General features: G+C 46.1%; 1 protein-coding gene and 1 long non-coding RNA gene across 2 annotated transcripts; one reads left to right on the forward strand and one right to left on the reverse strand.

Moving 5' to 3' along the window:
• Nucleotides 1-9,587: 9,587 nt before the first annotated feature.
• pcdh18a (protocadherin 18a) lies at nt 9,588-18,558 on the reverse strand. The gene is made up of 4 exons (XM_072495572.1): nt 15,690-18,558; nt 13,318-13,406; nt 13,056-13,222; nt 9,588-11,173 (listed from the first exon to the last, which is right to left on the reverse strand). The coding sequence occupies exons 1-4, from the start codon at nt 18,135-18,137 to the stop codon at nt 10,518-10,520; spliced, it is 3,360 nt and encodes a 1,119-aa protein (XP_072351673.1). The 5' UTR covers nt 18,138-18,558; the 3' UTR covers nt 9,588-10,517.
• On the forward strand, nt 17,969-22,753 carry LOC140408414 (uncharacterized). Its single transcript, XR_011940105.1, has 2 exons — nt 17,969-18,212; nt 21,937-22,753. It is a non-coding gene; the product is annotated as an uncharacterized lncRNA (long non-coding RNA).
• The last annotated feature ends 49,336 nt before the right edge of the window (nt 22,754-72,089 follow it).

A 72,089-nucleotide genomic window follows, 5' to 3' on the forward strand; every position in this document is an offset into this window, starting at 1 on the left:
TACTCTTCCAAACTTGATCCAGTGGCGTTGGGCCACCCTGTTTGCACCCAGATCTTGGCAGCGATATACAATAGTTTGCAGGCTGCTGCCAATATAACTCTCCAACAGGATATTATGGTATATAGCTCCCACTCGGTAATCGCACTATTGGGGCAACTGCAGACTCAGCATCTTACCGCAGCTCGTCAGAATAGGTATGAGATATACCTTTTGAACAATCCACGTCTGACATTTAAATACTGTACCACTATCAATCCAGCCTGTTTTCTTAGCGGTCCCCATGTCCATGAAGACACACCTGGCCACGACTGTTTAGCCTTGATTCAGGAAACTACAACAACAAGGGACGATCTGAGTGATATTCCGTTAGAACAACCTGACGTGATTATGTATGTTGATGGCAGTGCATTAATAAGCCCCATTGGCCGGAGACTGTCCGGTTACGCAATCGTAGATCACGATGGTCTGATCCTAGAAGCGGCCGCTTTTCAGACCCCTTATTCAGCCCAACAAGCCAGACTTTTTGCCCTTACCCGTGCATGTATACTAGGGGTAGATGGACGGGTAAATATTTACACTGACTCCCGATACGCCTTCGGGGTAGCTCATGCCTTCGGACAGCTCTGGAAGAATAGGGGATTCCTTACCTCGGCCGGCACGGAAATATCCCACCAGGGTTTAGTTAATGACCTACTACAGGCCCTCTTTATGCCCGCGCAGATTCCCGTCATTAAATGCGCTGCCCATACAAATGGTAAGACCCCAGTTGACGTTGGTAATGAATAAGCAGATTGTGCAGCGCGGACAGCTGCGCAAATTCAGCAAGTGATGGTGCCTAAATGTTAAGTCAGACTAAACGATCTGCTATAAATATGCCTGCTTCTGACAAGCCAATCCAACCATCCAAGACGTCATAAGGTTACAGGAGGACGCTCCTGAGAGTGAGAAACAAATGTGGAAATGGTTAGGTTGCACGTATGATTCTGTTTCCTCTTTATGGACCACGCCAGCACATCAGACTTGTATGTCTGATGTACTGGCTTTATGGGTCGTCGAATGTGTACACTTTGCAACTCATTGTGGGGCTCGGGGGACTAGTGATTTGTTTCTGGACACTTGGTGGCACCCTAAAATGCAGGGGTTGGCCCAGAGTATCAGTAATCGGTGTTTAATCTGTCAGCAATATAACACTGGCAAAGGTATCCCTTGTGGTATGGGGCAACCCCCGTTGCCCAATGGTCCCTTTGAGACGCTCCAAATGGATTACATTGAGTTAGAAAGGTGTCAATGTTATAAATATGTTTTGGTCATTGTGGATGTGTTCAGCAGATGTGTCGAGGCGTATCTGAATATCGATAATAAAGCTGCTACTGTGGTTAGAGTTCTGATGCGGGAAATCATTCCCCGGTACGGTATACCAGCTCAGTTAAGTTCTGATAATGGGCCTCATTTTATTGGACAGATTAACAAGGAGTTCTGCTCCCAGTTGGGCATACGCCAGCAGTTACACTGTGCGTACAGGCCGCAGGCGGCCGGGTTGGTTGAGAGACACAATCAGACCCTCAAAACTAAATTGGCTAAATTAAGAGCAGACACGGGACTGACATGGCTTAAGTTGCTCCCCGTTGCCCTCTTCCAGCTACGGGTTACACCTGTGGGACCGGCCCGGCTCTCTCCTGCCGAGATCCTTTATGGCAGGCCCCTGACAACTCCCTGGAGCCTGCATGTTCCCAGACTGGTTCAGTTTCACCATATGACTGACGAAATGACCACCTATGTTCTAGCCCTCACTGAGGTCCTCAAGGAGCTCCATGGCCAGATCCACGCGGCTCACCAGCCACCTTCCCCATTACCGAGCTCACTTTCAGTGCAACCCGGTAGTTATGCCATGGTCTAAAATTGGACTCGGAAAGGGTCGGAGCCGCGATGGGAGGGGCCCTTCCAAGTTCTCCTTACCACCCCCATGGCAGTTAAAGTGGAGGGGCGGAGTGCTTGGGTCCACCTCCACCACTGTAAATTGGGTCCACCTCCACCACTGTAAATTGGGTCCACCTCCACCACTGTAAATTGGGTCCACCTCTGCAACTGTAAAAAGGTTGGTTACTAACCTGCCTCCCTTCCCCAGTGCTGTTTTACAAGTGTGAAGCATGATGGGGTGGCTACGCACCGCCTGTGTGATCTTTAGCCTCACCTCGCTTGGAGTGACATCGGCGACGGACATGGAAAAGGGAAATATTATCTACATTTGTAACCCCAACCAAACTACAAGGACATTTTGTTTATGCAGAGCTGATGTTCTTCGATGCCCCCATATACGAGGGCATGGTATCGACTCATGGAAGGTCATCAGGTTAACGGACAATGCAGGACTCATGAAGCAATTGCACCGGTCCCGGCGATGGGAAGGGAACATTCCATGGACATTGCCTTGTTTTTGGAGTACAGGTAAATTTGATTTTGGATGTGTTAAGATTGGTGCCATAAAGGTAAAATCAGACCGTCAGGAGAGAATCAATCATAGAATTTACAGTGCAGAAGGAGGCCATTTGGCCCATCGAGTCTGCACCGGCCCTTGGAAAGAGCATCCTACCCAAGGTCAACAACTCCACCCTATCCCCATAACCCAGTAACCCCACCCAACACTAAGGACAATTTTGGACACTACGGGCAATTTAGCATGGCCAATCCACCTAACCTGCACATCTTTGGACTGTGGGAGGAAACCGGAGCACCCGGAGGAAACCCACGCACACACTGGGAGGATGTGCAGACTCCGCACAGACAGTGACCCAAGCCGGAATCGAACCTGGGACCCAGGAGCTGTGAAGCAATTGTGCTATCCACAATGCTACCGTGTTGCCCATAGGGTACCAGAGGGTAGGAAGAGATTGTGAGAGAGAGAGGGGAACTAGAGAGAGGACAGGGCATGTAAGGAGGGGAGTACAACTAGAACGTAGGTTATCAGGAGATACACTTAATTCATTTCGGGCCCAGACTGAGGAAAACCCGGGTAGTATGAATCTCTTCTACCAGATTTACCACCGCTTGTATGGCCAGGGCCAGGGACCCGAACCCCGCAGCGGTGTCTAGGTTATTTTCTGTTTCACCGCTTTGGGGCACTCCCCAAACGATGGTTCATTGTCAGCATTCCGAGCCACTGCCGGAGCAAGTCACTCTTCCTTACGATCCGGGTTCAGCACCACCGGCTATTTGCCTTCCCCTAACTCGGGATAATTCCCACTCACAGTATGATAGGCTGCAACGGTGGAAGGCGTACATACCTAGCCACTTCACTCCCAATAGGGACTCCCGGTCGTACGAGAATTGTTTCAGCAGTGACGGGTACGGCTGTTTGCTGGTAGAGGTGGAAATGAATATAACATGTCTGTTCCCCACCTGTACGGACAGGAGATGTCATATCACTCAGGCGTCTGGCCAATGCGTTTGTTACAACACCACCTGCGTTCCATTGAACGCTGGCCTCCAGCTCCTTTGTGGCTGGGCGAATGTCTCTCATATCACTGTTGGGACTAGGGCTTTCCGCATTGCTAGGAGGCCCGAATGGGCGTTCCAAAGCTGGATAAACTGGGCTACTGGGGGATCCCTATGCAACCGATATACTGATTGTGATGCTAGCCTGTACACGGAGCAAGGATACTACTTTTTTTTTAATGGCACAGCGGCCAATGTTTTGTCACCCCCATTTCCCCGCCAAATTGCTATTGGGACTCTCGTCCCTACCACAGTCCCCTGTCCTTTGGCGTGGATGCTGCATAATCAGTTAGCACGCCGGGCAGTCTCAGCTGAATTCTGCGAGAACTGGAAAAAAACTCAGGTTCTTGCACCCAACCGGGGCTACTCAGCCGGATTGGGAATTCTGAGCGTCTTGACCCTGGGAGGTGTGGGGGGTTCCTTGGCGGTCAGCGATAGGAATTATTTTATTTGTGGCCTTACCATCCTGGGAAACGAAACCTTGGGAGCCCTCGGGGCAATAACCAAGGAATTGTCTCAGCTGCGGTTGTTTGCACTGCAGAACCGGTATGCTCTTGACTATCTTCTGGCCCGTGAGGGTGGGGTATGCGCCATAGTGCAGGGCAAGTGTATCATGGGAGTTCAAGACCTAACCGCTAACATCACTAAATTTATGGATTGCATACGGGATCACCTGGACGGAATGCAGGATCCTGGCTCTTGGGGTAACTGGGGATTTGGAGGTTGGAAGGACTGGTTGATAAATATGGCCATGTATTTAGCAATGGCACTCGGCTGCATCTTTGTGGGCCTGGCCATCCTTAAATGCGTGATGGGTAGAATGCGGGGTGCACTGGAACAGATAGATGCCCCTAGAATCTTGGCTGTTAGGATCCACGAGGGTGCAGCAGATGAGGGGGGGGGGGCTACAACAGGAATTGGAAATGCAGCGATGAATCTTTTTAGATGAGGGGCCGTAGCTGCGGATTGAATAGCTAGGTTATCATGAAATGATAAAAGGAGGGAATGACGAATGTGATATAAAATAGTTACTTTAAATATATTAGTTACAGTAATATAGATGTAGGCGGGTCTAATTCATGTTAGTTCACAGACAAAGGATTTCAGAGAGCATGGCAAGGAAGGGGGAGGGGTATCTAGTGTATGAGGAGAAAAGGATGCTGGGTAACAAGAGGCCAGGGGAAGGAATGAGAAGTGAGCCAATTAGGATGTATGGCCAGGTCAGGAGGGGTATAGGATAACCTATGGGAATCGTGTATGTGAAACTTGATGCCATTTGAATGTATTTGTAGAGATGTCTTTGTTCTCCAACAGCACTTGATTCTGGAGACCTAGGAGACTGCTTGTGTTCTGGGTTTTTGTGAAATGAGTCAGACTTGCAAGTCGAATAAAAATAACTAATGCTATGCCTACAAATCCATCTCGAGTTTTATTGAGGCCAGACTGACGGGTAAAGAATTTAATGTTTTGTCAGTGACAGCTTCTTTTTGACAGTTTATTTCATTTCCCATGTCGCCCCAAAATGATTTATACTGCAAACAGGAAACATCATGCAACCAGGTAGACCATCCCTCTAAACTAATTAAATAGCTGGTCTGAAATCTCAATCAATTCCATCCTTCCTGAGCCCCGTTGCAGGAAGAAACTTGAGACTTTTCCTTGTCCCTGTCTCTCCTCTTTCTCTCTTTTCCCCCAGCCATTTCTTTTGATATTTCATCTTTTAATACATTTCTAAAAAGACATGGACATGATGTGTAATTTTAATTGGGGGTTGGGGGTGAGGATGGGTGGATGCAATGAATCATAGAATCCCTACAATGCAGAAAGAGACCATTCTTTGATTTTTATTTATTTACGGGATGTGCACGTCACTGGTTAGTCCAGTCTTTATTGCCCATCCCTAGTTGCCCTTCAGAAGGTGGTGGTGAGTTGCCTTCTTAAACCACTGTAGTCCTTGAGGTGTAGGTGCACCCACTGCTGTTAGGGACTGAGTTCCAGGATGTTGTCCCAGCAACGCTGAAGGAACGGCGATATATTTCCAAGTCAGAGTGGTGAGTGACTTGGAGGGGAACCTCCAGGTGTTGGGTTCCCAGGTATCTGCAGCTCCTGTTCATCTAGATGGGAGTGGCCTTGGGTTTGGAAGGTGTTGTTTCAGGAACTTTGTTGAGGTACTGCAGTGCATCTTGTAGATGGTACACATGATTGCCAGTCTTCGTTGGTGGTGGAAGGTTGAATGTTAATGGAAGGGGGAGCAATCAAGCAGGGTGCTTTGTCTTGGATGGTGTCGAACTTCTTGAGTGTTGTTGGAGCTGCACTCATCCAGGCAATTGGAGAATATTCCATTACACTCCTGACTTGTGCCTTGTAGATTGTGCACAGGCTTTGGGGGGTCAGGAGGTGAGTTACTCGCTATAAGATTCCTATCCTTTGACCTGCCTTGGTAGCCACAGTATTAATATGGCTCGTCCAGTTCAGTTTCTGATCAATGGTGACCCCCAGCATGCGGATTCTGGGGGATTCAGTGATGGTAATGCCATTGAATGTCAAGAGGTGGTGGTTAGATCCTCTCTTGCTGGAGATGTTCATTGCCTGGCACTTGTGTGGTGTGAATACCACTTCTTGAACCACTGCTGTCATTGAGGTGTAAGTGCACCCACTGTGCTGTTAGGGACAGAGTCAGCCCAAGGCTTGACATTGTCCAGGTCTTGCTGCATTTGGACATGGACTGCTTCATTATCTGAAGAGTCACGAATGGTGCTAAACATTGTGCAGTCATCTGCAAACAACCCCACTTCAGCCATTATGATGGAAGGGAGGTAATTGATGAAGCAGCTGAAGATGGTTGGGCCAAGGACACTACCCTGAGGAACTGCTGCAGTAATGTCCTGAAGCTGAGATGATTGACATTCAACCACCACAACCATGGTTGTGGTGCCAGGTATGACTTCAAACAGCGGAGAGTTTTCCTCGATTCCCATTGATTCCAGTTTAGCTAGAGCTCGATGCCATATTCGGTCAAATACTGCCTTGGTGTCAAGGGCAGTCACTTTCATCTCACCTCTGGCATTCAGCTGTTTTGTCCATGTTTGAACCATCGACTCTGCACCGACTCTCCGAGGGAGCTCCCTCCCTCGGCCCTGCCCTGTCCCCATTGCTCCACCTAACCTTTGGATACTAAGGGGCAATTTAGCATGGACAATCCACTTAACCTGCAAATCATTGCACTGTGGGAGGAAACCGGAGCAACCGGAAGACACACAGACACGGTGAGAATGTGCAGACTCCACACAGACAGTCACCCAAGGCTGGAATTGCACCGCGGTCCCTGGCGCTGTGAGACTGCAATGCTAACCACTGTGTCACCATGGGTCTCATTTATCATTGTTCTTTCCTGCTCCTATTTCTGAGGTTTGGGGAGAGCTATGGATAGAGTGGATTGTTAAATGTGTAAACTTGATGTTGCCAGTGCTTTAATCATTGCAATTCAAGGGCACGATGCCCGTGCATGTGCCCTGCTGCACATTGTCCCCAATGTTGATGGCAGATACAAATACCAGCCTCCCCGAGCAGGCGCCGGAATGTGGCGACGAGGGGCTTTTCACAGTAACTTCATTTGAAGCGTACTTGTGACAATAAGCGATTTTCATTTCATTTCAGATGCGCATGCACAGCTTTGGCAGAAAAAGTAGCCTTCTTTAAATTGCTTTTCTGCACTTTATGCAGATTCTTTGAAAAGTAGCCATATTGACAACTAACATTAACTTGATGTCATTCTACCAACCAATCTTTTTAAGCAGAGAAGTCTGTAAATATATTTCAAATGATGCCACTGCACGCAACTCATTTATAAAGTACAAAATAGCAGAAAGGTCTTCATAGAAACATAGGAATTAGGAACAGATATAGGCAATACAGGCCTTTGTGCCTGCTTCGTCATTCAATCAGATCATGGCTGAACTCTTCCTGGTCTCAAACTCCCTTCCCCACCTGTTTCACCATACCCCTTTGACCCATTTTTTAAATCCGAAATATATCTATCTCCTTCTTGAAACTATTTAATGACTCCGATTCCACCACACTATCAAGCAGCGAGTGAACAAATTCACCACCCTCTGCGAGAAGTTCTTCCTAATCTCAGTGATTACAACTTTCTCAGCTTGATTCGGAAATCTAATTTTCATCATCTGAAAATCGGTCATGAGGCTAACAAACTAATTCAGAAACTGCAACAATAGGGCAATTTTCTTTTTATTCATTATGGGGATGTGGGCGTTGCCGGTTGGGCCAGCATTTATTGCCCATCCCTAATTGCCCTCGAGTGGATCGCTAGGCCATTTCAGAGGGCAATAAAGAGTCAACCACATTGCTGTGGATCTGGAGGCACATGTAGGCCAGAGTAGGTAAGAATGGCAGAGATCCTCCCCTTAAGCACATTAGGGAAGCAGACAGTTTTTTACAACAATCCACAATGGTTTCATGGTCATCATTAGACTTTTAATTCCAAATATTAATTGAATTAAAATTTCACCATTTGACGTGGTGGGATTCGAACCCTGTTCCCAGAGCATTATTCTGGGTCTCTGGATCACTTGTCCAGTGACAATACCACTCCCTCACCGCCCAGTATTTAATACATATACTTCTTCAGAAATTAAGCCGGGGCACTCAAATGTCTGTAAATGATTCCAAATCGCAGTCCGAATCAGTCATAAATCCCTGCCTGATTGTGGTTATGGTGCACAATTCCATTTTGTCCTTCTTGGCCCATGCAGCTTTTGACTACACCATCCTCCTCTAACACCTGTCTTCTATTGTCCAGTTGAGTGAGATTACCTCTTTGTTTCACCCTTAACTATATCCAGAGAATCTTGTGCAATGGCTTATCTTTCCACCCAAAAATGTTACCTTTGGTTTCCCCTTGCCCTTCAATTAAGTATTCATGGCAACGTCATCGGAAGATACATCGGGTTCCACTCAGCACATCTAACGTAACCTCTTTGCCACCTCTGTTGATGCCTCCATTGCCGTTGTGTTGCCAGCTTGTTAATAGTCGAAAATGAGTTGCATATTCTTCAAGTTAAACATTGGAAAGGTCTAATTCTTGGCTATCCCTCGAACTACATCTCCTCACACCACTTCCACCTTTGTCTGCAGCAAGTCTAAAGCTGAATCAGATGATTTGCAACCTCAGAATTACATCTAATTCTATGCTAAGCTTATGGTAGTATATCCTATCCAGCACAACTCTTACTGTCAACCCAATGCTTGTCCAGAACCTACTGCAGGCTATCTGCTGTTAAAATGTTTATCTATGCTTTCACACTCAGCTATTTCTGTCCTCTGCTCTTTCACTTTTCACCCTCCATCAATATAAGTTGATCCAATGCTCTGGTGCCCACATCCTAACCCATCCTCCTTCCCCATCATGCTTGTTCTCACTGACCGACATTGGCTCCCAGTCCATCAACACCTACAATTGAACGTTTTATCCTCATGTTCAAATCACTTCATGACCTTGCCCCTCCTTATCTCCATAACCTCTTTCAGAACTCTGTACTTATTTAACTTTGGTCTCTTTTACACAACTCTCTTTGATCGTTCATTGGCAGCCATGATTTCAGCTGTCTGCACCCAAGCTCTGGGATTCCTTCCATAAACCTCTATAACTCAGTTGTACTTTAAGATTCTGCTTAAACTCTATCTCTTAGCCCAAGGTATTAATCATTTCTTCACATATTTCCTTCTTTGGCTTGGTATAGCTGTTTATCGGATTATTTCTGTGTATCATTTTGGGACATTTTCCTGTTCAAGGCACTGTTGTAAATGCAAATTGTTCTTCTTTTGGCTCAGTGAGTGGAAATCCCAATACATATCCACGCCCATTCATTCAAAATAAAGCCAATTGCATGACGTGTATTTATACTATTTCTGGAACCAAATAATCAGATAACCAATGTAATTCTTACTTGAATTTTATCTTTCTAACAATTAAATTATTTGGAGTGCTATAAAAAGAATATGCATCATTAATGGCAATTTAGTACTGATCATAACTCAGCAAAATAAAGAGTGAAATATGTGACCATCCATATTGGTGCATATCAATTGTACAGCAAGTGCCTCTTTAATGCATCATTATCACAATCTAATATCTACACTCTTAAATAGTACAAAATGAATAATATGGATCACTCATGTAAACAAAAATCCAGCCAAGGTTCCAAATATCAGGTACTGTGCACACTCAAATTTATCAAGGAATGTATGGTTGTCCTTTTAAGTTACAGTACAATATCACAGAAAATATACTTGTCTTTGAAGTTTGTTTTCTGGCAGACATGATAATGTAACCAAAAAATATGCGACAGTAAGGTACAGCTACTGTGGTATGGGCAAACAGTGCAAAACTGGGGTAACCCGCGTCAGCATATATCAATTTCAACCTTGAGTGATGCTGAGTTGCCCCAGTGACGCCTGACATGAACAGAAGACATTATGACAAGTGCTGCAGGGCACCACAAATGATCTAAGCAAACAATAATAACTATATACAAAACAGTGACATTACACAAATAACAATTAAATAATAATGTGCTGAGTGTTAATTAACTTTATACTCTGCAATGCCCACCGGGCATGGCAGAGTACTCTTTTCAGAACATATTTGAATTGTATTGATGAAAATGTGATGCAAAGTAGTGCCATTCTGGTTACAATTAACTAATTATCAAGTGAAAATATATTTTGTTAACACTGAGATAATTTGTTTAAAATTGCTTTTTGGAATGAAAAGAATGAAGGTAGAATATAAAAATAAGTTTTATTTGAACAATATATAAATAGAATACAAAATGTATTTTTAAAATACGAACATAATTACACTTAAATTGGTATACTTAATGTGAAAATATAACTGTATTCAAAGTCATAGACACATTTACTTGATAAATGCAAATCGTTGGCAATGACTCTCCTGTCTTCCAGTTTCCAGAAAAGTGGAAGGTAAAAAAAGTACACAAACAATTTTAGCTCTGCCGGACATCTTGTAAAAGTTTGTTGATTTCTGCCACAAGTTCACTGGCATCAATGAGTTCATGTTTACTCTCACGCTTGCAGGGAGCAAGTTGGCTGAGAACATTATCAAATTCATCTTCTTCATAATTTTCTGGGATTTCCTCCATGGCAGGCAACCATTTAGAGATGGTTGGCGGCGGATTTATGTGATTAATAGGAGCTATACCAACACTGTTCACCGGATTCTGGAAATGAGTGCTTGCTGCCCAAGCTGCCACCCCATGTGGATAGGGAACAGGCTTCCCTGCCAAATGTCCTTTTTTATTTTCCAAAGAACTTATACTGCCAACCACACTGCAGTCTGCATAGATGTCCATTTGTGGAGGCAGCAATCGTTGGAAAACACTGTTCATTTCTGACAAGAGGGATGAAGTCCCCAGATCCTCTGACTCATCGTTCTGGGAATCTTTGCCAAAAGTTAAAAAGCTTTTTTTCTTCTCATTGGAATCTGAAGAGTCACAATCATCTTCCTGTAGCTGTTGTGTATCCTCACCAGGAATAAACATGTTGCTTCTGTAATCAGCAGAAACACCTGAAGACAACGGAGGCATCCAACACTGATCAGAATGGCCCAATACTTTGCATTCATCTGTGCACAACTTCATTGCTGCAAAACAAGAACCATTATTCACAAAACGCTCCATCATAGACATCACAAGTATTGAAGCAGCTGACGTACTATTCATTTTTCCCACAATTCCAACACTTTTGGCACCGGGGCGATGTTACTGAACTAGTGTCCAGAGACCTGGACTAATTATCCAGAGACATGCATAATAATAATTATTATTAATATTAGTGGTCCAGAGACCAGGACTAATTATCCAGAGACATGCATTCAAATCATACCAAGACAGCTGTTCAATTTAAATTCAATTAATGAAATAAAACCTGGAACTTTAAAGAAGAGTATCAGTAATTATGATCATGAAATTACAACATTGATGCAAACCTCCATTTGGTTCACTAATACTGTTCAGGGAATGAAATTTGTAATTTTTATACGGCCAGGCCAATATGTGACTCCAGACCACCAGCAATGCGACTGACTCTTAACTGCCCTCTGAAATGGCCGACTCTTAACTGCCCTCTGAAATGGCCGATTCTTAACTGCCCTCTAAAATGGCCATTCATTTGTATTCATCTACTCAAGGGTAAATAGAGATAGGTAATGAATGCTGGCCTTATAAATGAAGTCCGCATCCCATGAAAACATAAAAAACAAAACTATTTTTACGGCAGATCGAAATGGATACTGCCAAGTTTTCTCAGAGGCAGGGATTAGTGTGCCCTGTTCACTGGTAAAAATTGATGAACTTGTCAATGCAGCACAGTAAAATATGAGAAAAGTGCAAGGCTTATAAAACACAGCATGTTCAACAGTAAAGTTGGGGCCATACAATCTTAAGCAGGAAAATATTTAAAACGTACCATCAATGATTTAATTTATGTTCAATTATCGTTATTTCCTTTATTTCAGCCAATACCATTTGGCTCCTTCTTTGAAGTAATATCAAGTATTAGTCAGCAAAGTTTTAGAAACTGCTGAACATACTCGCCACATGGGATCCTTTTATTTACAGCAGGCCACTTGCTTCAACAAGGTTTGAGTCTCCATGCACAAATTGGACTCTCCCCAAGTCATTTATTTAGTTGATATTGCTGCTAAAAACAGGAACTCTATCTTGTACACTGTGAATAAACTTAGCATTTTGCAGATGCATCTTTTGGTTAAACATTGTAGGTGTATTAAGCAGGGCGTTTTTAAAAAATGGGCTCTGGAAATTCAACCAGGGTATTGAAGTAGAAGTGGTTATGCTGTACTCCCAAAGTAGAGTAAGAAGTCTTACAACACCAGGTTAAAGTCCAACGGGTTTCTTTGGAATCACTTGCTTTCGGAGCCCAGTACTTCCAAAGACACCTGTTGGACTTTAACCTGGTGTTATAAGACTTCTTACTGTGCCCACCCCAGTCCAACGCCCACATCGCCACATCATCCCAAAGTAGAAGCCACATTCAGTGGGAATTCAGTTCACTGATAGGTCTAAACATCAGAATTCTCCAACCCATGCTATTGTTGAGCATAGCTTCCAGCTTAGAGGCAAACATCACAGAATCACTGTGAAGTCTCTTTTTACTTCTAGAGGATCTTGCGTCAAATGAGCTTTGAAAAAGTCAATACAATTTTGGGTGGACTCAAGGCAAAAGCAAAGTTGTACTCAATAACAGCTTGCATTATTTGGAAACTAAAATAATCACTGCAGGTTGGAGTTAAGCTCGAGCGAGAAAGAAATTTATCTTGCAGTTAATTTACTTGTTTTGACCCAAGATTACCTGATGTTGCCACAAGGTGCCGATAGCTAAAAAGAAACCATTGTCACCCATCTTTGATCAGCATGAAACATTGAAAAAGTGTTGCAAAGTCCCAAGAAACAATAAATTACTTTTACTGTGATGTTAAAACAATATGATTAGGGACATGACTGTACCTGGATGAAATCGATGGCTGTCGGTGACAAAGAGGTCACTGAAACCTTCTCCTAGAAGCCTATCAATGGGAGAATCTCTACCCAAATCGTAGTCACTGTCTCCAGCTTCACTGTCACCTCTACCACTGTCCTTCAGACTGAATTTGTCCATATCTTGAAGAGCATATCTACAAAGAGAAAATGAGAGATCATTAGAACCATAGCTATTATAAAAATGTGCATATCTGGAAAAGACATGAATTAAATTCAATTTTTTTCTTACCTGTAACTTCTGGAATATTTATTTCCTCGAAAGTTTGGTCTTGGTTGATACTGGCCTTGATGCAGCATACTCAACAGCTGAGAAACTTGCTAAATGTAACAGAAATAGAGAACCAAATTTACTCTTTGGCAAAAATGTTAACAAATCTCTAATAGCTACAGACAGAAGTACAAAATCTACAATGTTGAGTTGTAAGGCACAATACTGGGTAGAGCAGCAGCATGTATAAATCAATCGTACAATTCATTCACTGAGGAATTAACAGGTTGGAACCCCTGGCCTCATCAACCCAACAGTAAACTGATTGATTGATTGCTGCAGATATCAACAACTGGTCTAATTTATCCAGAAGTTGGACATTTATTTATGCCCAAGCAAGACAGAAATTTACAAAAAAAACTCTTCTGTTTCAATATGTGTGTGTATGTGTTACTAAAAAGATAGATAAGATCCATGGGCATATTCACATTTTGTAATCTCATCATCAGGAATTTTAGTTTTTCAATTACAGTAATTCTTAGTTGCCATTACAGCTTTAGTTTGATAGAATATCATAAGCTGTTTGATGGAATATTCTAAGCTATTTGACAGAATATTATAAGCTGATTTATTTTAGCTGATTTCTGGTCCCAATTTTGAAAAGTTCAGGGGCAAGTCAAATATTGTATTCTTAAAAGTACTGGATGATGCACGAAAAGTAAAAATCCCAGATTAAGGGAAGAGTTTGAGTCTAACACTTGCTATCGAACGTTTTTCATATTCAATTTCAGACCAACACAATCCATGCAGCTCAGTGAAAGTTGTTGTGCATAAATATATGCTATTAGTAGACAAGAGTTGTCTTCAGTAAATTGTCGAGACGCAGAAATGGAAGTGAGTTTTATTGGTACTTTAAACATCTTAGGGGAGAATGGGTGATGATGGTGTATAACTAGATAATTAAAAATGTATGGTATTGAGCCCTGTGCTTTGCTAATTATTTGTTTGAAAACGTGAGATTGAAAGTCTTATACATGCACAGAATAGGTTGAAGATAGCAAGTTAACACTGAGGCACTCATAACCGTGTTTTTGTAATCTTCCCAAGCCACTTGAAGGCTCTTTGCTCTGCTTCTTATGTTTCTGTGAGCAAAGGTCACCTTCTGATACATCACTCAAGCAGCCATTCTTCATCTGGACTGGACAGTGGTGATGATAGGTTATTTGATCTCACTGGATAATCAGACAACTCTTACCAAGTCTTTACCAGATACATATGCATCCACACATCCAGCTGTTCAGGACAGCAAACACAAGCTAATTTTCCTCTCTTCGAATTCAGATACGCTGAAACTAATTGGGGTATTTCTACCAATGCTTCCACTTAAATGAGCTAATACAGCATAAACCAAGATTAAACCCAGTATCCTGATGGCCTGAGTGCTCACATTCCAACTAGCTGAACCATTGAGCAGACCCCTATTTCCAGACTTTAAATGCAAAAACGGATTTCCAGAAAATTGAATGGGATATGAAAGATAAAGAGAAATGTATAAAACAGCCTAACACCAATAAATTACTGACTGGAATATGGTCAGAGCGAGTGGGAAAATATGACAAACCACTTCACCCGTATATATTGTGTCACTGGGCCAATCAAGAATGGGAGGACCATCCCACACAACCATTTTAATAGTTTGGAATCACCAACTGGATGAACCACAAAGAACTCTCAACATTCAAGATGCTCACCTCAGGTGCTTTCGAAGGTGGTGGGGGTCCAGGTCGAACCAAGCTGGGGGTTGGCTATATTTGGGGTGGCAGAGGAGCCGGGAGTGCAGGAGGTGAGAGAGGCTGATGTTTTGGTCTTTGCGTCCCTAGTAGCCCGGCGCAGGATATTGTTAATGTGGAAGGAAGCCAAACCCCCGGGTGTGGAGACCTGGATAAACGACATGGCAGGGTTTATAAAGTTAGAACGGATTAAGTTCGTATTAAGGGGTTCGGCTCAAGGGTTCACCAGGCGGTGGCAACTGTTCGTCGACTACCTCACAGAAAGATAGAGGGAATGGAAAAGAAGAAGACAACAGCAGCAACCCAGGGGGGTGGGGGGGGAGGAATCGGACGGACTCTCAGGGATGTTATTGTATCGGCATTTGTTATAGGTAATTGTATATTGGACTGTTGGATTGTATCTTTGGAGAGTATTTATTTTTGACAAGGCAGTTGCCATTTAGTTTTGTTTTTGTTTCTGTTCATATATTATTTATTTATTTGTTTAAAACTGGCCACTGTTATTTATATTGCTTTGTTGTTGTGTAAAAGAAACACTACGTACTGTTATGTTTGGCCAAAAAATCTTGAATAAAATATATTTTTTTTTAAAAAGATGCTCACCTCAACAGGCGGAGAAGTGTGTGTGAGCTCCAGTGTAAAGTTCTCAGGTAAATGGTTGGAGGACAAGGTCACCAAACTGTTAAGGGACTGGCGGCTATGGTTGGTTTGCCTGCTGCACATCTGACCCCGATCCACTCCGGACAGTGTTGGTGAGGGGGAAGGAGAAGCCCTGTGTTGAGATCTGATGGGTAACGTACCAGTCGCCGTGTGCACCAGAGTGATGTCCCCTTTGTGAATCTGCCTGGATGGTCGTTTGGGGTGGTGCTGGTAAGTGGATTCTGCCACTCGGCAGTTGTAAGATCTGGTATCTTTTTTTTCCCGGTTGCATCTTGTGGCAAACATGGCCATGATGATGAGCAGAACTGCACAAATAACACCCAGGGATATGATGATGATCATGGAGTCATCTAAAGTGCTTTGTTCAGTGTGTTGGGGTGTTTTTTTCTGTTCAAGCATCACTTTTAAAGTAGCCACTGTACTGAGACTCGGTGTCCCTTTATCTTGCACGGCGACAACAAGGTCCCAACGTTTCTCCTGGTCCAAAGTGAAGCTGTCATTGGTGTAAACATCGCAAGTCCTTGGATCCACAATGAACATCCCATTCTGGTTGCCATCAAGGATGCTGCAAGTGAACTCGGCATTGACGCCAGAGTCTTTGTCGATTGCTGCTATGGTGGTCACCAAGTACTTGGGCCCAACGTTAGTCGGGATGGTCACCTCGGCCGAGCCGTTGTACAAATCGGGCTTGAGGATGGCTGGCGGGTTATCATTCTGGTCGAGGATGGTCAAAAGGACGGTGGTGTTGGTGGCCAGCTGAGGGGTACCCCCGTCCCGGGCCTGGACGGTGAAGGAAATGCCGCTGATCTCCTCGCGGTCAAAGGCCCGGAGGGCGTAAATGGCGCCGATGGACGGGTCGATGGTCAGGTAGGTGGTGATGGAGCTGCCGGCGACGGAGGAGTCCAGGATGGTGTAGGTCACCCGGCTGTTGTCGGCCGAGTCGGCGTCGGTGGCCGTCATGAGGGTGAGGAAGACGCCGGGCGAGTTGTTCTCGGGCAGGGAGAGCTGGTAGCTGCTCCTCTGGAACTGCGGCGCGTTGTCGTTCTCGTCGCCGATGTGGACGGTGAGGTACTGGACGGTGGTGAGGCTGGGGGCGCCCAGGTCCTGGGCGATCACCGCCAGCCGGTACTGGGCCACCCGCTCGCGGTCCAGCGTCTGGTTGGTCTGGATCACGTAGTTCTTCTCGCCGGTGCGCTGGATGCTGAAGTGCCCGGCGCCCTGCAGCGTGCAGGCCACCTGGCCGTTGGGCCCCGAGTCGCGGTCCTGCACCCGCACCACGGCCACCAGGGTGCGCGGTGGCGCGCCCTCCGACACGGCGGCCACGTCGCCGCCCAGCGGCACCAGGGTGACGGCCAGCTCGGGCGCGTTGTCGTTGACGTCGAGCACCCGCACCACGATCTTGCAGTGGGCCGGCACCGAGTTGGGGCCCAGGTCCTGGGCGCGGGCGTCGATCTCGTAGCTCTGGCTCAGCTCGAAGTCGAGCGGGCGCAGCAGCAGCAGGCGGCCCGAGTCGGCCTCGATGCGGAACGTGTCCACCACCTGCGCCGACACGTGGCTGCCGAACGAGTAGCGCACCCGCCCGTTGCTGCCCTCGTCCGGGTCGGTGGCGTTGAGGTCGAGCAGCAGCGAGCCGGCGAGCGTGTCCTCGGGCAGCCGCAGGCTGTAGGCCGGCCGCTCGAAGGCCGGGCTGTTGTCGTTGGAGTCGGCCACGCTGATCTGCAGCAGCGAGCTGCCGCTGCGCGCCGGCTGCCCGCGGTCCCAGGCCGTCAGGCGGAGCTCGTAGCGGGCCTGGCGCTCGCGGTCCAGCTCGCGGGCCAGCCGCAGCTCGGCGTAGCGGGCGCCGTCGGCCCGGCTGCCCACCTCCAGGGCGAAGTGCGGCTCGGCGCTGAGCGAGTAGCCGTGCAGCGCGTTCTCGCCCAGGTCGGGGTCGAGCGCGCCGTCCAGCGGGAAGCGCGCGCCCACCGCCGCGCTCTCGGAGATCTCCAGCGGGATGCGGGCGCGCGGGAAGCGCGGCGGGTTGTCGTTGATGTCCAGCACCTCCACCTCCACCTGGATCAGCTGCAGCTGCTCGGTGGGCAGCGTGATCACGTCGAAGGCCAGGCGGCAGGGCGCCGCGCGCCGGCACAGGCGCTCGCGGTCCAGGCGGCCGCCCACGCTCACCTCGCCGTCCTCCTCGCGCACCCGCAGCAGCGACGCGTTCAGCCGCTGCATCAGGCGGAAGCGGCGGGCGGACGGGTGCAGCTGGCCGGCCAGCGTCTCCGAGAGGCGGCCGATCACCGTGCCCGCCGGCTGCTCCTCGTACACCGTGTACTTGGCCGTGATGCCCGCCGCCCGCTCGGCCGCCCAGCCGCTCAGCAGGAGGAGGAGGAGGAACGCCCGCAGCCTCGCCATCTCGCCCCTGCCTGCCCACCGCCGCTGTCCAAACGCCGACCCTCACACACTCCGGGCTGCTGTCCGCTCCTCAAGGTGCAAAAGTTCAACTCTTCCCCCGGAGCCGCTGGGCTTTATTCACACTCTGATGCCGGGGTTTTGACAGCAGTCAGAGACAAAGCAGCAACCTTCATGTCAATAGAAAAGTCTTGGCTCAGAACTTCTCTCCTCACACCGTTTGCCAGTCGTTTCTGTAGATTCTGCAGTTTTAGCTTGAGGAGGAAAGTTGTGGGGTCTTTGCCCCCTCTCCCCATCCAACCACCACCCCCTTTAAGTTGGGCGGCGGGAGGGGAGGAAAAAAAGAGAAAGTTTGAGTCTCCTGCCTCCCTTGGCCGTGCTGCACTGGCTGCCGGTCCCTCGCTTCTGCTTTCCAAACTCAAGCAACAAAAACTTCTCTCCCAAACTTTCCCAAAAGGCGCGTGCCGCCAGGCGGGACAGCCAATCACGCCGTGCCTCCCCAAATCTCCGCGGCCAATCACAACCTCCCTCTTCCCCACCCGTCCACGGGAGGGGGGGGGGGGGGGGGCAAGCCTACCCCCGCCCCCCCCCCCCCCCTGAACAAGGTCAAGAAAGTGGGCTCGTTTGCCATGGACAACTCCCCCAGCCTCTCTCTCCCTTTTACCTTTGCAATAGGGGCGATCCCCAACTATAACCTTTCTCTTCCCCTTTTCCCTCTTCCTGATATTCCGTCGGAGGTTTCGCCCCTCTCCATGCCGAAACCTAATCGTTTCCTGCACCCCCCCCCCCCCCCCGACTCTACTCACTATCAATTTCAATTCAATTTACAGCATTTCCACTCCATCTCAGTCGATACTGACCAACTTGTTGGGAGGGAGGGGTCCCTTTTCATAAACTAGCAGAGGGTCAGCCCACTCCGCGGAACATCTATTTTCCAGTGTTTTCCTAACTTTATTACGTTTCCTGAAGACATGCCAGTGTCCCACCCCCTCTCGCCTCCCTTCTTTATTACTGATCATTCCCAGATCAGATCGGAAGGGTTTGTTTCTGAGCAACACGTTTGCTTTCGAGTTTTCTTCGACTAATCAGTAAACTTGTTCGAGATAGGGGAAAGAAAACTCCGCAGAGGCTTCAGCCTACGTGCACAGAGCTTATGGAATTCAGTTATTTTTTAAAATGCTTTTAAATTCCTTGCGAAAGCAAGCAAACTCATTTTTCTAAACCCCAATTCTTGATAGAAACCGCAACTGTCACTCAAAACCACTGCGTCGCGATAAAGAAGGGTTGCACCGTGTGTTTTCGGTGTCCGGATTTGCAAATTCACGTGCACCGCGATCTCCAGCATAAACGCTTACACGGAAATCTGCCACGGTCGACATCGATTCTGGCTTGAAATATGAACACCTGCAATTGTGACAAAATAATCTTTATTGCAACAAAACAAAAACTAAAAGTTTCATCCACCATCTGCATTTGCTTGTTTTCCGTTTTTTTTATTATTTGGTATAATCCCCTTTTCTCTGCTTTCTATAGCTCTCTAAACCTCACGGTGCCTCGCCTTCTCTGAGTTGGTCTCTCTTTTTGTTACGCTGGGAAAGGGGGGGGGGGGGGTTAAACTCACTAAGGAGATTCCAGACAGACGTGAGAGCGAAGCACAGACTCTCGCTTTCTCCTGCACTCAAATGCCTTTTAAAAGCTAATACTGATCCTCCATATAGGCAGCGTCGTGTGGAAAATCATGGATAAAAGAAGGGTGCCTCATGAATGTATTTAGTAATAGGTCACGCCGGTGGGCATTCTATCCCATGAATACTGTTTTACAACTTTGGGGCCTTTTCATAACTTATCTGCGAATTAGCATCCTATATAAGGAGAAAAAGCAAACACGAGCAACTGCACCTTTAGAAGCTCACGGCCATCTGGCGCAAATCTCCAACAATCGACCTAATAATTACATCAATTCAGCTTTAGCGGAAAAAAACTTCCATAAACACCAATAGTGCACGTTACCTCCGCTCAAAGGGATTTCAGTGATCAGATAATTCTATTAGTTCACGCTCTGTTTCGAAAACTTCTGACATTTCTCGGAAAATCAGGTTTCTGTGTAAGTTCACGTGCAGGACCGATTTAACAGCCAAGGGGACGAAATGCACGATTTGAAACACGTTTTTCTCTCTCGCCTGGTCTGCCATTTAAAGGGTGTTTGGGATGAAGTCAACTCAGTCGGTCAAAAGGAGACAGAGCTGAAGAGTTTGGTCTTGGGGAAAACTACACTGCCATATCCAAAAAGTTGCACTTTACATCTGCTTATTTGCACTTCACATCTCGCAGCGTTTTCGGATAGGTATATGCGCGCTGTTTCCTTAAGAATAAATATATTGAACAAAAATACAACTTATTTTGAAAACGCCTTCCAAGCATCACGTGACAGGTTTTAAAGTAAAGTTCGCAAACTTTGGAAATTGAGTCTGGAGCGTTCTTCTCAACCCGTGTAGTTTTTAGAAACCGATTCCTGGGTTCTGGGGAAAATATTTGGGCTGAAACGCTGTAACAAATGATGATCACAGGGGAGTTTTAGCCCGGCAGAACTTATTTTACACAAAGGAAGCCTTTGGGTGACAATGACATGCAGAATGTCACACGTGCAGCCACCAGGGCTGAGTGCTTCGCCACCATTCCTTTATTGTGAGTGGAGTGAGGCACGCGTGTGGAGGTGTTGCTAACCTCACTCCTTGTCAGCCACCCGGCCCTGCCCTCCCAGCATGCTGCTTCTGGTGCCTCTATTTCTCAGCAGCGACGTCGCAGGCCCTCGGCACCGTGTATCTCACAACGCCAGCTTGCATTCATACCCAGAACCTTTAACATTCCCCCCAATAAACAAGAAGGCTCTCCACTGGAACGTTGTCAAATTAATCTGACACCGAGCCACATAACGATGCAGAGGCCATCTCAAGCTTGCCTCTCAGGAACATCCTGAAGGAAGGGCGAATTTTAGGGAGGGAATTCCAGAGCTTGGGATCTCGGCAGCTCCAAGGCACCACGGCCAGACGGAATGCGAGATGTGCAAGCGGCTGCGATTGGAGGAGCTCAGACTTGCCCATAGAACGGCCAATGATGAGGAGCAAGTTGTCATCAGTTCAGGATTTTTCCAGTGCTAGTAACGCCGCACTTATTAAACGCTTCCGATGCCCAACAACCCTTTCATCTCCACCATTGCAAAACTATGACCCATTTCTAGCTTTTGTCTCTTAATTAGTTAGATTTCCCTCTACATATTAAGTGTATCTATCTCCACCATTATTTCTCTCATCACCTATGTAAACATTACCCACGATCACCCTACCTGCCATGTATAATCGGGTTGTTTTTCTCAACACACTGGGGTCTGGGGGTTCCCATCATTAATCATTTGGAGATCTCCCCTGCCACGATTCGCTTTACAGCCAGGCTACACTTGTGGCCCAGTGTATCAACAAAATGGGGTGCGTTTGGAGAGAAGTTGCAAAAATGAAGCGCCGTCTAATATTTTACAAGCGCAGATTTGACAGTAAAGAAGTGGCCAAATCTGCCTCATTCAGTGAACATTCCAATGGTTTGAATTGATCGATTTAATTGTGGGCCCTCGGAAGTTTTGTATCCTTGTTTTGTGACAAAGATACTTTAATCCCAATTACATTTCCATTAAGTGCGAACGATCGTTTGCTTGCCCAACATATCCTACGTCCCATTAAAACGCAAACTGGGCACAGTAAATTATTCATATCGCTGGTTAATGATAAACATATGTTTTCCTCATTTTCAGTGCACTGACTGGCAGCTCCTCCATTCGGCGTTCGTGAGTCTATCTCTGCATTAGCTTCATCATAACGAGTTGGGCGTCAGTGGGAAAAGTGGAATTGCATTGAGCAATGAGATCCTGAATTAGATACATTCTGGTACAAAATACGAAAATATGACGTTTTGTTTGGAGGGGAGGGGGAGAACTGTGATATTGGGTCTCATAGATCATCGTAGAATTTACAGTGCAGAAGGAGGCCATTCAGCCCATGGAGTCTGCACCGGCTCTTGGAAAGAGCATCCCACTTAAGCCCACATCTCCACCCTATCCCCGTAAACCAGTAACCCCACCTAACCTAAGGGCAATTTAGCATGGTCACTCCACCTAACATGCACATCATTGGACTGTGGGAGGAATCCGGAGCACACGGAGGAAACCCACGCAGACATGGGGAGAACGTGCAGACTCCGCACAGGCAGTGATCCAAGCCGGAAATCGAACCTGGGACCGTGGAGCTGTGAAGCAACTGTGCTAACCACTGTGCTACCCTGCTGCCCCACGTGTTCCTTGGCATATCGAAACTGAATATCATGTGTCAAAGAGTCAACATGCTCATTAATTTCATCAGGTAGCCTTCCCATTCTTTACTGTTGGTAACCATTGTTACTGTTCTATTGACATGGTCACTCCATTCCTCCGATTTGAGCCATATCGCCTGTGGAATGTTGGCAGTGACATTTTGCCTTCAAGCAACATTCCTCCTCCATCAGATTTTCACAGTAACTTTATTGCAGTGTTAATGTAAGCCTGCTTGTGACACTAATAAAGATGACTATTATTATTACTGGGCTCGAAGAGTGGCATTGGCAACCATGACTTCCATTAGTTTGTCTTCAGCAGTATGGATCACTAGTAAACTTTCTCACTCAGTGCTTGCTATCAGGCACATTGGAAGGATTTACATGCTATTATCAACCTGTTTGAGTCCTCAAGCTCTGAAGTGGGACTTGAACCCAGAGCTTCCCGCCCCCGAGGTAGGGATGTTATCACTTGGCCATAAGACCTCCCTTAGCAACATAGCAGGTGAAAATCTGGCACCCAATATTCAATGATAATGACTATTAAAGTGCTGTCTCCTTTGGAATTCAGCCAACTCACTGCCTGAAAGGTAACCAGGTCGAAATATGTGCACTTAATATTAATAACATACCAAGATGTAAAAATGTAATAATTTTACTACCTGTTCTTTTTAATGAAAAGAGGCACAGGATACAATTCATTTGAATTGGGAGAAACAAAATTCTTTGGTTGAAAAACATACAGCAAAGATTTTAATCCATTTTTTTCATCAGGTGATACATATAAGTGGTGAGGAGCGGGACCCCCTTGTTCAAATATATAAGCATCAAAGATTCCCATAGAATCGCTACAGTGCCGAAGGAGGCCATTCGGCTCATCGAGTCTGCATCGACCCTCCGAAAGAGCACTCTACCCAGGCCCATTCCCCTGTCCCATTCCTGCAACCCCACCCTATCTTTGGACTCTTAAGGGGCAATTTATCATGGCCAATCCAGCCAACCTGCACATCTTTCGATTGTGGGAGGAAACCGAAGCTCCTGGAGGAAACCCACATAGACACGTGGAGAAAGTACAAGCTCCACACAGACAGTCACCCAGATTCAGAATCAAACCTAGATCCCTGGCGCTGTGAGGCAGCAGTGCTAACCACTATGCCATCCTTGAGATTCCAGATCCGGTATCGCATGAAATAAATTTATAGAATTAATTTCATGATCTCAGGATATTCCAAAGTTCTTTACAGCCAATGAAGTGCTTTGTTAAAAAGTGCAGCTTTATGGTAGGAAATGCAGCAGACAATTAGCACTTAGCAAGATCCCAACCAACAATGTGATAATGACCTGAAAATATTTTTAATTTAATCATGGGCTGTGTGCATTGCTGGTAAGGCCAACATTTATTGCCTGTTCCTAATTTCTCCTGAGAAGGTAACAGTGATTCATCTTCTCGAATAAAACTGAGTAGCTTGCTGTGCCATATCAGAAGGTAACCACATTGCTGTGGGGCTGCTGTCATACATAGGCCAGCTATAATAAGAACCACATATCTCCTTTGCCAAAGTGCATTATTGAATCCAATGGGTTGTTACAACAGACTGGTAGTTTCATGGTCATCTTTGCTGATACAATTTTATTTAAATCTCGATTTATTTAACTGAATTTAAATTTCTCAGCTTCCATGGTGGAATTTGAATTCATGTCTCCAGATCATTTGTTCAGCCCTCTAGATTACTGGTCCAGTAATGTCACCACTATTTTCATTTTTGGAAAGTTTTGTTCTTGTTTATGAACCATGTAACTTTGCCCTGAAATAATTATATCCTTGGCTTGTGAGCCTCTGCAACAATCCTTGACAACACAGAAGCTAGTTACAACCTTGCAAAGTTTTCCTCCTCAATAACATTTGCACAGACCTACCCACTCGCCAAGGTTCTTGTTGTCGCCAACTTTAATCCAGTCGATCTGATGTTCAGCACAGACTGCCTCTACCGACATAACATTCTGTGCCCCATCACAGCTGCCTGCCATAAGTGGGTTTGTCATTTGTCCAGTACCTTGACAGTTTCCTGGAGACCACAGTAAAAGCCATTTTGAATGTATGGAGTTTTCAGCACTTCATGAAGTGCAATATTAACACCCATGACACTTCTGCAGTTATGCATTCCTCGACCATTGCGCTACATAACCATTATGCTACTGTACCCCGTGATCATTTATTTTCAGCACCTTTGGTTAAGGAAGAAATACTGACCAGAACAAAATTTGATTGAGAACAAAGCTTCTCCAATCAATATAGCTTAAATGCCTGTTTCTGAAGCGCACCTCCTACTGTACTAACATCAGTTTTTGTTGTGTAATTGAGACTACCAATGTAATGATGTTTCTGTGCTAAAGTATGCTCAGTTCTATGACTTCGGCCCCATCCTGTTAGAAATTGAGTTGAGCTTAGCTACCCAAATACATCCCATCTAAACTATCCAAGAAAAAATACCTTTATTCCATGAGTTTGGGTTGAATTTGAACTTAGGCTCAGTTATGAATCCATGTGTGCTTGCGTACTAAGGTGTTCTAGACGTCTATATATGGTCACCAGACTGTACTCACTTCCCCACTAAACTAAATATTTCCTTTTCAATAAACAAATTTTATTTTGAATAAACATTTTGGTACTGCAGATCTGGAGATATTTTCTTTTCTCTGCGAACTATGGGGGCTTAGTCAAAAGTGAGCAATGTATCAGAAACAGAATTTTGAGGTGACATTTCAAATTCTGTTAAGGAATGCTGAGGCTTTATTTAAAGCTCTCCTCCTGTCCGATATTGCTTGTGAATCAGCAAAGGTTGTGTCTCAAATATTCACTTTCAAAGTAACCAAAATAACTCTTTCTGCATGAAATTGTTTTAGATGTGTGATTAACACAGTTCTTGTGCTCCTTTTGTTTATTCCTGCTAATAATAACCGTTTAAATAATGCAAATTGATTCAGTTCACTATCCAGATGAACTGTTAAATGTTGCCAGATGACAGGTGTTGCTTTGTTGGTTTATTTTCTTGGCAATGGATATCTCCTGCTTTGGCCTGAGGAAAATGAAATAGCTATTTTTTTTTTTGCAACACTCACAGTCTTGGACTGGTAACAGAAGGAGTTGGATTGGTAATAGCAAGTATGGCACTGCAGATGCTCTCAGTAAACATTTCGGGTGACTCTCTTTCTCGGCCTATTTCTCTGGGGCTAGGTCCCTGCTAGGTTTGTGGCAGACTTTGTCTCCTTATCACAATACAAATCTAACACTGAGGCTGCTGACTTTGTTGCATCTGACTCAGATAATATAGCAATGCCAGAGATTGTAGAAGTGACAGATGCACTTGCATTGTCAAATTGAGCAACAGGAACAAGCAAGCTTCATCATCCACAACAACAAAAAAAACACCTGAATCACCAGAATGAGGAAAGCGCAGTGCCCTAGGGAGAGGAATAACAGGCCCAAATTCAGTGCTCAGCATTCAAAGGTTCACTTTTCTTTTGCCTTTACTCCAAGTGGAACTGCACTGTCCAACGGAGAAAAGCAATTATGCAGGAAGCAACTTCCAGAGTACTCCTTTCGTAATACTATGCAATTGACCTTGGAAGTTCTTTGGAGGTGGTCTCAGATATTGTATTGTCCCAGGTTTTGCAATGTAACAACAGAAGACGTCCATTTTGCCCTTTGATACACTGTCATTATCAGTCACATTAAGCTTTCTCATGTGTTATGGGTGCGGGTTTAGAGAACCCCAAAGTGTATCATGGAGTTCACCTGACCTACAACTTTTAATAGATTGTGATATGGGGAGCACACGGCCCACTCTAGAGGTGTGGTACAGCAGAAATGGAAAAGTGTTTGTTCAAACAAAACAATGTTTATTCTATGAACTCAAGTTAACCTTTCTAAAACAAACAGTGAATATCTTAGCAACCATTAATTCAAAGATAACCCCCAAAGAATACAACACTAAGTAATCTGTATGCTATTCTTTTACCGCCCAGAAAACTTAACAAACCTTTAAACATAAGCACATCAGAGTTCACATTCACTACTAAAAACATTTATAATTCTTCTGAATTCACCAAATGATCAAGAGTTAGTCTTTCATGGCAGCGAGATCAACAGCACAGCTGCTTTGGCTGACTTCAGTTGCAACATACTGCAAAACGAAACCAAAAAGACAGACACACCCAAGCTTTTCTCAAAGTGAAACTAAAAAGCAGAACCAGAGCTCAGTTCCACCCACACTCTGACATCACTGCAGTAACATGGGCTGCTAACCATTTCTTAAAGCGACATTCTCCTGACACCTCCCCCCCCAAGAAAAAAGAATAAACCATCAACTTCAAGATGGTTTCATTTTTCACCTTTTCACTATCCTTTAAGAAATGCACACAGTAAATATACTTTGTCATTTCAAAAAAACAACACACGCAAACAGGTATAATAATATAGTCCATTCTTTTTCCCGCTCTTCTTCCTCCAACTGAAATGCTTCATGATTGACAGTCTCTTTGAACAAGAAGGTCTCTGCATGATCCGTCCATTGCTCTATGCCTCATCATTTCTCTTTAAAGTCAAATACTTTCGTTCATAGAGTCCCTGGCAATTCTCCAACACAGGAGCATTGGTTATCACAGCTTTCAGGCCGTCAAATGCCTGTTGAAAGTCCGCAGTCCATTGAAATTTTTGATGTTTCTTCAGCAAGTCCATCAGTGGGGCAATCATGCTCCAAATCTTTTGCACAAATGTTCGATCAAATCTACTCAGGTTAGGCGGATTGGCCATGCTAAATTGCCCTTAGTGTCCAAAAATTGCCCTTAGTGTTGGGTGGGGTTACTGGGTTATGGGGGTAGGGTGGAGGTGTGGGCTTGGGTAGGGTGCTCTTTCCAAGAGCCGGTGCAGACTCGATGGGCCGAATGGCCTCCTTCTGCACTGTAAATTCTATGTCTATGTCTATGTCTAAATACTCATGCCAAGAAATCGCATTATTTCCCTTTGTCTCGAGGGCATCGAAAACTCCTCAAGGAAAGTGACTTGGGCTTTTCCAAATTCACTTTTGGCTAGGTTTATCACCAAACCCGCCTCCTGAAGTCAATCGAATAACTCCATTGGATGTTTTAAATGTTCTATCCATGTCTGGCTGAAAATTACCAGATCACCGATGCATACCGCACAATTGGGTAATCCGGAAATGACAGTGTTAGTTAACCGTTGAAATGTGGCTGGGGCGTTTTTCATACCAAATGGCATAACTTTGAATTGGTATATACCATCTGGAGTCACAAAAGCTGAAATCTCCTTCACCCTTTCGGATAAAGGTACCTGCCAGTAACCTTTAAGTAAATCCAGTTTGGAAATAAAAGCAGACTGTCCCACTTTCTCAATGAGATCCTCCAAAAGTGGGATAGGATAAGAGTCCGTTCTTGTAACTGCATTAACCTTTCTGTAATCCACACACAACCATTGGGTACTGTCTGGTTTAGGTACCATCACTATGGGTGAGCTCCATTGGCTGCAACCCACTTCAATTATGCCATTTATAAGCATACTCTCAATCTCTTTGTTAACCTGTGCCAATTTTAAAGTCTATATGTATGTTGTTTGATTGGAACAGCATTTCCCACATCTACATCATGTATAGCTATTTTAGTACTTCCCAATTTATCTCGACAAACTTGCCCATGTGATATCAATAACTCTTTCAGGTCAGTTTGTTTTCCTCTGAAAGGTAACTCAACAATTTATCCCAATTTTTAAGAACATCCTCATTTTCCAATTTAATTTGAGGTATGTCAAATTCACAGTCATCTGGATTTGGTTTGTCACTTTGAGTTAGAATCATTAAAACCTCCTCCTTTTTCTCTCCTTCCCTTTCAAAGTACCTTTTAAGCATATTCACATGACACACTCGGTGAGCCTTCTATCTGATGTTTTTACCACATAATTCACCTCAGTTAATTTCCTTTCAATCTGATAAGGTCCACAAAACCTAGCTTTTAAAGGTTCACCTACCACTGGCAAAACTACGAACTTTGGATTTCTTGTCCCCGACCCATTTCATCACATTTTGTGCAACTTTCAAATGTTGTCCAGCCAATTTACCTGCTCTATTTAATCGTTCCCTAAAATTTGACACATAATCCAATGATGTAAGTTCTGATTTCTCACTCACCAATGTTTCCTTAATCAATTTAAGTGGTCCTCTTACCTCATGACCAAAAATTATTTCAACAGGACTAAATTTGGTTGACTCATTAGGTGCATCCCTAATTGCAAACAGTACAAATGGAATTACTGTATCCCAATCCTCTGGATAATCTTGACAATGAGCCCTCAACATTGTCTTTAATGTCTGATGTCACCTTTCTAACGCTCCCTGCGATTCTGGATGTACGCAGTTGATTTAAATTGTTCCATTCCTGAGCTATCCATAACTTCTTTGAATAACTTTGAGGTAAAATTTGATCCTTGATCCGATTGTATTTCTGTGAGTAGTCCATATCTAGTAAAGAATTTAAGTAACTCCTTCACAATCTTTTTAGCTGTAATATTACGTACTGGAATGGCCTCTGGAAACCTAGTGGACACATCCATTATAGTCAAAGGATATTGATTCCCACTTTTTTTTTAGGAAGCGGTCCTACGCAATCAATTAGGACCCTTGTAAAAGGTTCCTCAAACGCTGGAATGGGTATTAAGGGCATTGGTTTTACCACTGCTTGAGGTTTCCCTATCACTTGACATGTGTGACATGATTGACAAAATTTAACTACATCTTTATGTAGTCCAGGCCAATAAAAATGTTTTTGGATTTTAGCTTGAGTTTTCCTTATCCCCAAATGACCTCCCACTGGTACCTCATGTGCAACTCGCAACATCTCCTTCCTATACCCTACCGGCAATACTACTTGATGAACTTCTGCCCACTTTTCATCCGCCTGCATAAGTAAAGGTCTCCATTTTCTCATCAAGACATCACTTTTACGGTAATAACACTCTGGTATACACGCAAATGCCTCTTCTGTGTATGTTTTCTGATACATCCGTTTTATTTCTGTATCTTTTTGTTGTAACTCCGCCAATTTTCCTGAACTAATAATATCCGCCTCATCTTCCACCTGTTCTTGTTCTTTTCCAACCATCTGATCAAAAATTGTTTCTGATAATGGCACTTCAATGTCATCTTCACTCTTTGATTTCTCCTCTTGTCTTAACCTGTGACTTTACGACCTTGTTACTACATAATCCGGAAAAATCCCAGGATATTCGTCCTTCAACACTTCAATTGTCTGATTTTCAACTGGCTTATCAACCACAGTAGGCATCACTCCCACCTGCAATCCAGCTATATCATTACCCAAGATAAACTGTATTCCTGGACAAGATAGTTTCTCTATTACTCCTACTACCACTTCACCACTCTTCACTGGACTTTCCAACCTTACCTTATATAATGGAACTCTACTCCTCTCACCCTGAATTCCACACATTACCAGCATTTCTGACATTATTCTTCCCAAACTACATAACTCCTCATCTCTTACCATTAAAGATTGACTAGCTCCCGTATCTCTTAAAATTGTGACTTCTTTACCTGCTCCTCCTGATATACATGAGTAAACTTTACCCACACAAGTAAATTCTTTAAAGAGATCTGGCACCTTCTTATCAATCACCTCTTGATCAGGCTGTACAATCTTTCGCACCTCCTTCGCTTCCCTTGGGCTTTCCTTTACCACTTTAATAAACCCCACTGTCTTATCCTGTTTTACCACATCAGCCTTCCCAGTGCTTTTCTTCAACCACCAACACTGTGACTTTACATGGCCTAGTTTATTACAGTGAAAACATTTGAAACTTTTCATTTCGTTTCCACCCTCCTGGATTTCTTTCTTAATCTGAGGTACACTCTCCTTATTATCTCCCATCAGATCACCTTTACCTTTACCACTTGAATATTTCTCATGTCCCCAGTTTCTATCCCTCACAGGCTGAAACTGATGTCGGAAACCAAGCTTTAATTTATGAACTAATTTATAATCATCTGCCATTTCTGCTGCTAATCTCGCAGTTTTAACCCTCTACTCTTCCACATGAGTTCTCACTACATCAAGAAATGAATTTTTAATCTGCTCCAAAAGTATAATTTCTCTGAGAGCTTCATACGTTTGATCTATTTTTAAAGCCCTTATCCGCCTATCAAAATTACTCTGTTTGAGCCTGTTTGAGCAAACTCCATGTATGTTTTACCAAATTCTTTCCTTAAATGTCTAAACCTTTGTCTGTAGGCTTCAGGCACTAGTTCATATGCACCTAAGATGGATTTTTTCACCTCCTCATACATCCCAGATACCTCTTCCGGTAGTGATGCAAACACTTCACTAGCCCTACCTACCAGCTTTGTTTGAATCACTAATACCCACATGTCCTGTGGCCATTTCATTTGTTTAGCTACCTTCTCAAATGAAATGAAAAAGGCTTCTACCTCCTTCTCATCAAACCTTGGCAATGCTTGGACATATTTAAATAGATCCCCACCACGCCTTCGACTATGACTCTCTTTCTCACTTTCCTCATCACTATCATCAAACTGTACGTTTCCCTTTACGTCTGCCATTTTTAACTGACTGTCATGTTTCATGGCCATTTTCTGAAGTTCAAACTCTCTCTCTTTATCCTTTTCCCTGATCTGTATCTCCCTTTCTTTTTCTTTTTGTTCTGCTAGGGCTATTCTTTCTTTGTTTCTTTCTTCTCTCTCTTTTTCTTTTTCTCTCACTGCATATTCAAGCTGCTTTAATTCTTTTTCATGTTCAAGTTGCTTAATCTGCAACTGGATCTTTGCCATTTCTAATGAGTCAAACTGTATCTCAGGCAACTTTAAATGCTTCGCCACCACCATAATTACCTCATCTTTTCGCATTTTATCAGGTAATGTTTCCTGCAATGTTTTTGCCAAATCTAACAGTCTGCTTTTAGTCTCTGTCCGTAAGGTACTGCGTGCGATTGTCTCCACCCCCAAAAACTCCTGAGCCACTGAAAGAAATATTGTCCACAACACACTCCCCCCTTAAACTAAAATGCCACACCTGAAAAGCAACCACAATATGCTCACCCCTCACTGTCTTTAAGTTCGATAAGCCAATTCAATAGATAGACTTTTATCCCCCTCGAGCCCCCAATTGTTATGGGTCAGGTTTATAGAATCCCAAAGTGTATTATGGAGTTCACCTGACCCACAACTTTTAATAGATTGTGGTATGAGGAGCACACGGCCCACTCTAGAGGTGTGGTACAGCAGAAATGGAAAAGTATTTTTAAAAACGAATCAATGTTTATTCTATGAACTCAAGTTAACCTTTTTAAAACAAACAGTGAATATCTGAGCAACCATTCATTCAAAGATAACCCCCAAAGAATACAACATTAAGTAATCTGTATGCTGTTCTTTTAACACCCAGAAGACTGAACAAACCTTTAAACATAAGCACATCAGAGTTTACATTCACTACTGAAAACATTTATAATTCTTCTGAATTCACCAAATGATCAAGAGATGGTCCTTCATGGCAGAGAGATCAACAGTACAGCTGCTTTGGCTGACTTGAGCTGCAACATACTGCAAAACGAAACCAAAAAGACAGACACACCCAAGCTTTTCTCAAAGTGAAACTAAAAAGCAGAACCAGAGCTCAGTTCCACCCACACTCTGACATCACTGCAGTAACATGGGCAGCTAACCATTTCTTAAAGCGACATTCTCATGACACAGTGGAGGTGTTTGCTTTTGCAAATGCTGACTCCTGATTTGGGAAAGGATTTAATCACTTTGGATTCAATGATGCATAACTCTTTCGGTCACACTAAGTTCACCACCTTCCGAGTTGTTGGTCATGGATTTCAGCTTCAGAATGTGGACGTATTTAAAAAAAGCTTTGTGCAACATTAAGTATCTTATCATATATATATAGTGTATTTTGATGTTTTCTACATTACAACAGGCTATAAAACATTTTGGGTTGTGAAACATCTTATATAAATGAAAATTATTTCCTTACATACAAACCAGAACATATTGGGCTGGATTATCTGGTCCACCAGCTGCGTATTTCTCAGCGGCTCAGTGTTCACTGGTGGTGAGATTCTATACTCTCGCCCCTTGTCAATAGGATTTCCCATTGAAGCCATCCCATGCTGCCGGGACTCTGGCAGGGGTGCGGTGTCGGCAGGAAAAGAGAATTCCAATGGCCCGTGAATTCCGGCCAATATATTCAACTGATGTTACATGTTCATTGGATAGAACGGAAATATGTATATGATGCATGCCAAAATTTAAAAATCATAGGTATCCCTGCTAAGTTTATCTCTGTGAGGAAGTTATCAAAGGAAGAGCAGCAACAATTTAAAAAAGAAAAAGAAAATGTTGGAAGAACTCAGCCGGTCGGGCATCATCTGTGGAGGGAGAAGCAGTGTTTTCAGTCAAAATGTTTGGTTCTTGCTTCTCAGCTGATGCTGGTGAAAATATCAAAAGCCATGAAATTCCACTCAGGTAGAACATTAAAAAAGAAAATCAACAAGGCTATTTCTGGAGGAATGGGTTTCAGTGCTTCTCAGTTTTGGAAGCTGAGTATGTTAACCAATGCAGTGGGGCCACTGCTGCAGTTCAAGGCTGAATGGCCACAACATTGGGGAAAAATAGTCATTGGATGTCTGTGAAAACCACATGGTCAAAACTCTGTCTTAATAGATATTGTATAATCCCTACCATGCAGAAGGAGGCCATTCAGCCCATTGGGTCTGCACTGACCCTCCGAATGAGCACCCTACCAAGGCCTACTCCCTCGCTCTATCCCCATAACTCCACCTAACCTGTACATATTTAGGCACTAGGATTCAACTTTAACATCGCCAATCCACCCACCCACCCTGCACATATTTGGACTGTGGGAAGACATAAAAGCACCCCGAGGAAACCCGCACAGACACAGGGAGAATGTGCAAGCTCCACACAGTCACCCAAGGCTGGAATTGAACCCGGGGTCCCTGATTCTGTGAGGCAGAAATGCTAACCACTGTGCCATACCGTGCCAGAGCTTGTGTGGCAATTCCATATCTCGGATGTCCTTCAGTGAATACTTTTGTGTATTATTTTTAGTTTATGACTTTCAAAAAGAACATACTTTGAGCAACTGTTGTTTGTGAAAAAACTAATTTGGCCTTCATTGCAGTTACAGGGTCTTGATGCCGAAGACAGCTCAATAGCATCAATACTGATTGGACTCGACCTTGGAAGAGCAGTTTGGAAATTTATCAATAGCTCAGCTTATAGTCTCATTACATTGATTTGCTACTGCTACCTTGTTACTGCGACCTAAGTTACTGCTGGATGATGGCAGTGTGCTGAGATAGAATGTGTGGATAAGAATGCCCTGGAAGTATGATTGCAAAAATGGCTGTTTTCGTTTACAAACTTGGATATGTAACTTTCAAGAAGTTCTCAATTAAGTAGTCACAGACAAGGCTGGCTGTTTTTAAATGGCTGCCATTTATGTTTTATAGCTAAGAGATGAAATCCTCCCTCCTCCACCAGGGATCCCTCCCATGTCTGGGTTTCTGACTTCCTGATGGATTAGGGTGTTGAGGTTTTAGTACAGTGAAAGAAATTCATAGTGTGGGCAAAAAGCAAAACACAAATTCCTTACTATATGCCGCAAATTCATAATTGTCCTCTTTATATTTGTACTTGTAATTTTTCTGCAAATTGTGAGCAGACTAGATCTTCATATTCAGCAGCATCCAGCCTTTTAGCAGAGTGGAAATACCCACTGGAAGAATGATGTGTGCTCGAAGCAGTTTTTCCATACAATGTTAATATGATTCTCATAAGTATTGGGCATTTGGGATACTTGAAAAAAAAAGCAATTTTGGAACTATGTACATAAGACTGTTTGTTACCTGTTTCAAAAACAAAGAACAACTCTTCTGACACTGGTTTATTTGGCATTCATCCCCTCGTTTATTTTGCATTCACCCCCTCGTTACACTTCATCAGTGATGGAGCTTCCAACCCGCACCTCAGAATGTTATATCCTGTGATCGATCATATGTCTCTCTCCAACATCAGGAGCCAAATATAGATCCACAATGATGCCGTCAGAGTGTACTAACGTGTCTGCCATTAGTCAGACTTGCAGGTTACAGCTTTGACTTGTCGTTGGAATTTAATTTCGCATATAACGTGGAATCACCCCTTAGCAACTTCACGGCGTTTAATTCAATTCATTGGCGAGGCAGCCAGCGAGCTGCCACTTTCGTTAAGCTAACAGCACATCTTGGACAACAATTTTAAAGTTTCCGCTCTTAAACTCGTATCTTCCCTTGTCTGAAGTTGACGGAGCACCTGCGCGTTCGCCTCGCTGTCACTTTAACTTGAAATTGTGGCTCAATATCACCTTCTCGGCCATTCCTTTATAGTCACCTACTCCAATTCCTCTCCTGCTGATGCCCAGTGTTCATTCTCTTCTCCCCTCCCTTGTATTCTGAAGTACTCCGGCATATTTTGCTATGTTAAAGCTGCTATATACATGCGCGTTGTTGGTGTTAAGCCTTCGCAGTTCATTTTAAGCTGACCTGCTCTCTGTATTTGAACCTTGATTTCCTTATTAAATAGGGCCACAGCTGACAAGGCAGAAAAAAAAGGAATTTGAAATGTTGGCAGTACAGTTGCTTAAAACACTGATCGTTCTGGCAATGATGTCGCAATCACTAAGTTCCCCAGAGTAGTATAATGCATAGGTTATTCTTTGAGACATCTGTGACTGGTTACATTCAGAAACCACATGTAGAAAACTATATTTTTGGAAACTCCACTCACCTACAACACCATATAATAGAGAGGGACGGATTCAGATTGCTGCAGAAATGGCGCAAATTATACGTTAAAGAGACAGAAATATTAATTTCTAAACAAAGAAGTACACTATGTTAAAGGAAGAACATATGCTATTCAGTGACAATGACCATGCTGCATTATGTCATCTCATATTTGTTGATGATGGCTTTGGTGCAGTCAACCGCACAATCCTCCAATCCATCTTCCTCATTGCCCAACTCTTTTCAGATTGTCCTTGATTGATTTTATTCCTATCTGTCTAATCATTGCCAGACTATCTCTGATAATAGCTTCACTTCCCACCTCTAATCAATACTTCTCGAGTATCTCAGTGATCCATTCCAGGCTCCTCCATCCTTATCTAGATGTTTCCTCTTGTCAACATCATCAAAGCAATGTGGTCAACTTCTAAACTTACAGTAATGACATCCAGCTCTAGCTCTCCTCTGCTCTGCTTCACACCTCTGCTGTGTCCATGCAGTCAGATTAATTATCTCGGGCGAAATTCTCCCCCAACGGCGGGATGCCCGCCGACTGGTGCCAAAGCCGGCGCAAATCAGACGGGCATCGCGCCGGCAAAAAGGTGCGGAAGTCTCCGCATCTTTGGCGGCCTAGCCCCAATATTGAGGGGCTAGGCCGACGCCGGAGGGATTTCCGCCCCGCCAGCTGGCGGAAATGGCGTTTGTTGCCCCGCCAGTTGGCGCGGAAATGCGGCGCATGCGCGGGAGCGTCAGCGGCCGCTGTCAGTTTCCCCGCGCATGCGCGGGAGCGTCAGCAGCCGCCGAAAGTTTCCCGCGCATGCGCAGTGGGGAGAGTCTCTTCCGCCTCCGCCATGGTGGAGGCCGTAGCGGAGGCGGAAGGGAAAGAGTGCCCCCACGGCACAGGCCCGCCCGCGGATCGGTGGGCCCCGATCGCGGGCCAGGCCACCGTGGGGGCACCCCCCGGGGTCAGATCGCCCCGCGCCCCCCCCCAGGACCCCGGAGCCCGCCCACGCTGCCTGGTCCCGCCGGTAAATACCAGGTTTGATTTACGTCGGCGGGACAGGCAATTCCTGGGCGGGACTTCGGCCCATCCGGGCCGGAGAATCCAGCGGGGGGTCCCGCCAACCGGCGCGGCTGGATTCCCGCCCCTGCCCAATCTCCGGGAGCGGAGACTTCGGCGGGGGCGGGGGCGGGATTCACGGCGGCCAACGGCCATTCTCCGACCCGGCGGGGGGTCGGAGAATGACGCCCCAGGGGCTGATAGAGATGTTCAAAATCAAGAGCGGGCTGGACAGAGCAGATTGGGAGAAACTATTCCCACCAATGAACTGATCAAAAACGAGAGGGCACAGATTTGAAGTGATTTTCTAAAGCAGCAAATATGATGTGAGGAAAACACAGCGAGTGGTTCGGGTTTGGATTCCACTGCCTAGAAGTGTGGGGGAGGCAGATTCAATTGAGCCGTTCAAGAGGGCACTAGATGATTACTTGAATAGAAACAAAATGCAGCGGTACAGGGAAAAGACAGCAGAATGGCACTAAGTCATGATGCTCGTTTGGAGAGACAATGAGCCAAATGGCCTTCTACTCCACCGGAACAAAATTGATTCTGTGAAATTTTCATTTCCTCCAGCTAACCATTAGAAAGAGAAAGACATGGAGTTGGAATCTCCGCACCCCAATGCCGGAATTGTGGCCGGCGCCGGGGCGGAGAATCCATTTCCCCGCATGGAATCGGGATCGGTGCTGGTTCCCTGATTCTCAAGGCCTCAAAAAGTGTCGTACTCGGAGAGTATGCCGCGCTACATATCCCCTACCTGCAGCCATTGTGGAGGCCCGCCCCGCCATTCCCGCCTGTGACCGGCCGAGGACCCAACAGCGTGGGTCTAGCATGGTCCAGCCGGTCGAGATACCATTGTGGCGGCTGTGGACTCAATCCGCGGCTGCCCTGGTCGGGGGCGGGACGATTGGAGGGCAGGGGGAGCTTTATACGGGACCGGACAATTCTTGGTCAGGCGGTCAGGGTCTGGCACATGGCCGATCGGGGGCACTATGTTTAAGATCCAGCTCCGCGGTCTGAGTCCGCCATGGAGCATGGCACGGCCGCTGAAGGCCGCCGCCGTGCGCATGCGTGGCCTCTGACCCGGAAGTGCAGGGACCCGTATTTGCAGCAAAAGCTGCTAGTTTTATGATGGTTCACTGCTAGCCCTCTGCAAGGCTTTGAATATGTGGCCCTGAAAGGCCACAGTTTTTAGGACGGCATGGGGGACATAGTCCCAAAAACAGAGAATCCAGCCCATGGAGCGGGATTCTTCATCCTGCTAGCCCCGCTTTCCGCCACGTAACCCCCCCGCCAGCAGTGGGATTCTCCTTTCTTGCAGCTGGCCAAAGGGGTTTCCCATTGTGGCCACCCCCACGCCATCGGGAAACCAGTGGGCATGGGTGCGCTGCCTGCGGAGCGGAGGATCTCGCCGACAGAGAATCCCGCAGCTGATCTTCATGTTGGACTCCATCCACTTGTTCACTTCAACCCCTCCCTGGCCATTGGCCCGGATTCAACCATGCTGATCACTAATTTGCTGTTGTTGGGCCTTGGTTGAGCTTTTGACGACATAGTTCCTCCAATGCAATGGCCACCTACTTCTTTAATATGAACTGTCTTCATCCATAATTGGCTCTTTTGCTTCTGATACTCTCATTCATACCCTTGTCATCTCTTGACAGCTCTCTCAGGGCTGGGACAACATCCATAATCCTTAGCTTATTCAAAACTGCCTCAGCTGCCACTCACCTATCAGATTCTTCATCGCTTACCTACATTGGCAGCTGATTTCACAATGCGTCAAATACAAAGTTCTCATCCTGATGTTTCAATTCTTAAATGGCTTCACTCCTTGCTATCTCTGTAACCTCCTCGAGCCCTGCAGGAATGTGGCGGCTAGGGGCTTTTCACAGTAACTTCATCGCAATGTTAATGTAAGCCTTGTGACAATAAAAAGATTATTATTATTATTACCCATCCCCATTACTCTGGCCTCTTGTACATCTTCCTCCATTTCAGCAATCATGAACAAATTCAGCTGACTGGACCCCAAACTCTGTTATTTCTTCCCTAAATCTTTCAACTAGTCACCTTGCTCTTCTCACTCTCCAATGGTTGTGACATTTTGTTACATTAAAGATGCTCAGTGAATGCAAACTATTATTGATGCACCATCGTATCACATCTACTCCCAAAACACTAGGGGCGGGATTCTCCCTTTCAGAAACCAAAGTGTTGACACCAGGATTGAATCGATGGACGTCCACGACAACTAAATTGGCGCCGGTCCCGGGTAAATTCATGATCCGTTTATGGGCTAGTACCAGTGTGCCACGTGGAACTTGATCAATTCCAATGAAAAACAGTGTCCAATTCGCCAGGGTCTGGATTGCCACTCCAGAGGCTGACAAGCTGCAGCTGCATATGAGCACTCCACAGCCCACACACACCATCCCAGCCAACAAGCTGGCAGCATGGAGAGTGGCACCCCGGTTCATGGATGCAGAGCTCGAGACCCTGTTGGACCCCACGGCGGAGAGACAGATCACCCTGTTTACCTGGGGTTGAAAGGGGGCTGCCATCTGCCACCATACACCAGGCCTGGATGCAGGTAGCAGAGGCTGGGACCACCATGGGCACCACTGCCATGACCGGACAGCAGTGCAGGAAGAAACCGCACAACTTGCTCTGGGCAGCAAGGGTGGGTGGGCAGTACCCTGCCCCGAGCACCAACCCCCATCTCACATACTCATAACGCCCCCACCCGGAGGGCGACTGAACCCCACCCGGTGGCAATGTGCGTGCTCCCACCGCACGCCATAGCCGGCTGCCCAGTTCACAAAGGCCACCAGCTGCCCACCCTCTGTGCTTCCCACGTCTGATTGCCTAACACTTTGTGCTTGCTGCCTCCCCCCAGCACCAGGAGAAGGCAGTGCACAATCGCGGAGAGACCCACACCACCTCCCCCACACCAACCCCGCCCTACCTCCTCACCACCTCACCACACCACCCCCAAACCGCCCCCTCACCATCCACCTCTTTCACACTACACCCACACCTCATTCACACCATACACACACTACCCCACCTCCTCCACACACCCACCACCCTAACCCGCGATCCAAACATACATTATGTCTTGTGACTTGAAGGATCACCTGACGATGAGGCGCGCCCTTCTGGTGTCCCGGCCCCGACCACAAGCCCAAGCAGATTCTGGCGACAAGACGTCAATGGACAGTGAGGCATGCCCCTGAACAGCACCTGAGACATCCCAGATCAGCAGTCTGGGGACAACACTGACTTCCCATCACAGCTGTCTCCAACACCCTCACCATCCCAGAGGCACTCACCTCGGTAGGGCCCTTTAGTGAGGAGAGTCCTGGGGCAATATCTGGTGCATGTCACACACGTGCCGTGGTACATCAGGTGGAGGCAGGATCCCCGAGAAGACAGATGGTCAGAGGGCGGCACGACCCAGGGACTAGTGGCCGTCCAGACTGGTCTTCGGCTTCTGGAAAGGGAGGTACCATCAATACTGGAAATGCAAACACAGAGCCAAGGACTACATGTGAGGCTGTCAGCAACCATCCAGCACCTGCAGATGCAGTTGGAGGAATCCAACCGCGTGCAGGGGCAGGAGGCGGTCCCGACAAAGCATGCCACCCAGGCCATCACCGCACGGGTGGCGTCCATGGGTCAGGATGTCCAAGGCCTGGGACACTCTGCAGGTGGTGGGCGAGGCACAGGGCAAGGCTGCCCTCTCATGGGCAGTTATGTATCAGAGCCACCTGGACGGACATTGCAGTGGTGCTCCAGTGCTTGGCCCAGTCACAACGCGTTATGCCGTTGGCATTGCCTGGGCGCTGGCTGACCCTGTCCCGGTGCTACATGGCCACGAGCATGAAGACCCTGGTCGAGATGAGAGTGGGCCTCCAGGACTGGTGACGCCAGGTGGTGGGGAGTTCCCTCCCATCGCACCCCAGTCCTATAGAGTAGCCCAGGGGCCATTGGGCACCCCGAGGGAGGAGGAGCTGATGGGGCCCTTGCCGGTGACTTGTGCAGGGGAGGTACCAGAACAGGACAGCACCTCAGTCTACCACCCCCTGCCACTGGCGCATCCGATGGACAGTGGGTAGAACAGGGTGGCACCATGCCACTTAGGACACCCAAGCAACTGCCAGGCCCATCCTGGCTCTGGAGGATGGCTGCCAAAGGGGACCCATGTCACAGGGCAGAATTTGCAGCAGGCCTCCTCCAACCCTGATGTCCGCCAGGGGATCCACTTGCTTGTGTGGCAAACAAAAGTTCTTTAGAAATGATTGATGTAGGTGACAGGTCCAGGCATGACCGTTTAACACCAGTAATATGGATATTGACCACTGATTTTATTGGGGAATTATTGGGCGACACGGTAACACCATAGTTAGCACTGTTGCTTCAGAGCGCCAGGGTCCCAGGTTCGATACCCGGCTTGGGTCACTGTCTGTGTGGAGTCTGCACGTTCTCCCCGTGTCCACGTGGATTTCCTCCGGGTGCTCTGGTTTCCTCCCACAAGTCGCAAAAGATGTGCTTGTTAGGTGAATTAGACATTCTGAATTCTCCCTCTGTTTACCCGAGCAGGCGCCGGAATGTGGCGACGAGAGGATTTTCACAGTAACTTCATTGCAGTGTTAATGTAAGCCTACTTGTGACAATAATAAAGATTACTATTACTATTACTTAGCCATAGCGTTAGGGCCAGTAGGGCATGGGTGCAGCACATAGGATAGCGTTAGGGGCTAGAACATAAACCGTAACTGAGACGTTCACATGTTATTTTCAAAATAAACACCTGTGCACAAAAGTTCCAAACAGCCTCGATGGTCTGTCAGAAGGGTGTGAGGGATGGGCAGGGCTGGACTGGGCTGCACTGGGCTGGCTGCTGGGAGGGAAGATAGTCAGATGGTGGAGGTGGTCACGGGCCGGGATCCCCATGTCCAACCCCGCTTATTGCTCCGATCCCCCTCCCGTCCCCCTCCATCTCGGCCCCAACTCCCCCACCGCTCACCACCGCCTCCACCCCATCACCACCCCAACCACATAGGTGGGACCATATAATGGAATGGCCAGCTCACATGCAGAGACCACGCTGGCTGACGGTGGAAAGTGCTACCCTGGGCAGGAGTCAGACATTGTCAAATGCTGCAGAGTACCAGAGCTCATCGCAGAGTGGGTCGTCATCATCTTCCATCCCATGGAGCAGACCCGCTGCTACGGCAAGCCCAGGGCCCACACCCCAGAGTGAGGTAGGTAGGAATCATGGAGAGAGTTGCACGGGTGGGGTTAGGATGGTTGGTCATGGGATGGGGTGGTCAGCCGGGAGTGTGGTGGTATAGGGTTGGAATGGGATGTTTGTACCAACAGCCAGGCCCCCGAACCGGTGAACCTGGAGGTGATTATAGCGTCCCATGTGCAGCTGCTCTGGTGCACACATTGTGTGGCTTCCTGTGCCTGCCCGGGGCCCCACCCTGCCCCTGCTGGCCATCCTCTGCATTTTCCTCATCGGACTAGGCCTGGCGTTCATCCCCCTCCTCCAGCACATTGCCCCCCTGCTGCGTAATGTTGTGGAGGATGCAGCAGGCCAGCAAGATATGGTAGAATCTCCTAGCACAATACTGGAGGACCCCTCCAGAGCTGTCCAGGCACCTGAACCACATCTTCAGGACACTCAATCTCGCCCCTGGTTGCTGCATGGGTGTCCGCGGGTCTCTGCGTCGGTCTGTGGCCTCCGGATAGGTGTCATCAGCCACGATCACCCCTGTCACCCAAGAGCCAACCCATCACCCGGGGATGCAGTTCAAAGGTTGGGAACCTGGATAAAGGCGTTGTACACGCTGCCTGGGTATTGGGCACAGACGTGCATGATGTAGCTCATGGTCACACACCAGCTGCATTATCATTGAGTAGAACCCCCTTTGGGTTTGTGAAGACTGGCCCAACATGAGGCGGTGCTCATAGGGCAACATGCATTCCTTCGATCACTCCATGGACCTAGGCCATCTCCACAATGGCGGTGAACCCTGCTGCCCGGGCATCATGGTGGGCTCGGTCCACGTTGAATTTGATATATTGTACCGAGCAGGCATACAGGACCTCCATAATTGCACGGATGCACCTGTGCACCAAGGACTGCCAGATCCCAAACAGGTCCCCACTCGGCACCTGGAAGGACCCCGTGTGTAAATGTTCAGAGTGACCGTCACCTTGATGACCACCAGGAGCGGGTGTCATCCCCGATACCCCCACGGTTCCAGGTACCCATGATCCTGCAGCTGTGCCATACTGTCTCCCTGCTCAGCCGGAGCCTTCGACAGTCTGGCAGGGCCTCGAATGACAGCACAGTTAGCACTGCTGCTTCACAGTGCTAGGGACCCGGGTACGATTCTGACCTTGGGTTCCTGTCTGTGTGGAGTTTGTACTTTCTTCCCATGCCTGCATGGGTTTCCCCTGGGTGTCCTGGTTTCTTCCCACAATCCAAAGATGTGCAGGTTAGGTTGATTTGCCATGCTAGTGTCCAAAGGTTGAGTGAGGTTATGGGGGTGGGGGAGGGTAGTGGATCTTGGTAGGGTGCTCTTTCAGAGGGTCAGTCCAGACATGATGGGCTGAATGGCCACATTATGGCCACTGTAGGGATTCTATGATTCTATATCCTCCTCTGCCTGTTGGGTGTCCGGGTCTCTTTCCTCACTAGCTGGCTCCTGTTTCTCTGCGGCAGGCTTCACTGCTGCAGGGCATCCCCAATCAGCTCCCAGGATTGCAGCTAGGATGAAGGCAACCATTCCTGGTTGGATTCTGAAGTCCATTGTCTGCAGGGAATGAAAGGCAGACATGTTAGCATGGTGCATACTCTCGTGCCCAACCAGCTTCAACGGGCTACACGGTGGCCAGGCCTGCACTGCAGCCCCAGCCCCCGCAAGTCCACATCCTCCCCTCCCTCCTCGCCCATCCCCACGCCCATCCCCGGCTGTTCCCCCAGTATTCTGCCCTTCACACTGCACCCCTGGCCCCATCAGTGCCTGACACAGCGGGGACCTCTGACCCCGGCACCTGTCCCTGCTGGCAGGGGTATTGGTCATTGAAGCTACCCATGCCAGAGGTATGGTGTGCAGCACCCATCCCGCACCCTCCTGTTTGGGCTACTGTGGGCGTCCCCCTTGGGTGGGCCGCATGATGTCCCACTGGCGGGAGGCTCCCGGTTGTGGGAGAGGGGTTGGTAGGGTGAAGGGGGTAGGAGTGTGGGGGTGGGTGTGTCACTGCGCAACCACAGGCCACAGTGGGTGGTCACTGGGATGTGCAGCAAGATGGCTGCCTTGCAGGCCATAGCAATGGCCATCCATGGCCGGACACCTCGGTCCCGGGGAAGTCATCCCGGCCTCACGGCCCATCGCCTGGTCACCCCTGGTACTTCCCTGCAACCAACCCCCACCCCCACCCCCCCCCCCCCCGCCCCCCCCCCACCCCGGCGGCTCTGGCAGACGCACCCCTCAGCCAGACCAGCCAGCGGCAAGCCCGGCAGCCCACGGATGCGCCTCTGGGAACATGTCCTACCTCCTCTCTCTCCCTCAGGAGCCATGGCGTACTTTGCTGATTTTTAAAACCACAAGTGAAACTCGCCTTGGAAATTCCTCCTTGTAGAGGTGGAGAATCGCGGGAGCCCTGGAGAATACTGGGTTGGGCCAGTTAATGATATGCCAACGGCATTTACTATACATTCAAAATAGAACGCATTGTTGCCGCTGTCGAGGCACTGGAGCATGGCATTCCATTGGGTGCTTGGCGCCGGCCATGATTTTCGGCTCGTCGAAAAACAGGAACTAAATGATTCCATCCATAAATGAGTGGAAAATCAAAGGGTGACACACCTACAGCCAACCTTGCTATTCAACCATCAATTCCAGAGTAATTTGGGAGCGTGATGTTCTTCTCATTTACTTGCAACTATGGCATCATGGCAGAGAAAACTATCGGATAAATGAAGGAACTAAATATGAAACATTTTTCAATAATATACAATCACATCTGTTGTTTCTCATGGAAGTATGTAAATGAAGCCTTTCACTTTCCCTATTGCTATTGTTGGGTGATGCTAAGCCGATTGTCATCATAAATGGAATTGTTACAAAATCCAAAATACTTCTTCAGTTTTGGAATCTTTCGTCTTCCTTGTGAACCTATACCTGGTCCCCTCTATGCTCTTATTTAGTTTAGATCTTGTCACTGCACTGCCACATTGTGACTTAATTTGCTATACACTGGTACTTTCTAGCTGGGTTGCTATACTGTTCTGTTTGTTTTCCTCAATCATAGTCTTCAAAATCTAACTTTGGAAGTTATGCATTTTTCTTTTTCGTCAATAAAGCCTTGTGTTTATTTCATTGTCTTACCTTTAGATATTCCAACACAATGTGAGGAATGATATCTGGACGAGTGCTATCTTTTGACAGACATAGTGTTCACGTTCAACCTCAACTGGGCAGACCAGGCAGGCCATGAAATATTTGGGCAGTACAGCAATGGTTAAGGATGCTCAAGACATCTAGGTCATGTATGGTCATGAATGAGAAGGTCAGAATGATTGGGAGATGGGTTGGCATAACTGTTGTGATATTTACCCCCGAACCACTTGGTTTTTAATCATAGAATTTACAGTGCAGAAGGAGGCCATTCGGCCCATCAGGTCTGCACCGGCCCTTGGAAAGAGCACCCTACTTAAGCCAACGCCTCCACCCTATTCCAGTAGCCCCACCTAATCTTTTGGACACTAAGGGGCATTTTAGCATGGCCAAACCACCTAACCTGTACATCTTTGGGCTGTGGGAGGAAACCGGAGGACACGGAGGAAACCCTTGCAGACACAGGGAGAAAGTAAAAACTCCACACAGACAGTTAACCGAGGCCGGAATTGAACTGGGGTCCCTGGAGCTGTGAAGCAGCAGTACTAACCACTGTTCCACTGTGCCGCCCCAAATGATTTAACTTTAATTGTTACAAACATATTGCAATTCATGAGAAACTGTCATGGTAACCGTATTGCCACAGAATGTTGTTTGCTACAATATGGGTGATAATTTTAGCTCATGATTCATTGAAATTGTTCTTGACTTGTTTCTGCTTTTGAGGTGTGATTATTTGATGGGACAAAAGTCTCCAAAATTGGTTGAGATCCCAAACTGTGAATTATTGAAGGTCTTTTGCTCTGCAATCTGTTGGGCCAAAAATACATCACACATGTGCATATTCATTCAAAACTACTCCACATTGATACACATTTGCAACATGTGTAACAATATAGATTTTACAAAATATTTTCGAGTTTTGATTGATGAAATGTAAATGTTAGGCAACTTGTACATTTGAATTCTCAGCCAAGTTCTCTGCGCTCCAGTGGTTTAGTGGTTAAATATACTACTCAGAACAGACTAGTCACAAAACTGCCGTACTGCTTGACCCTGAACTGAGCTTCCTATCTCATATTTTGTTTAAGTTTCCATCTGAATTGCTGGCGAGCTGGACGGGGCATCGAGTATAAAAACTGGCAAGTCATGCTACAGTTGTATAGAACCTTGGTAAGGCTGCACTTGGAATATTGCTCACAATTCTGGCCGCCACACTACCAGGATGTGGAGTCTTTGGAGAGGGTACAAAGGAGGTTTACCAGGATGCTGCCTGGTATGGAGGGTGGTAGCTATGTGGAGAGGCTGAATAGACTCTGGCTGTTTTCATTAGAATGATGGAGATTGAGGTGTGAGCTGACAGAGGTCTACAAGATTATGAGGGGCAGGCACTCTTTCCCAGGGTGGAGGGGTCAGTCACCAGGGGGCATAGGTTTAAGGCCCGTGGGGCAAAGTTTAGAGATGTGCGAGGCAGATTTTTTTACACAGAGGGTGGTGAGTGCTTGGAATGCATTTCCAGGGGATGGTGTGGAAGCAGATACATTAACGGTGTTCAAAAGGCATCTTGATAAATACATGGACAGGATGGGTATAAAGGGATATGGCACAAGGAAGTACTGAGGGTTTGGGCCAAGATTGGTACCATGACCAGTACAGGCTTGGAGGGCCGAAGGGCCTGTTCCTGTGCTGTATTGTTCCTTGTTCTTTGCTAGTGCCGATGAAACCATACCCTAGAGATAATATTTTGGGGGTAACGGAGCATTTTCTTTGGCCTGGCTAACTTCAGCAATGAAACTCACATTCATCACTAAATCATACTTTTCACTCACAAGTATTTCCACTCTGTTCTTCCCGCCGCTTTGGTTATTTGTCGTGCACCGTATCACTCCTCAGCAAAATGAGTACATCGTACCCTACCTTTGCACTTGGTTTTGAATGCTTTCTCCGTTTCCTTTCAAAATGTTGACTTAATAACTATTCTGACCAAGGAGTGCACCTTCTCGGAATCCCCAACATGTTTTCTTTACTTTATATTGAATTCTAGAATACACTCTTACTGCAATTGTAGAATAACCAGATTATTATTAAAAAAAAAATTTTGTTAGAAATTTTGAGTACCCAATTGTTTTTTACCCCGATTAAGGGGCAATTCAGCATGGCCAATCCACCTAACCTGCACACCTTTGGGTCATGGGGGTGAAACCCACGCAAACATGGGGAGAATGTGTAAACTCCTTACAGACAGTGACCCAAGTCCGGGATCGAACCCGGGTCCTCAGCAGCGTAGGCAGCAGTGCTAACCACTCCGCCGCCATGCCGCCTGACAATCAGATTATTTTGCATGATTCAAAATATCATTGATGGGTACCTGAACAGCAGAATGAGAACAATAAATAAAATAACTGACACACATCCTGGGACATTTTCATTTATTACAGTCTTAATACAGCATTTTTCATCAGACACTTATGGTAACCAATAAATGTATTTCATTAAAATGCTGAAGGGATTCACTGATTTTGCGAAAACTGATTCTTTAATGTTGAAATAGAAAATAAAAATCATGCTGCCTTAACTTCTAGGCAGTCACACAAAGACACTCCTTGCTGGAGCACCGCCGTCAAGTAAACATGTTAGATACGGATTCAAGCCCACATTGTGGAGTTAGCAAGTAAACTCTGGCGACTAAAGCACCAAGTGCAGATGAAGCCATAATGAAGTTTGACACGGGGATAGATCATAATCACATTCCCCACCCCCCATATAATGCAGCCAAAAACTCTGGCAGGTTTAATTAGGTTGGATTCAGCCACTTACTGCATTGTGTCTGCACACAAAATTTGGAAATCAGATTACCAAAGTGCAGAGACAGACTTTAATAAAGTTAGTCATTGCACATTGGCTGTTATAGTCTGAACGGTGCACAACAAAACCCTAACACACTGATGCGTGCACAAACTGTGAGACGATTTTCAAAATGCACAAATTTGAATGGGAGCGGTAGACCCAGATAAGGCCTTAAAGATATAACGACACAGCGACAAATTGCAGAAAAGTTAGAAAAACATCCATATGTGTTTGAAAAGGAATGTTTTGAAGTGGTTACGTTTTTAAAAAACCTTCCACCTGATCTGTTCTGAACAAAGAACAAAGAAAAGTACAGCACAGGAACAGGACCTTCGGCCCTCCAAGCCTGCGCCGACCATGCTGCCCGTCTAAACTAAAATCTTCTACACTTTCAGGGTCTGTATCCCTCTAGTCCCATCCTATTCATGTATTTGTCAAGATGCCCCTTAAACGTCACTATCGTCCCTGCTTCCACCACCTCCTCCGGCAGCGAGTTCCAGGCACGCACTACCCTCTGTGTAAAAAATTTGCCTCGTACATCTCCTCTAAACCTTGCCCCTCGCACTTTAAACCTATGCCCCCTAGTAATTGACCCCTCTACCCTGGGAAAAAGCCTCTAACTATCCACTCTGTCTATGCCCCTCATAATCTTGTTGACTTCTATCAGGTCGCCCCTCAACCTCCGTCGTTCCAGTGAGAACAAACCGAGTTTATTCAACCTATCCTCATAGCTAATGCCCTCCATACAAGGCAACATCCTGGTAAATCTCTTCTGCACCCTCTTTAAAGCCTCCACATCCTTCTGGTAGTGTGGCGACCAGAATTGAACACTATACTCCAAGTGTGGCCTAACTAAGGTTCTATACAGCTGCAACATGACTTGCCAATTTTTATACTCAATGCCCCAGCCAATGAAGGCAAACATGCCTTATGCCTTCTTGACTACCTTCTCCACCTGTTTGCCCCTTTCAGTGACCTGTGGACCTGTACACCTAGATCTCTCTGACTGTCAATACTCTTGAGGGTTCTGCCATTCACTGTATATTCCCTACTTGCATTAGACCTTCCAAAATGCATTACCTCACATTTGTCCAGATGAAATTCCATCTGCCATCTCTCGGCCCAAGTCTCCAAATGATCTAAATCCTGCTGTATCCTCTGACAGTCCTTATCGTTATCCACAATTCCACCAACCTTTGTGTCATCTGCAAACTTACTAATCAGACCAGTTACATTTTCCTCCAAATCATTGATATATACTACAAACAGCAATGGTCCCAGCACTGATCTCTGCGAAACCCACTAGTCACAGCCCCCAAATCAGAAAAGCACCCTTCCATAGCTGCTCTCTGCCTTCTATGACCTAGCCAGTTCTGTATCCATCTTGCCAGCTCACCCCTGATCCTGTGTGATTTCACTTTTGTACCAGTCTGCCATGAGGGATCTTGTCAAAGGCCTTACTGAAGTCCATATAGACAACATCCACTGCCCTACCTGCATCAATCATCTTTGTGACCTCCTCGAAAAACTCTATCAAGTTAGTGATACATGACCTCCCCTTCACAATACCGTGCTGCCTCTTGCTAATACGTCCAGTTGCTTCCAAATGGGAGTAGATCCTGTCTCGAAGAATTCTCTCCAGTAATTTCCCTACCACTGACGTAAGGCTCACCGGCCTGTAGTTCCCTGGATTATCCTTGCTACCCTTCTTAAACAAAGGAACAACATTGGCTATTCTCCAGTCCTCCGGGACATCACCTGAAGACTGTAAGGATCCAAAGATTTCTGTCAAGGCCTCAGCAATTTACTCTCTAGCCTCCTTCAGTATTCTGGAGTAGATCCCATTAGGCCCTGGGGACTTATCCACCTTAATATTTTTCAAGACGCCCAACACCTCATCTTTTTGGATCTCAATGTGACCCAGGCTACCTACACAGTCTTCTCCAGACTCAACATCCACCAATTCCTTCTCTTTGGTGAATACTGATGCAAAGTATTCATTTTGTACCTCACCCATTTGCTCTGGCTCCACACATAGATTCCCTCGCCTGTCCTTCAGTGGGCCAACCGTTTCCCTGGCTACCCTCTTGCTTTTTATGTACGTGGAAAAAGCCTTGGGATTTTCCTTAACCCTATTTGCCAATGACTTTTTGTGACCCCTTTTAGCCCTCCTGACTCCTTGCTTAGGTTCCTTCCTACTTTCCTTATGTTCCACACATGCTTCGTCAGTTCCCAGCCTTCTAGCTCTGACAAATGCCTCCTTTTTCTTTTTGGCGAGGCCTACAGTATCTCTCGTTATCCAAGGTTCCCGTAATTTGCCGTATTTATCCTTCTTCCTCACAGGAACATGCCGGACCCGAATTCCTTTCAACTGACACTTGAAAGCCTCCCACATATCAGATGTTGATTTACCCTCAAACATCCGCCCCCAATCTAGGTTCTTCAGTTCCCACCTAATAATGTTATAATTAGCTTTTCCCCAATTTAGCACATTCACCCTAGGACCACTCTTATCCTTGTCCACCAGCACTTTAAAACTGACTGAATTGTGGTCACTGTTCCCGAAATGTTCCCCTACTGAAACTTCTACCACCTGGCCGGGCTCATTCCCCAATACCAGGTCTAGTATAGCCCCTTCCCTAGTTGGACTATCTACATATTGTTTTAAGAAGCCCTCCTGGATACTACTTACAAGCTCTGCCCCATCCAAGCCCCTAGCAGTAAGTGAGTCCCAGTCAATATTGGGGAAGTTAAAGTCTCCCATCACAACAACCCTGTTGCTTTTACTCCTTTCCAAAATCTGTCTACCTATCTGCTCCTCTATCTCCGGTTGGCTGTTGGGTGGCCTGTAGTAAACTCCGAACATTGTGACTGCACCCTTCTTATTCCTGATCTCTACCCATATAGCCTCGCTGCCCTCTGATGTGTCCTCCCGCATACAGTAGCGCAACTCCTCCACCCGTTTTACATCCCCCTCTATCCCGCCTGAAACATCTAAATCCTGGAACGTTTAGCCTGCCAATCCTGTCCTTCCCTCAACTAGGTCTCTGTAATGGTAACAACATCATAGTTCCAAGTACTAATCCAAGCTCTAAGCCTCTCTGCCTTACCTGTTATACTTCTTGCATTAAAACATATGCACTTCAGGCCACCAGTCCTGCTGTTTTCAGCAACATCTCCCTGTCTACTCTTCCTCAGAGCCATACTGGCCCTATTCCCTACTTCTCCCTCAATTTTTTCACCTTCTGACCTATTGCTCCGGTACCCGCGCCACACAAGTTTAGCCACACTAGTTTAAACCCTCCCGTGTGACACTGGCAAACCTCGCAGCCAGGATATTTATGCCTCTCCAGTTTAGATGCAACCGGTCATTCTTATATAGGTCACACCTGCCCCAGAAGAGCTCCAAGTGGTCCAGATAAGGGAAATGTTATTTCTGAATAAATGTTATTTTAAACATTGTAATTGACAATATCAAACGTTGTCTGTAGTGTTGCGTTTGTGTTCTAATTCTGTTTTATCTTCCCGGGGGTGAATTTGTTAATACAGTCACCAACGACTTGCAGCGAGTAGTTACGATTTTACTGTTGGACGCTCCATCTAAACCTTTCTCTCTTTAACGAGCATTGCAAAGTGATAAATCCACTTGTTGGATGGCTAATTGTCAGATGCATTTAAGGAAACTGCAATGGCAATGCTATAAATGTGTCCTGATCTGTAATAAACAGCGGTGCCATTGTCGGCCGCGTGACAATGGATCTGGCAGGTGGCATGTAGCTAGGATTCTGACATCCCGATCGCTGGGGTGCCAGCACATCAGTCATTTTTTTTGTTGTTGTCGCAGGAATTTGAAGAAGGATTTTTTGTGAAGGCACGCGAGCATCTGCCGCTGAGCCTGTGCCATTAGCATTCATACAATTAACCCCTGCAGCTCCCACTAGCCAGCAGTGAAAGGCACACGGCCTTTATCGCCTCTCTGTGCATTACAATGCTGATTATTCATTTCAACCGACTCCCATTTGACCCCGTTACCTACACAAAAAATACAACTCGGCACGTGCAGTAGAATCCTCAAAATACAGTCATTTTTTAACCCTCCTCCCCCAAAAAATAAAGTTTAAAACTGCTGGGATGACCGTCTTTTGAATCAGGTACACAAAGTTCAGAAATTGGAATGCAAAAAAAAAAACAGCTAAATTATTGAGATGGACACGATTGTGTTGATGCGGAGGAGCGATTCGCAGGCATCAGGAAATATATCAATACAGTGCAGTAAAGAAATACTCATAGGCCAGTGCAAAAATAAATGTTACTCTGAAGTTAACATCCCTGCAGCATATTACACCCAGGCCGTAGATGGCCCTTCCATTAAATTCGTCACGAAACCATTCGCCAGGCAAGATTACTTTATCCCAAGTCTTCCATTTGGTGATTTCGAGCTTCATTAAGCTATTCATTAGCACTGTTGTATTTCATTAAATGTGACGGGGCCGCTTTCTATTGAAAACAAACCATTTGTTTGTTTCCGAGTTTTTGCATATTGTCCCACTAATTCGGGAAAGAGGTTAAAATGTCTTTGGGCGAGGTGGATTGTTTATCAAATTGACACTTAAAATAAACTCGCTTGCCATGTTCCCCTTTCCGCTTTCAATATCGCCTTACAAACACCTTTAATTGAGCAAATGATTCTGCTGAGGCAGTAAATGGGGCACCAGCCACCGCCGTCTTCATTATAGCTTTTAATTTACAGGTGGCTCCTTACCAAGGCACCAGAAACAAACGCCTGTGCTTTTATTGTCGAATGCAAACAAGAGACGAACGGTGCTTTGAAATGAACTCGCGTACAGCCGTGGCATCGACCCAAGTCTACATCCCTGGATTCCCAGTGCAATGTATCAACTACCCTGAAGACACTCAAGTTATTGCCCAGCTTATTGATCTGATTAAGTTTGATCACACGAAAAGTAAAGAGTTTGGTTGGAAATCTTTTTTTTTCTTGTTACGTGGTTCGGCCAAGTCGATGTTTAGCGCCTCTACTGAGCTTTAATCTGTCATCTTTGTCCCAACCGACAGGTGCTAGATACCAGAAAGAACTCATGCGAAGACAAAGGAGGATCGATCAATCTTCAGGCGTTCAGTCTTCATTCAGCCAGACTTTCTGCTGACGAATATCTGTCCGGCCAATATTCCCTTTCATCCACATGACTCCCTGACCTTTTAGTTCTAAGAAAAAGTTATTTAAGCCCCCCCCCCCCCCCCCCTCACACACACACACACACTTCTAATTCAGTGTTACAGTCAAAAAAAGAACACTGCGCATCGCTTGTTGCAACTTTCACAATCGAGCCGATACAACAGAAAGTGGTCCCAAGTCCTACAATAGAAACTCGTCTCCCAAAAGGAGGATCTGCTCAGTACACGCACAAACATCTGTCACTGTATTAAACCCCCGGCCAGATGCCATCAGTAATACAGTACTGCTCGTCATGTCATGTTGCAGTCAGTAACGTTGCACATGGCACTAAATATTCCTGCACATTTAGTCGGGAGTATTTTATAGTTAGTCAAACGTTTGCATTTTAAACACGATGTTGCAATGCACGAGAAGCAATCCGGGACAAAAGAAAATACAGAATACACCGCACAAAGTGTATAAACCCATGCCAACTGGACATGCCAACTGACCATGCCAACCCTGAAAGACTTAACTGTAAGATAATTGTTGCAGTGTGTTAGCATAGATCACTCATATTCAAATTGTCCGCGAGAGACTTCTATCTCAGTTTATCTTACTGACCACCGCACCATCTTGCTACAGTTTGTTCCTATGCTTCACCTGTTAATCTTTATGCTTTGGTAAATCATTTTATTCCCATCCGCAGACATGTCCACGTGTTTATCACGAGACCCCCTGATTTTTAAATGTATTTCTGTTAAGCTCGGTTGTTTGAAAGGGGCAATCTGAATTAGAATCAGAATTCCATTTCGGTGTATGGTATCTGATTAAACCCGTGTTTTTCTCCCCCGCACAGGCACCTCAGACTTCCCTGTGTGGACCTCAGAAGAAGCCAGTTGGATATCCCCCCCCCCCCCCCCCCCAACCCTCAACTCAATACGAGACTTCGGGGAGTCAGGGCGGCCAACCCTGTGTAACTTCAATCAGTACTTTGGATTTTAAGCTTTTTGCTACATTTTGCAGGGTACAAAATGAGCAGAGCAAGTTGGGCCATTTGTCCTATTGTCTTGACTGTGCGCTTTCCAACCGACAGCCCTCCACTCTTAGGCAGGGCGTCCACATAGATGTTAAAGTAAAGCAAAGCCAGCGTTGGCCTTTGCAAAATAACCCCCTTCAGCATTTCCAATGGACAGTTCATAGGTAAAATTGATATTATGACTGCCTTGCGTTAATTTCAGCAGTATGTTAATCAGCACACTGCATCGCCGCACTTTGTAATTTATTAGGAGGGGGGCGGGGGGCTGTTTCAAGGCTTTGTCAAGGTCTGATTGATCTCCTGACCTGGGTGCAGGGAGAGGACAAAGGGAGCAGAGAGCTTGCAGCAGCAACAGCAGGGGAAGCAGTCTGCTCAGCCCGAGAGCCCCGGGAAGACCAGTGCGAGGCATTTTCTGGCCGCCTTTGCTGGAATTTGACAGGCACCATTAGCAGGACGGGTTCAGCATCATTTAACAAAGTTATCAGAAAGCTGGCCGAATTCTCACGCAGCAGCAGGGAGAATGTGGTGGTAGTGGTGGAGGGGGGGATGGGGGGGGGGGGGGGGGGGGCGGCGGAGAGAGAGAGTTAGGTTCAGCGTCCTGAGCAGATTCCATTCCCATGCTCGTACGCAAAAAAAAAAGGAAAGTTTAAGGAAGGAAGCTGCGGTATTTGCAGCAGACTCGGGATGGGGGGCGCATTTGGGGGGAGGGAAATGGAGCTGCTTTTAAGAAATGGAGGCGGTACCTTGTCAGACAATACAGTTTAGTCCGTTCCTGGACCATTTTATCTTTCTTTTCGCAATAATAAAAAAGGGGACACTGAACTATATGTGCAGCAGACGCGTTTGACCAGTGGAAGCCTTTACCCCCGCAGTTCCTCGCAGCTTTACTTAAGAGTAAAATAAATCAATGTAATCTGTTGCTGGCTGTTTGATTTTTATTTCCACCGTGCGCTCCTCTGCTTCATTCACGCCATATGGCAGCTGAGAGAGAGCTGGGGCCATGCCACGGGGTCTGAACTGGCAACAAAGGAGACATCAGCCTAAAAGAGGACTATGAATGCATGGGACACATTCATGTAAAGAAAAGCGGCTCCAATCCTGTCACGGGAGACTAAAAGCGAGGTTGATGGACACGACATCACTTTTGAGTAAAAGCGCCCGAGATTCTCTGTTCATCTCCACCCCCTCCCCCCTCCCAGCTCCCCCGCCGAAATCCCATTAGTTACATCAGGGCTGGACAGTAAACTCTTAGTGTCAAATACAAATGAGGTTGTCATATCGAGCGCGCTTGAAACTCCCCCAAAAGTAGCTCGCCAGACTTTTAACAGCCCTTATTTACATTGAACTCGCCCGCGAATCAGACGCTCGATTGTACTTTTTTTGTTTTGATGTTTCTGCGGCGTTATGTTTGGCTAATTTGAACGAAATCAAAGTGACACATTTTGAATCTTTTGTCCCTGTGTGCGTGTGAGCGCTCGGGGCTTAGAGATTCTGTCCAGAGAGCAGCAAAAGCTATTACAATTCGCCTCGTCTCCTGATTTTTCATTCGGCCTGAATACGAAACATCTGTAACTGCACGAGACTGAGCAGCATACCTCTGTGTGTTGTGTTTTTTTTTAAAAGGCCTATTGAATTCAAGAAATCCCCAGGGGATAACATGAAGGAGAGTGTTTCAATTGGAAACATTTTGGGGCCCGAGAACTGTCTGGCTTTGTCAGCCTATTGCAACTCATTCTTCCAGCTCGCCACCGGCAGCTTGACTTATACTCCGTGGAAACTCCTTTGGAGTCACTGCTGAACAATGCAACTATTCAGCTGCTGCCGCTCTATGCGGGCCACATCTGTTTACATGGCTGGGATCCACTAGCAAAAAGAACCATGCCGCCCACCTCCATTTTATCAACGATGAACAAGATAAGTCTGGATCTCTTTGGGCTCCAGATTTATTTAATTTGAACAACAAAAACAGATGTTTTAAGAATAAAGGCAACAACTTCAGCCAAAACAACGTTTGGGCCTTTTTAAAAAAATCTTCTCGACTTTAGAAGCGACAGTACCGAGGTAGCCTGAAGGAAGGTAGTTATTCCTCAAGCAGCATGTTGAGTTTTATAAGGCTGCCAGTTAGCAAACACTGCTCAATCGCTAGCACAACTGAAGCAACACACAGGATTAATTTTCACAGACGTCCCAAGAAAGTTAAAAACGAAATCAAACCCCAATCAATCGCAAACTCCTGTCCCCTCCCAAAGCTGTGACATTACCAAAAATGCTACATTAATTCTGGCCGTCCATACATCCCCACCGCACACCCCTCCCCTCAATATTTAGAAGACCTGAAGTTGGTGCCAAAGGTTAGATTACCCTCTGCTGAATGTAGCACAAACAGCGTGACATATCTGACATCCTCTTTGTTCAGTTTAGCAGAGTCCTGCCTGGTCTGAACCGGCAATGATTTGGGAGGGGGGGTTGTCTCGGAAAGGTTCTTGTCTGTTCTTTAAACTGTCCCCACATGAACCATCTGCAAATGATCGCCCTGTGACAGGAAGGCAAGCCTGCAGTCAGCAACATTAGGTTTTCATTCAGGATCCTGGCGAACCCACGGTTTCGACTTTTGAGACCTTTCACATATGGACCGTATTCTCAAGCACCACTTCCTGTTGTAAACACAACCTCCCCAATTTCCAATGTAAACTATTTTTATCTACAAACCAACCTCGTTTCACTGCGATGGGGAAAAAAACGTGATTCAATCTAAGAGAAAGAGAGGAATGTTACGTTCTAAACGAAAGCACAGATCCGAGTCCATGATTCTGTGCCCATTATAATTACAGTATTTGTACAATATTCCCCTCACGTAGCCATTTCAAAAGTGTTTCACACTGAATTAGTTTTCCCAAGTGCGATGACTCTGTAAGTAAACTATTCTCATCTGTTACATGTGTAGTGTGAGTTGGAAGTTTTCAAAAATCGTTTGGACATTTATTTGCAGTACAAGGCACTCAGCCAGCTTGTTCCCCTGCAAAGTTTGTAATTTAAAATATTAGAAATTATGTACAAGATACCCAATATTTAAATGAACATCAACACATCTTTTGTTCAACTGAACACAATCAACGCATCATTGTAATACAACAAATTATATATTTGCACACTGGGAATTGGTCTATCAGAAGCTAATTGAGAGATGTGACAATCAGAGCTAAAAGGTTAAGGCAATAAACTTCAGTTCGTAATAACTTCAGGGTCGTGAGAACTATCCCAAGACTACCATATGTCATGACGTACGCTCCATGAACTTTATATTAAAAAAAAAACTGAAGGCAGGCTATTAATGGACCAGCCTGGATCTCGTCTGGGAGGTACCCAACAAGCCTTGAGCTAATTATGGATGAACTGAACTGAGAATTCCCAAAGCCCCAAAACTAAACTGTGGATGACATGATTCTGCTCCCTCGATATGGCTGTAGATTGTCATTAGGACATTTCGGGATCTGCTGGTTCAATGAGTGAAACAGCTTTTGAAATAAACTGTGCAAATGGAAGGTAAATTGATGGGAAATAGTAATTATTACTTATTCCAATTCTGATGATTCACAGAATCCCTACAGTGCAGAAGGAGGACATTCGGCCCATCGAGTATGGACCAACCCTCTGAAAGAGCTCTCTACCTAGGCCAACTCCCCCACCCTATCGCTGTAACCTCACATAGCCTGCCCTGCTTTGGACACTAAGGGGCAATTTAGCATGACCAATCCAACTAACCTGCACATCTTTGGACTGGGGGAGGAAACCCCCACTGACACGGGGAGAATGTGCAAACTCCACAGAGACAGACACCCAAGGCCGGAAAAGAACCTGGATTCCCAGCGCTGTGAGGCAGCAGTGCTAGCCAGTGTGCCATTGTGTCAAGTTCTCCCTCTCTCCCCCTTTGTCACAGGAGGTCAAAGATGCTGCAACAAGAGAGAAATGAGAACTGAAAGGAAGATGGCTAATAGTTTCCAATTATTTCAAGCTCCTGATCATATGCTGCTGTGACATGTGGATTTTCAGAAGCAATCATGTACTTTATCATTATGTATGATCAAAAGCATACATCTTGAATGTGTGCCAGCTTGTTTTGTGCTCTATTTTTGCTAACCACTATAAGTTGTCACAATCAGTTGATCCATTTGATGTCATAAAAACCATAGAATCTTAGAAAAGTTAAAGCACAGAAGGTCGCCATTCAGCTGATCTTATCCATGCCAGCCCGAGGACACCCTTTCTAATCCCACCTAACTGCACCCTGTCCATAGCCCTCTAGGTTACAGCACTTAAGGTGCAGATCCAGGTACTGTTTAAAACAGTTTAGGATCTCTGCCTCCACCATCAACTTGGGCAGCGAATTCCAGACTCCCACGACCTTCTGTCGACATTCCTCATGTCCGCTCTACACCTTCTGCCACTTATCTTGAATCTGTCCCCTGGTTCTAGAATCACACCAAGGGGCACAATTTTATCATGTCCACTATCTCTTCCCCTCATAATTTTGTACACCTCAATTAAGTCACCCCTCAACCTTCTATGTTCCAAGGAAAATAACCCCAACCTATCCAATCTCTCCTCATCGCTACACTTTTCCCGCCCTGGCAGCATCATTGTAAACCTGCTCTGCACTCTCCAGAGCAATTATGGCCTTCCTATAATGTGGTGACCAGAACTGCACAACTATTAAAAATTAGTCTTTGGCACCATGGATTTCCTTATTGCTCAATTTATTTAACATATTAAAAGTATCAAGGCTGATTATGCAATGCTTTAAGGGTATGGCTTTTGTGGGTGAGAACGTTTAGAAAGTGAAGGCCTATCTTAATGCAATTCTCTGCTTCTCTTTAATTTTGTCCTTTGTGTAACTTTTTCATTGTCTATTCGTTGTGTGCATGTCTGTCCTTCTTGTCCTCTGCCACACCTTGTTCCAATTTCTTGCACCCCATATCTGGTGCTTTTTTTGTAACACTGGGTTTTTGTTCCAAAAGATTCCACTTAATTAGCTTTCAATCTCTGCCATCCAAACTCCAAACTGTACCTATTTTTTTTGAGAAAATACATCAGTTTATAACTCATTGCCTGGATTACAAATAATTAGTATCATCGAATTTACATTGCAGAAGGAGGCCATTCGGCCCTTTGAGTCTGCACCAGCTCTTGGAAAGAGCACCCTATCCAAGGTCCACACCTCCACCCTATCCCCGTAACCCAGTAACCCCACCCAACACTAAGGGCAATTTTGGACACTAAGGGCAATTTATCATGCCCAATCCACCTAACCTGCACATCTTTGGACTGTGGGAGGAAACTAGAGCACCCGGAGGAAACCAATGAACACACGGGGAGAATGTGCAGACTCCCCACAGACAGTGGCCCAAGCCGGGAATCGAACCTGGGACCCTGGAGCTGTGAAGCAATTGTGCTATAAAAAATGAAACAATGAATTCCCCATGGTTACAAGAATATTGCCAGTTGGAGCATGCTCTTTCCAATTGCTGATAATTCAGTTCCAGGTATCACATAGAGCAGTGTTCTATTGCATCATCCTTTCCACTGACCACACATCCACCTGACCATGGCTGTCGAGTCTGAATAACCAAGTAGAAATCATCCTCAAATTCCATTAAGTTAATTTCTTCCGGATGTGCAATATTTATTCTCATCTGGTTAGATACCACAAAGACAGCAAAAGTACATGTAAGGTCCTTAACCAAGCCTTATCCAATAACGAGTATCAATTTATTTATGAGGCAGTATATTGTTTCCTGTTACAAGAAATTAAAAGTGGGGCAAACTTAAATCAACAGTAGGGTACACAAAACTGTCCCCCAACAAATGGGATTCCAAAACCTCAGGTTCAAAGTTTTGTGTCATGCTGAATAATCCAGCTGTACTGGAAAATAGTGCTGCCTACGGCCCAGCAGGTACTCAAGTGCAGAATTGTACAACTGAGCTCATGTGTTCTATGTTTCCCATAGTGGATACCTGACTACAGGTAAAAGGAAAACTGAAGGAATTCTCCCAAGCACAACTCACTAAAGTGCAGATGCAAATGCACCGCTTCACAGATATTCACAAACACAAATACAGTTAGTATATATATGTCAAAGCACTGTACAAAATCATCCAGTCAAGAAATGGAAGTCTCGTGTTCAATTTCAACATCTCACTAATAAACTGGTGAAGTGGATCCACCTTCCATTATAAAACTCTTTAGATTTTTAATCTGATTGAAATCAATGGGATGAAAATTGAATAGGATGAATGAGTGGATAATCCATTCTGCCTGGCTACTGGCCAGACAATGAAGTCAAAATTACCCATGTAATGTATTTTCTGAAGGTAAAAGAATTACACATTCCTCAAAGCCTGCTGTCCATTACTGGGCAGCTGCTAATTTCGGACTATGAAACTGTATCCACAAAGATTAAATAGTTCCAAAATCATTGCAAGAGATAACCATAACAGCGTACCTAAGAATGCTTTTTTAAAATCAGATTCAGAACCCAGAGATAAACATAGCGTTCAACATGAGGCTTATTTTTTCTGATCAGGTCATCCTAATTCTTCTCAGCTCCAGTGAGAAAAGACCTTAATTTCTCAAATCTTTCGTTAGCTCTAATCCAAAGTAACATCACAGAGAATCAATGTGACTCCAATTCCATTAATTTGGCTCCTTTAATGGGATAGCAAAACTGTGCAAAGTGCTCCAATTATGGGCCAGTAAGAGTTTTGCACAAGTTCAAACTACTTTTGTATTCTGCGCAAAAAAACAGATATTCGGTTTGTGTGTGTTTGTTTTTCGATACTTATCTACTTGTGCTTTCATCCATTTAATGACCTATATCCGCACATCAAGATTCTTCTGCTTATCTACTCCATTTATAATGTTTAAAATAGGTGTATTTCATTTCTCTGATCTTACTGCCACCATGTATTGGTTCGCATTTCACAATATCAATTAAAGTTGCTTACCAGGCTTAGCTGAAGATGCCATTGAAACGATGGTAACACTTACTCACTAATTGTTTGCAAGTTCAAAATACAATTGTTGAAAAATGCTAATTTAAAACAAGGATAAAATTATTAACTATAACGACCGTTCCATATGTTTACGTTGGAAATATTTGCAAGGGCATTTAGGGGGCAAATCAGCGGCACAATGGGTTAACACACTTTTATTTTCCTTCTAGACCTGGTTTCATTAAACATGGGCAACTGGGGTGAGAGCTCCTATTTCTCTGACTATAAAGCAGTTGGGTGGCACTGAGCTGCCTATTAGCAGAATGGTGACAATGCAGCAGTAATTGGCACTAAGTTGGCAGTCACATTCAAACAGGTGGCTCGGATGGTTGGTGTGTAAAATTGCAATGTAACGCTAGTGCAGCTGGAAGCTGAGAAGAGGAAGCTCTACCTTGCATCTGTCCCACGATACAAGGGATCTGGAAATATTGAATGTTATCATCAGGTAAAAAAAGGAAAACTGATCCCTCCGACGGAACTGATATCTTAAACAAACACTTCTCTCAGCGAAACAGATTCTCCTTGTGTACTTGCAGAGTTTGTATCTCAACTGTGGATGACACCATATCACTTCTGAAATTTATAATTATGCTGAAACTGAGTTTTCAGATTACAGTTCCAACTTAAATGCTATGCAGATGAAAAACCTTCATGATAGATACTACTTCACAATTACGACTTGCTCAAGAGAATGGAATTAAGTTAAGTGATCAGAATAACAGTTCACATTTAGATGGGGCCTTTATTATAATATAACATTCCAATGCACTTCATGTGGGGGATTTGACATTGAACACGAATTGGGAGCTAGATGAAGGTCCAGTTCAAACAATCGTTTTATGGGGGGATTTTGAAAGTGGGGGGAACTATGGCAAGGAAAGAGATTTAAAGGGAAAACACCAAGGAGCAGAGGGTTCAAGCAGGGGACACAAGGCTGGAGGAAGTGGCAAGATTTTTAAATGAATGCGGGAGGGACTTGGACAAGGCAGACAGGAGAGCGGTAATCAAAGAACAGAGCTTAGTACTGGATATGATTTGGGAGAGTTTTAAATAAATTAAAGGTTGTGAACGGTGAAGGGCGGGATTCTCCGTTGCCCGACGGTAATATCGCAATCGGCGATCAGGTGGAGAATCCCTTCTGATGCCCAAAACCAAAATAGCATCATCACGTTGCACGGCACATGCCGTTGGTATGGCGTTGGCGCATCATTGGAAGGTACCCCCCTGATGTTCCACCCCCGATGGGCTGAGTTCCCGACCGTGCGATTGACGTGTGGTCTGACCAGTCGGGAACCCGGTGTGGCGGCCACGGACTGTGCCATGACACCATACTCGGCCGGGAGCTGTGCTGCTGGCCGGAGGAAGGGGAGGGGAGGGGAGGGGGGGCTTCTGCGAGGTCTGGGGGGACTGGTGGGGGGTAACCAGCAGATGGCCTGTGGGGTCATATTTGGTGGGCCGGGTCCGCGCACTGCCGGCACCATGTTGTATGGCGTGACCGCTGTAGGTTGTCGCCGTGCGCATGCGCGGCCACGGACCCGGCCATTCTCCGGCAAGTTTGGCGCTGGAGCCAGGAGTTTCACCCGGTGCTCCTGCTAGCCCCTCAGTGGTCTCAGAATCGGTGAGCGTTCGGTGTCGATTTTGGCGTCGTAAAACGCCCACAAATTCTCTGTTTCAGTCGGCACTTAGCCACTGACACGGAGAATCCAGCCCGAAGTTCAGGAGGGTTGTGGGAAGATTATTGGACAAAGCTGTCGGTGAGGACGCTATGTTTTTAGGGTTTCATTAGATACTTAATTATAGCCCAGCCAGGTCCAGTCCTGAAGGGGAACCCTTACTGCTTAGGAATTGAAGTGTAACTTCATCTTTGCAGTATCAGGTTTCATAGTATGAAATGAAATGAAATTAAAATCGCTTGTTGTCACAAGTAGGCTTCAAATGAAGTTACTGTGAAAAGCCCCTAGTCGCCACATTCCGGCACCTGTTCGGGGAGGCTGGTACGGGAATGAACCCGCGCTGCTGGCCTTGGTCTGCTTTACAAGCCAACTATTTAGCCCACTGTGCTAAACCAGCCCCTGTAGTATGGTCCAGAATTCAAATAAAAACCCTTGTCATTTTGATTAGTTTTCTGAAAATGCTGCAAGTTCTCTCTTGTTCTCCCAGTCCTTGTTTAACGGAACAATAAACATTCTATCAGACTGTATAAATTACAAATCAAGTTTATTGAAAGTAACGATTAAATGCTATCAACACAAAGCTGCAACAGAAAGTCAATATAACGGATTTTACCTCATTACAGAACGATTAACTTGCTCTCCCATAGTTACTAAAATAACAAAAGCCGCAGTTTTTCACTAAATCTCCTAATAGTGTTCTTTAGCAAATTTTCTTTAATTCTATAAAGTTTTCTTATAAAACATCTTAACAGAACCTCAGTGTAAGCTTGACGGAGCATTACAGAGAGAAACTGTTTTCCAAAGGTACAAGTTTTCTCATGTTTTAGTACTGCACTCGCTTTTGATGCCATTCCATGAGATTGCACTCTGGCTCATGAACTTGATAAAGAAAAATAATGTCAAGCATGAAGCAAACACAGGGCATGTTGCCAGGCCCACATAAGATGGTTGATGGTTGGACACCCTACTGTCACTGATTGAGGCAGGTTTTCCTCTTCACCGCCTGTTCTATGCTAAGGGATCTTTAATGGCGATGTTCTGTAAAACGTAACAGGTTATAATAATCTGATTTAGATCAGCATTCACTATGTCTCTTGTCATTCAGCCTTTCTCTCACTGGGGCCGACTGACAAAGTAGGGCAGCCAGTGGGGTATCCATTGGAAATATTTAGATAGAACTCACATGCCTTCCACTTGAGTAACACCCACAGATGGCATTGAGGTGCAGTTGTAAGCAAGTGTGAATAGCTGCAATAGTGAAACCCAATTTTCAATCAAATGAATGGATCAATATGCAACTGCTGAATGCAAATAATAAGCAGGTTCCAATGCAAAGAACAGGATGCAACATAGCAATCCTATACATCTATCATTCCCTATATCAAACATTGGTGGCTGTATCTTCAGCTGTCCATGACCTAAGCTGAATTCCCTCCTTAAATTTTACTGACTCTCCAGATCTCTCTGCTCCAGTAAGACACAAAGGCAATCTCATTACAGGTGGAGTGAAATCTGGAATTGCTTTGTCCTGATATTGAGCATTCCTGATTGACCAATAGCTGGGAATAACTCCTTAAACCTTTACTGTTTTGTGAGGGCTGTGCTCTCCATCTGCCCATTATTCGGGGAGGATGGTGGCTGGGGGCAGGGTGGGTTTTATAAGGCCACAAAGGAGTCCACACCGAGTAGTTCAAAGAAACTTAGTTTATTTACAATCACTATTATATACATCACACAGTAGATCCTAACTGGGTCTGCCTTGCCGGTGCCTAACTGGCTGTTTACACTATATACTGTCTAGAGGTCACCTGGCCCCTTAACGGGGGAGCTCATATTCGGTAAGGTCCACGGGGAAGTTAAAAGTAAGGCACTTGCAGGTTATAACATCCCTTCCTATAACAGTTCAAAGACTCCTCTGACGGCTGTGGGGAAGGAGGGCGGCGGACTCTCTTTGTTCCTGGTTGGACATTGCGTAACCAAAGTGTCGGATTGGCCGGTGCGAATTTGGAAGGTGAACGGCGCATCCGCTTTGAAAATCACAGTGGTTGCTCCTCTGGTGGCTGCTGAACTATTGACTCCCCATCGGAGATTTCCGAAGCTCGAGTTTCCATCTCTGAATCGGTGTCTGCGACCTCAGTCATTTTGCCGTCTTACCCCCCTAGGGTACCCATTACGGGCTGCTTCGGTATCAGAGGTCGTTGGATGAGGACGTTGCATTCACAAGGAAGCTGTCGAAGAAATGGTCGCCTGGACTGAATATGATCAAGGTGCTTTCGCATGAACTGACTTGAAGCTGTACTTGATAGGAAACTGGCCCTGTCTGGCGGAGGATAGACCCGGAGACCTATTGGGCGCCGTCTGCAAAGCTTTGAATGACACGAAATCGCCTGGTACAAAACGTCATGTGGTTGATGCCAAATGGGGCAATGCCCTTGCAGCTCCTGGTTGTGGGGCACTTTCGCATCTATATCCGGGATAATCATGCGAAGGCAGGTTCAAAGCCTAAGTCCTATCAGCATTTGAAATGGGGCTATCCCAGTCATGAAGTGTGGAGTGGCCCTGTAGCAAAATAAGAATCGGGCCAGCCTAGTGTCCTTCGAACCTGAAGATTGCTTTTGAGGCCTGTTTTGTGTGTCTCCACTGCACGGTCTGCTAAACCATTAGAAGCCGGGTGGTAGAGGGTGGTACGAATGTGCCATGTCCCATTTGCCTTCAAACCCCCCCAAAAACTCCTGTTGTCTGTAACAAGCACTTCAGGGATGCGCTGTGTGCAGAACGGCAGATGCACTTTCTCAGTAGTCGCCTGGGAGGTGGTAGCCACCATCTTATGGACCTCCAGCCATTTTGAATGGACATCAATTAAGAGGAGGAACATTGAACCCCGAAATGGGCCAGCAAAGTCAGCATGCAACTGTGCCTACAGCCATCCTGGCTATTCCCAAGTGTGAAGGGGAGCTTATGGTGCTCCTGAAAGATGGAGCATTACTGGGCCATCTTCTCAATGCCTGCATCCAGGCCCGGCCAGCAGAAGCCAGCACCTTCATTTTGAACATCCCTGGATGTCCATTGTGGAGGTCCTTCAATATCAAGTCGTCGCCTTTGTCAAGAAATGATGATGCACGCACCCCATAGCAGTATACCATCCTTCACACTAAATGTGGACAGATTGGATGAAAACACCCATAACTCGGCAGGTAGCTGTCAATGCTGACCTCCATATGACACAATGCGTTGAACCTTTGTGAGAACTGAGTCTGTCTGAGTCCATTCACGGATCCGAGATCCTGTGACACGCAAAGAATCCATGAGTGGCGATCGCTTTGTCCATCCTGGGGGGCTATGTGTAATTAGTTGGCAAAGGCAAACAGCTTAGTGCATCGGCATTCGTCATCTGGGTCTCCGGTCGATGCTTGAAAAGATAATTGTAGGATACCAACGCTAAATCCTTTCGAAGGCAATGGACAAGATCATTTTGTCCTCCTTAAAAAGACAGAGCAAAGGCTTACGGTCTGTAACATGAATAAAATGGCGGCCGTAAATGTACTAGTGAAAGTTTTTCAAGGCATAGGCCATCGCCAGGCCCTCCTTTTTGATCCGCGCATATTTTCGTTCTGCCGCAGCCAGATTCTGAGAGGCAAAAGCAATTGGCCATTCTCCATCTGATGTCACAAGATGGCCCCAATACTGTAAGGTGATGGATCGCACTTGACAAGTAAGGGATTGGCGGGATCGTAGTGTGTCAGTAACCCAGAAGGCAATAAATGCCTCTTGACCTGCAGAAAAGTTGTTTCCTGCGGTTTCCTCCACGCCCACTCTTGATTCTTCTTCAAGAGGAGATGTAAGGGGCCAACGTGGTCGCAAGATTCGGGATGAACTTGCCATAATAGTTAACAAGTCCTAAAAATGGAGGACTGTGAATTTGGGTGCCTTGCAATTTAAGCTGGCCAAAGTAAGGTTTCAGTACCTGGGAATTCATGTGGTCCACGACTGGGCCACAATGCATAAGTTAAACTTGGCCAGTTTAAGAGGGGGTCAAAGGGGATTTAAAGAGGTGGGATGCCCAGTCACTGTCCTCGAAGGGGAGAGTACAGACTGCAAAAATGAACATTTTGCCGAGGTTCTTATTTGTTTACTAGTCCCTTCCGATATTCCTTTCAAAGTTGTTCCTCCGGAGGTTAGATAAATTAATTTTGGAATTTGCATGGGCAGGTAAGACACCTCGAATCCTGAGGGCTCTTCTGCAGGGAATACGGTGGGTGGGTGGGTTGTCGTTCTCAAACCTACTGTATTACTATTGGACGGCTAATGTGGAGAAGGTGACATGCTGGTGGGGGGAGAGGGGGGTTGGAAAGAGTGCAGGTGGAGGAGGCCTCCTGTGTGGGAGTGTGCTTAGGAGCCCTGGCAATCCCCCCCCTCCTGTTCTCCCCAGGTAGGTATACTAACAGTCCCGCCATGGGGTCACCCCTGAAGATATGGAACGAGCTGAGGTGGTACTTTGGTGCAGCGGGTATGTCGGTATTGGTCCCAATATGTGGGAATCATAGGTTTATACCAGGAGGGATAGACACGACGTGCAGGAGCTGGCATAGGGAAGGGTAGAGCGGATAACGGACCTGTTCATAAAGGGGAAGTTCCAGTTGCCAAGAGGGAGTGAATTCAAGTACATGCAGGTCCGGGATTTTGGAAGTGAGGAGTTTCCCTCGTTCCCTCAGCTGCCGAAGTATACGCTGTCGGATAAATTGCTAACTCAGGATAAGCTTGGGGAAGGGAAGATTGCGGACATTTCTGGATGGTTTTTGGAAAATAAAAGGTGTTGGGGAGGAGCTAAGATGGAAATGGGAGGAGGAATTGGGGATAGAGATTTGGGAAAGGGGCCTGGAGTGAAATTGTGCACCAGATAAACTCAACATCATTCGGTGCCAGGATGAGCCTTATACAGTTCAAGATAGTGCGCAGGGCCCGTGTGATACGGTCTCGTATCAGTGGGTTTTTACCTGAGATTGAGGATTGAGCGAGAGGTGTAGGAGGGGGCCTGGAAATCATGTTCATATGTTTTGGGCTTGCTTGAAGCTGGGGGATTTGGGGCATTGATTTTGAGACCCTTGTTGGAAATTGTGGGGGTGATGACAGTGCCATGCCCTTTGTTGGTGGTTTTCAGGGGTTTGGTACTGCCGGAGCTGCTAAAGGCGTTGTCATGGCCTTCGCCTCTCTGATTGCCCAGGGGCGAATCTTACTGGGTTGGAGGTCGGCCACTGAAGGTATCGGCATAGTTGGTGGATTAGGCAGAATTTCTACAATTGGAGAAGATTAAACTCGCTCTCAGAGGGTCGGAAGAGGGGTTACACATAAGATGGAGGCTCTTTCTGCCTCTGTTTGAGGATCTGTTGTTTCAAGCAGGTAGGGTGGGGGTGGGGGGTGGGGGGAGGTGGAGAGACAAGAATGGGGTCTGCTGGGAAGGGGGAGGTTGGGGTAATTTAGGGAATAGAAAGGAGAAAATAACAAACTTTGAAACTTGATGATATTTGTTTGTTGATTGTTTGAATTATTGATTGTGTTTGGAATAAAATAGATTTAAAAAAAACGAGTCCCAAAAATGAATGAAGCACCGAAGCGTCCGTCGGGGTTGCGGCCGACTGGATGGTGCCACCTTGTCTGTGACATGTTGTAAGCCTCCGTGGTCCACGTGGTAACCGAGGTAGACCACCTCCATAGGATTGAAGACACATTTCACCCACCACAAGCGGATACCAGACTCGGAGAAACGCTTCAGTACTACCTCAATGTTCTCCAGGTGCTCTTGTTCGGTTACTCCCGTGACCAACACATTATCTAAATACATCGCCATGCACGGCAACCCCCTCAGGATGTTCTCCATTACTCGTTGAAATATAGCACAGGCAGAGGACACCCCGAAAGGCAACTGGGTGTACTCATAAAGTTCTCTGTGCGTATTTGCTGTAACATATTTTTGGAAGGCCGCGTCCAACTCAAGTTGTGAATACCTGTGGCTCATATCGTGTTTAGTGAAAGAACATCCACCCGCCAACTACGCCTGAAGATCCTCAATACGAGGCATGGTGTTGCGGTCCAACTATGAGGATGCATTCAGGGTGAACTCATTGTCTCCGCATAAACAGACTGCCTTGTAAAGTATACAAATACCGTCTGGTTTTAATACCGGCACCACCGGTGCTGCCCAATCTGGCACTGACCTGATGATACCCAGATTTTCTAGTCGACTGAGTTCAGTTTCTACTTTTTCCAACATCGCAGAGGGGAATGGGCCTGCCCGGAAATACTGAGGTTGGTCTCCCAAGTTGACATGAATGCGAGTGACGGCCCCTTTTATCTTCCCCAGTCCAGGTTAAAATACATTGGACCCCATCTGGAGGATGTGTTGCCAATTTAGTTGCAAATGGCACAACCAATCACAACCCAAACGCTGGGGCCTTGCCCTCTGACCACAATAATTAGGAGGCACACCGACTGGTGACCATAAACCACTGGATTCATGGTGTTATCTGCAATATCCAATGGTTCACCAGTATAAGTGGCTAACCTTGGTATCAGACAGGTCCAAATCCTGCATACCCTGTCTAATGCGATTGAATGTCTTCGTCCCACAATGGAAACTGCCATGCCAATGTCCAATTTCATGACCAGCGAATGCCTGTTTACTTACACCGTAATCCTTATGGGGCTACCTGGGGCGTTGCCATGCAATTTAACTGCATGCAGTCATCTTCGTCAGGTTCTTTCAAGTGGGAGGTGCGGGCACTAGGCTGATGCCTACATCAACTGGGCACCTGGATCTTTGGTTGGTCTGCAGTCTGCGCTCTTGCCTGGGCCGGCGACCAAACGCCCCACAACGACCCGGCTCGCCCACAGCAGATTCCGGGGAATTTTCTCACTGGGACAACTCAGCCTTAAGCCAATGGGTTAGGCCTTTATGGCACTCAGTCCAGGGCAGGGAAGCAGTCTAGGGGTGCGTCCCGCGCTGGGAGGGGGAGCGCTCCAAGATGTTTACTTCCATGCTTGTATTCCTGCGCCGGTCACTCTGCACTTTCCCAGGGCAGTGAAATTTGTATGGTTTGTTGCAGATTCAGGGAAGGTTTGGCCAATAGTTTCTTTTGGGTGGTGGTGACATTGTTAATGCCGCATTAAACGGTCTCACAGCATTTCTTGCAGGGCAGACCATATTCGCAAAACTCTGCAATCTTTCGCAACCACAACAATTACTCAGTAATGGACTCACCCGGGGTCTGTTCTGCAGTATTAAAACAATACCGCTGTACGATAAGGGATGGAGTTGGGTTAAAGTGCTGCCCCACTTAAGTGAACAGTTGGTCGAAGGTTTGCATGTCGGGTGTCTCTGGGTAGGTAAAGCTTCACATCACTCCGAATGTATGCATGCCACAGGCAGTCAACAAGATGACTGTCTGGTGATCATTCTCTGTGATATTGTTGGCCCTGAAGAAAGTAGCGCATTCTCTCCCCATACTGATTCCAAAGTGTCGTCAAAGACATCTAGCCATCTGAACAGAGGCATAATGAAAAGTGAAATCCAATCTTTATCCAACAGGGACTGGGAGGTGGCTTATTCGATGACATAGCAGTGTCGATAGCTGTCCAGCTTCCCTCGTCGCCAGTTTTATAAGGCCAGAAGGAGTCCCCACTGAGTAGTTCATTAAAAATTAGTTTATTTACAATCACTATTGTATACATCACACGGTAGATCCCAACTGGGTCTGACTTGCCTGTGCCTAACTTGTCGGCTTTATATATACCATACAACTATACATTGTTTAGAGGTCCCGGATGGCTCATATTCTGCAAGGCCCATGCAAAAGGTAATTGTTCCCACCCGTAATGTGCTTACAGGTTACAGCAGTGGGGGAGGTCAATGAACTAAATCACCTTCATGCCCACTCAGTTCATTCTGCTCCAGCTCCTCTGATAGTTAAGCTTTTGATGTTGACACCATTCTGCACACCTCTCTTCGTGCTTGAAGCCAAAACCACAGGTCCCCTTCTGCAATTAATCTAACCCCTGATTCAGTTCAACTGACTGGAACGTGTGACCCTGAAACGTGTCGTCAACATTCACCACAGCTAACTGCACTTATCTGGCTCAACGTAGTCCCGAATATACTAACGGAATACTGGCTAACACTGGAGAATTGTGTAGCAGAGGTGGTCGCCGAGGACCACATGGGCTTTGTCACCAGAGGTGATCATCTCCCTGGATGCAGTAAAAGCCTTTGGCAGAGATGAATGGAAGTACCTAATTGAGGTACTCAAATGGTTTGGGCTAGGGACAGGGTTCCATGCGTGGATCACCTGGACAATGCCCCCATGGCGAGCATTCAGACCAACACCACCAGGCAGGGACGCCCACTGTCCCCAATCTTGTTCGCCCCGGCAATCGCCCTGCAAGATGCGAGAAGCTGGAAGGGTAGCCAAAGAGGAGGCAGAGAGTACAGAGTTTCACTCAATGTGGATGACCTGCTCTTCTACATCTCGGACCCGAAGAACGGCCTGAAAGTAATCATGAAGCTCCTAGAAGTATTTGGAGCCTTCCAGGGTTACAAACCCAACCTGGGCAAGAGCGAGAAATTCCCGGTGAAGCCGAATTGGGGAGGGACAGAGCTGGAGAGTCTACCTTTCAAACTAGCCCAAAGCAAATTTTGTTACCTGGGGATCCAGATAGCCCACGACTGGACACGGATCTACAGTGGGCTGGTTTAGCACAGTGCTAAATCGCTGGCTTTGAAAGCAGACCAATGCGGTTCAATTCCCGTGCCAGCCTCCCTGAACAGGCGCCGGAATGTGGCGACTAGGGGCTTTTCACAGTAACTTCATTTGAAGCCTACTTGTGACAATAAGCGGTTTTCATTTTTTCATCTGACCAGTCCGGCGGAGGAAGTCAAAAAGGACCTTCAGAGCTGGGATGCACTCCCACTTTCCCTGGCGGGGAGGGTGCAGACGATCAAGATGAACGTACTGCCAAAGTTCCTCTTTCTTTTGAGATTCATACCAATATTCATCCCCAAGGCCTTTTTCCAAGGATTAGACAAAATGTTCATGGCATTTGTGTGTGCGTGTGTGTGTGTGTGTGGGGGGGGGGGGGGGGGGGGGGTGGCGGGGCAAGAATCCAAGGATCCCCAAGACTACACTTTAGAGGAGAAGAAACATGGGCGGCCTGGCCCTTCTGAACTTGCAATACTACCACTGGGCAGCTACAGAGTGTGAGGGGCTGGGTAAGGGAACTGAGTATGGAATGGATGAGGCTAGAGGAGTCGTTCTGTAAGGCAACAACCCTCTGAGCCCTCGCAAATGCCATGAACATTTTGTCTAATCCTTGGAAAAAGGCCTTGGGGATGAAGATTGGTATGAATCTCAAAAGAAAGAGGAACTTTGGCAGTACGTTCATCTTGATCGTC

Source organism: Scyliorhinus torazame, chromosome 3 (genome assembly GCF_047496885.1).
Source record: "Scyliorhinus torazame isolate Kashiwa2021f chromosome 3, sScyTor2.1, whole genome shotgun sequence".
Lineage (NCBI taxonomy): Eukaryota > Metazoa > Chordata > Chondrichthyes > Carcharhiniformes > Scyliorhinidae > Scyliorhinus > Scyliorhinus torazame.

Bases quoted from the DNA above. Each gene is read 5' to 3' on its own strand.
- pcdh18a (XM_072495572.1), bottom strand. From the start codon at position 18,137: ATGGCGAGGCTGCGGGCGTTCCTCCTCCTCCTCCTGCTGAGCGGCTGG. The intron at 13,407-15,689 runs GTGAGCATCTTT...TGTTACATTTAG, and splicing joins ACACTTCTCCGCCTGTTGAG to CAAGTTTCTCAGCTGTTGAG. The intron at 13,223-13,317 runs GTAAGAAAAAAA...TTCTCTTTGTAG, and splicing joins AAATATTCCAGAAGTTACAG to ATATGCTCTTCAAGATATGG.